The sequence below is a fragment of the Harpia harpyja genome, chromosome 9 (assembly GCF_026419915.1).
Source record: "Harpia harpyja isolate bHarHar1 chromosome 9, bHarHar1 primary haplotype, whole genome shotgun sequence".
In the NCBI taxonomy this organism is placed as follows: domain Eukaryota; kingdom Metazoa; phylum Chordata; class Aves; order Accipitriformes; family Accipitridae; genus Harpia; species Harpia harpyja.
In genome coordinates this window covers 10,462,685-10,531,039 of record NC_068948.1, presented here as the reverse complement: position 1 = coordinate 10,531,039, position 68,355 = coordinate 10,462,685, and the positions used below count along the sequence as shown (strand labels likewise).

General features: G+C 40.4%; 1 protein-coding gene across 2 annotated transcripts; it reads right to left on the bottom strand.

The window, feature by feature from the left end:
* Positions 1 to 10,481: 10,481 nt before the first annotated feature.
* On the bottom strand, positions 10,482 to 40,709 carry CDH5 (cadherin 5). Of its 2 annotated transcripts, none has more exons than XM_052797325.1 (12): positions 40,515 to 40,709; positions 23,679 to 23,880; positions 21,059 to 21,347; positions 20,853 to 20,969; positions 19,929 to 20,093; positions 19,312 to 19,499; positions 17,325 to 17,578; positions 16,611 to 16,753; positions 15,659 to 15,783; positions 14,499 to 14,607; positions 13,968 to 14,213; positions 10,482 to 13,142 (listed from the first exon to the last, which is right to left on the bottom strand). In XM_052797325.1, the coding sequence occupies exons 2-12, from the start codon at positions 23,868 to 23,870 to the stop codon at positions 12,649 to 12,651; spliced, it is 2,322 nt and encodes a 773-aa protein (XP_052653285.1). In that variant the 5' UTR covers positions 23,871 to 23,880; positions 40,515 to 40,709; the 3' UTR covers positions 10,482 to 12,648. The 2 variants fall into 2 exon arrangements, with proteins under 2 accessions (XP_052653285.1, XP_052653286.1); XM_052797326.1 differs by lacking the exon at positions 40,515 to 40,709 and adding an exon at positions 29,296 to 29,399.
* Positions 40,710 to 68,355: the final 27,646 nt, after the last annotated feature.

Below are 68,355 nucleotides of genomic sequence, written 5' to 3'. Positions count from 1 at the left end.
TCTTCAGGGTCCTATAACCCAGCTTTCAAATCTTTATTTGATGTTTGCAATATCCCATGCTGTGATTTAACGTTTGTCCAAAGATTATAATGTGAAACTGTGTTCTTATAGTGGTGGAGCCTTGTTCAGATCGGAGGTGCTTAGAGCAATATATATGTTCCAGAGTCCAATGGACAATGTTGGCTCTTTGCAGACTGTCCTGCCTGTGGGGAAATGGGCAGCTGAACATGTGGGTATAGTGAAATCACAGCGTCTGTGTTCAGTAAGAGCCTTATCCCTACATGATTAAATAGTTGCGCAGTGCTCAGAAGAGGGCAGAAAAATCACAGTGGACTGACAGTCACAGTCTGATTCCTATTTCATCTCCTCTGCTTGAGGAGGAATGTAATCAGTGCCAGTCCCTTTCTCTCCACTGGAAAGTCTTTCAGGGTTAAGAGAATCCAACAGCCACTGAACACGCATTAGCACACGTGGGTGGGCAGAAGTTTGGATCTGCATTCAAAATACTTCATCTGATAAGGGACCTAGAGAAGATTGCTAGTTCATTGCAGTGAGGAGAAGAAAGAGACTCAGTAAACTTCAATTTCTGCACACTCTGGGTGCTTAACAATGACTTGGGCAGGCATCCTCTTAATGAATGTCCTGTCTTTTTTCAGAAGGCAAGGAAGCCTCAGGAAGACTTTAGCTTCTAAAGGCAATACAATACTCTTACACCCAGCGTGTGAATGCAAGGATGCTGTCCTGGGCCATTGAAGGTGCTTAGCATCTTGTGCCATTTCTGAGAATCAGTGGATGTACAGTTCAGTTTTTCTTCAGGAACTTGGTGCTATCAGCTTAGCTACCCTGGAGTTCAGTCTCTCCCATCTCCTCTGGGATTAATATAGATATTTCAGAGTCCTAACAATAAATAAATAAGGTATAATGTTCATTCAGGCTTTTTGCTAGCCGTAAGTCTAGAGACTTAAACTAAAGTCCATAGCAATTCTAGACTAAAATTTGCTCATTACTGAGCTTCATATGAATGCTGGTGTGTGAAGGCCTCTTCTTTCCTAGCAAAAAAGAAAAATTTTGAGACATTGCCTCTTTAATACTGCGTGCTGTAAGCGAGTCTCTGAGACGAGTACCCTGTAAACAGTGCCTGCGTTACTGCACGTTAGGGGCATGTCGTAGTGATTCTTTTTAGTAGCTTAGGCAGCCACAGCTCCTATTGCTTCAGTGATGACTAGAAGTAGGTCCTGTTTATAGTGATGCAATTCTAGCTGCCTGTATTGGCTTTGTGTGGCAAGGTTTTGGTAGCGGGGGGGGGGGTTACAGGGGTGGCTTCTGTAAGAAGCTGCTGGAAGCTTCCCCTGTGTTTGAGAGAGCCCATACCAGCCGGCTCTAAGACGGACCCGCCGCCGGACAAGGCTGAGCCAATCAGCGATAGTGGTAACGCCTCTGTGATAACATTTTTAAGAAGGAAAAAAAGTTGGGACGGAGGTATTTGGCAGCCGGAGAGAGGAGTGAGAACATGTAAGAGAAACAACCCTGCGGACACCAAGGTCAGTGAAGAAGGAGGGGGAGGAGGTGCTCCAGGCGCCGGAGCAGAGATTCCCCTGCAGCCTGTGGTGAAGACCATGGTGAGGCAGGCTGTCCCCCATGCAGACCATGGAGGTCCACGGTGGAGCAGATCTCCACCTGCAGCCCGTGGAGGACCCCACACCGGAGCAGGTGGGTTCCCGAAGGAGGCTGTGACCCCGTGGGAACCCCGCGCTGGAGCAGGCTCCTGGCAGGACCTGCGGATCTGTGGAGAGAGGAGCCCACGCTGGAGCAGGTTTTCTGGCAGGACTTGTGACCCCGTGGGGGACCCACACTGGAGCAGTCTGTGCCTGAAGGACTGCACACCGTGGAAAGGACCCATGCTGGAGCAGTTCGTGAAGAACTGCAGCCCGTGGGAAGGACCCACGTTGGAGAAGTTCATGGAGGACTGTCTCCCGTGGGTGGGACCCCACGCTGGAGCAGGGAAAGAGTGTGATGAGTCCTCCCCCTGAGGAGGATGAAGCGGCAGAAAATAACGTGTGATGAACTGACCGTAAACCCCATCCCCGTCCCCCTGTGCCGCTGGGGGGTTGGTAGAGAATCCGGGAGTGAAGTTGTGCCCGGGAAGAAGGGAGGGGTGGAGGGAAGGTGTTCTGAGATTTGGTTTTATTTCTCATTACCCTACTCTGGTTGATTTGTAATAAATCAAGTTAATTTTCCCCAAGCTGAGTCTGTTTTGCCTGTGACGGTAATTGGTGAGTGATCTCTCCTGTCCTTATCTCAACCCACAAGCTCTTTGTTATATTTTCTCTCCCCTGTCCAACTGAGGAGGAGGGGGAGTGATAGAACGGCTTTGGTGGGCACCTGGCGTCCAGCCAGGGTTAACCCATCACACTGCCTTTGAGAAGCATCAAAATAAAGTGCACTGCATAAACACATCCAGTGTAGAACCTTGGTTGTGCATGTTGCTTTTCGTTCTCTACCTAACTGGAGTCCAGTTTAGCCCCATTTGAAGTGTGTCAGCTCTTAAGTTTAAATTCTACATGCGAATGCTTCCAAGGCTGATCCCTTGGGCGTTAGCCCAAACAGCTGCTGTCACAGAAATGAGAGCTTGTTCAGCTGTTCTTTGGGGTCTACAGAACTGTCCTGGGATGAGCTTTCCATGGTCAAAGGAAATACTAGCTAGAGGTGTCTTTCATGAGTCCTTTCCTGTGCTGTAAAGGATTTGAACCAGAAGGCCTCTGAACCTGATGACTAAAAACATCAGAGGTGGGTAGAAATTTAAAAAGCTAATCTTAGAACTATGGAAGAAAAACAGCTGAGTGTTGATTATTTGTTGTGGTCTAAAATGGGATAATTTGGTCAGCTGCAATAAAGGTCTGATGTAAGTAGTATGAATGGCTAAAATACACATGTTTCTTAGAGGCAGAACTGAAGTAAGGTAAAGGCACTGAAACTTGAGTCTCTTGACTAAATGTAATTCTTTTTCCATCCCATGTGGAGCCTCATGAGGTATGTTGGTCATACATTTAGCATTTCATAAAAATAAAATCTGTGCTTTATTTCTCACCAGTGTTTTCTGCATGCAGTAAATACTCTTTGTGGCTATGCCATGTATTTTAAATGCCTAACATGGTAATTTTAACTTCCAGATGTGTACATGACTACCTTGCTCTAAGTCTCCCTCATATTAACTGTGTTACTCATCACTCTTGCTCACAGTGACCTATGAAATGCAGGTTCTACTCACAGCTTGTGCTACAGGTTTTCTGTTAACTGCAATGGGAATAATACTATATACATCATGCAGACCTTTAAATATGTGCAGGGGATGGTGTTTTAATTGTAAGTCTTCATAGGTCTTTTGCAAAAATCTCTTGTACCTGGAAGTGTGCTGTAAAATAGTGTAAAATAAGCTTTCATCCTTAAAATGTGTAAGCATTAGAGAATGTTACATGTTCAGAATGCTTTTACGCATATTAACTAACCCTTGTGATGATGTGGGGAAGTGTGTATGTATGGTTGCTATGGCACATGAAGGGGAAGACAATGGCCAGATAACCTTTCAGAAGGGAGTCCCACTTTGAATACTTGATGTGTAAAAGCAAAAATTTGGGCCTACATGACGTACCTGAGATGAAAAGGGAAGTCTCTATCACAGCTAGGCTATGAGCCTAGAGTTCTGCTCTTGCAAATAGGCTTTTTTAGTGCATATTGTTTATAAGTCACGAAATTCCTCCTGAAATATGTCTACATCAAAGGCAGTCAGCTTTGCATAGGTGTGTTTGGTGACCATTTAATGTTCTGCCAGATATCCTTCTCTTGGAAGGCCATGTGTTGCTTCCAGTTCAGTCAGAAGTGACATATGTGACAACAGATGGATTATACACAGCTATGCCCATAGAATGCCTTGTCTGTTTGCTAAGTTCGTGCATCAACATCCCAAAAAACCCAGATGTTGCAACAAAATCCAAGAAACCCAGTTCTGATTAGGGTTGATGCTTAGTTATCTATTTATAGGAAGAAATTAATTGTGGAGATTGTTTTACTAGGATTGAAGAGAATCAATTTTTCTAGCTAACTCAGATCTCTTTTAGTAAAGGAAGAAGAGAAGGCTGGCTATGTTCTAACACTTTTTTTATGGCTCCTCAGGAAGGGTATAGCGCTTTTCACTTACTCAATGCGATCACTCTGCCTGGCTTGATGAGCAGTTTTGCCAGATCCATGCAGGTACTGAGAGACAGATCTGAGTCTGTTCAAGATGTGATTACTCAGGTGACAAGTGGTCACTGCCAAATCAACAGAACGAGATAATGATTTTTTGTCAGCATGAGACATAGCTCTGCTGCCTGGTATTTGTGACTGCTCTGCGTCTAGCCCTCTGATAGCTTTCTGGATGCCAGCTCTTTTGCACGGTTGACTTTTTCCATGGATCCCTGCTAGCCTTGCCTTCTGCTTCTGCTGTCAGTTGCTGTTGAGTACTAGAAAGCAGCACAACCAGGCATGGCCATCGTGTGTCTCTGGATTGGTCCAAACCAGGCTGGATTGGTCACAAAGGTTGTGGGTTTTGCTGCTCTGGATCCTTACCTGGCTGCAATTGCAGAGCTCATGTCATTCTCAAGCATGGTACTGTTAGGAGGGCAGTGCACTGCTTGCATCTGCTAGCCCCCCATGTTTGCAATGGCAAAATACTCCAACTTTGTGAAATCGTCAGACACCCGAAGCTGGAGTAGTTAGCAATGACATTCGGGAAGTTTCAGTATCCATGTGGATGGCTCTTACCCGAGTGATACAGAGGAGAGCTTCGTAGTCTCCCCAGCTGTGTTACATACTTGTATAATCTCTATCCATCCTCTGTCCTGTTCAAACAGTAATTCCTCAACCAGGAAGCCAGCTACTGTGCTGTACACCAAGGCATGGTAAATCACAGTGGCAACTTCACTGATGTTCACGCTGGCTGGTCTGGGAAGGTGCACAGAACTTCCCCTTGCTGCCCTTTGAGCAGGCCGAGGCTGCGTAAGCAGGGCTGCCTGCAAGTGGTGCAGGACCTGCTGACCTGATTGGAGGCTTCAGGTTGTCCCTTCTGCTTGGCAGTCTGCCAGGGCCGCGGTTTTAGGAAGAAATCCTCAGCTATTTTCAGCTGCGCGTATTGGCGAAATGTGCTCTGGCTCTCTAAAGGAGAAGGAGGCCTGGCGGGGTGTGACCTGCGGTCAGCGTGTGGTTTGCTCACAGAGCCCTGGTTGCTGGCCATGTTGTACACGGCATCTGTGGGAGGAAGGAGGAGCAGATGGTGACAGGATGGGGACCCATGTGTATCAGGGGAACAGATGTGTGAGCCGAGCAGGCTGAGGTGGCTCAGCTGCTGCTGAGGAATGAGGAAGCCCAGGCTAGTCGCTGCTTACAGGGAGTTTGCTACAATTTGCTACTTGTATATAACCCGACTTTTTGGATCAGAGGGAGAAATAACTTTTTTTTTTTCCTCTCCTGTTTTTGACCTAAAAATTCACCTGCTGCTATGTTTCTCTTTCCTCCTCTCTCCTCATCCTAGCAAGATTTGCTTGCTATCAAGGAGCTGTTTTGGGGCATATTCTTGTGCAAAGTTTTGCAAAATCACCAGGCATTCAAGAGGAGGGGTGGTAGTGGGTAGCCAGTGCAGTAGGAGTGCTGGGAGTCCCAACCCTCCTGCTGTGAGTGCATTGCAAACTGTTGCTGGCAATGGCAGAGGATCAGGCAGAATGTTGTGTTTGGGAAATCACGTATGACAGGGATAGGAGAGCTCAGTCTATAGCACGGGAAAAAAGTAATTAAGGAGTGATTGAGGTGGGATTGGAGAGGTGGTGGCTGCTGCCAAGTCCTTTGTCATAGTGCTGCCAATATCAGTTGTATTAGGTGCTCGGAGAGGTCTGTGCATTTCAGCTGGGTCATTCTGCCGGTGCCTAAGGGAGGCTGGCTCTGCTGAGGCTCTCAATCAGTGTGGCGTCAGTGTAGTCCAGCACAGCTTCTCTGTGGTTATGTGGTGTTGGGGGTGACATGATATAAGGAGCACCAGGCTTTCTGCAGAACGAGGAGGACATCACAGCTGCCACTGTGCAGAGAGGGAGGAAGAGAGTGAGGCTGGAGCTGGCCGTAAGAGTGAGAAAGGAATGACCAGGAGAGGCGGTGGACTGAGAAGCAGCTGCTGAAGATGGCTGTGGGAGGCACAGCAGATTGCCAGTGTGCACAGTCACTTACTCTGCCATAAACCTTTATCATAACCTTAGCCCAGTAAAATATTATAAACATATTTTAAACTGGCATAGGTGTTTGCTCCTATTCTTTGTGACTGATCAGCTCGAGTTCATCCTGGAGATCTGCAGACAGCATTGTTTTGGATCCCAAAGGCAGAGCCTGCCTCTCCTACGATACTGCACACTGAGATTTGCAGAGCTGGTGGATCAGCAGAGTTACAGTAATCTGTCTAGGGGAGTAGTAGTAGGAGGGAGGATGAAGGCTGATTAAATTACTGATTACAAATACTGAAATAAATCCACTTGCAAGGAATCTTTGACTTTCATGAAGCCATTAGTCTGTGATTGTGTGACAAGTGATTTCTGTGAATACTTTCATAACTGTTAGGTGGTCACTGAAAGGTTCCTGGTACTTTTTTTTACTGGTTTCCTTGTATGGCTACTTGGGAAAGTTTTGCTGCGTGGTTATAATATGAAAATAATGAACGAGCAAAACCCACTTGTTTTACAAGAGTCAGTGAAAATAAAAATTATTTGGTATTGCTTGAGAAAATCCTGATCAGTAGTTGCAGTTTGGTTTGGAAGGAAAAATACTTTAAAGAAGTAGGGTTGGACAACATCTTTATCATAAAAAACAAATTCCAATGTCATATGACAAACTAGCAGGACTTAGTATTTGGCTCCTTCTGGCAAACATGCCCCAAGTAGGGTGATCTGGACTGACGTTTGAATGAAGGAGACATCCGGAGCTTGCATCCTTTCCCCAAAGCTATTTCCCTGTCCTTTGTGCCCTTCGTGCCCTTCAAACCTCCTGCCTGAACAAGATCACTACTTTTTCCTTTATAAATTCAGGCTTAGTAGCCTTTCTGGCTTCTGGAAAGGTCTGAGTATTTTTGTGGAGTCAGCGTTAAAGCACGAAACTGATTGAATTAACTTTCTGGAGTTATAAATTTTATTGAACATGAAGAAGATGCTGGAGTGAGCTGACAGAGCAGAGAACGGAGTGGGAGGTCAACAGGAAAACCAGACGTGCGGGCAGGGGACGGAGGGCGGCGCGGTGGGAGCCGTCCTTGCCGGAGAGCTGGGATCGAGTGCCACCAGGCGTTCGCTTGTGGCCATGGCAGCCGCTGGTCCCTGCAGCTGGAGGTTTGCTTTTTCCTTAGCTCAGTTTGTGAAATGGCACAGTACTGACGGGATTAACTCGTGCTAAATTCGCTCGTGATTTTCTGCTGCTGCGCTAGCGTGCGTTTTATACATCTGTGGTGTGGGACGTATTGTGTGCAGCAAGTGCGGCAGTAAAATCTGACGCTTCAGGTTCCTTTTGGGGTTCTGGCATTTTTAGGTTCTTCAGGTTTGCTCTTTAAATGGGGAGAGGAAAGCACGGACAGTTGTTCAGAAAAGACATTTTAAAATGATGGAATTTGGACTCACATTTCAGTCTGTTTCCTCTGTACTGCCCCAGTTGCATAAAAGTAGTTTGTAGCGGCTAGACATCGTCCCAAGAAATATCTGCAATGTAGGAGGTTTTCTGCAGGTCAGAACAGCAGATGGCTACATGATGCCTCCTTTTGAACCTTTCCATCTGAGAATGTACTGGTTTGTAGAGGGCATTGCAGGTCAGGCCTTGAGCTGTAGTGAGGCTGCCAGAAGAGCTCCTTGGACCATTTGCAGTCCAGCTGTTACCGACTTTCTGAAAAACCTTATTTGGCTTATTTTTCAGATGTGTTTGCCTGGTGAACTCTGCCTTGCTTTGTTCTGCTTGTTTTGGTAACTTCATTCAGACCACTGGCTTTCAAGTAGAAGTTCCTTTTTAATGAGGAATGAAAGAATTGCAGAGATTTGTAATTGATTGTGGCATTGATGAAGGGCTTAACTAGAATGAATTAAGAGAGTCTTATGGGAAAGCAGGTGGGACAGCCCCCCACTGGGAATAAGTGGAAGTAAATGCTGTTTTTCCCTTTTCTTTCAGGTCAGGCAGGAACAAAGTCAGGAAGCTGGGAGAGGTCAGCAAAGATCCATGGTTTTTTACTGCTCATAAAAGAGTTTTTCTCGTTTTGTTTTCTTTTCCTTTTTCTGATGCAGACCAAAAGGGTGTCTTTGCTGGTTTGTTTTCTGTCATGCTTTTTCTATGGACTAGATTTAGGCTTAAGTCATTCGCTTTGATCTGATTAGACTCTTATTCAGTTCCTGGTAAGACTTGGTGACTTGTGCTACAGTAAAATTGTGATAGCTTCTTAAATGGGGAAGATATCACCTTGGTGATTTCTTTCGTTCCGGGAAGCATGTGAAGGTAAAACCACAAGAGTTTTATTTCTTACTCCCTCAAACCTGAAACATTTATTGAAAAAATAGTAGGAAGGGAGAATAGGTCAGGAAAGATGACAATTATTCTTTTTATCTGTCCTAGCCCCACCTGAAATATAATGGAAATAAACATAACTATTATTTCTAGCCAGAGAGGATAGTATATCTGCATGTTTACTACCACCACGAGCATTTCCCCTGCATGTGACATATGCATAGGAGTGAAAACATTTGAAATAAACGTGTATAGGTGGATCTGTACTGCAAACTCTAAGCTCCAAAAAAACCAGTGTGGCTTTACATGACTCGATCACTACAGTTAGTCCTGGCTGGATGACAATACCTGTGCTTGAGCAGGTCTGATTGCCAAGTTGGCTGGTCCCTTCTGGTGCTATTCTAAGCCCTTGTTGCTGAAAGGAGAAAAGGGAAGAACCCACTGATTGAAGAACAAGAACTCAGAAAAGATTTTTTTTTTTTTTCATTTTATAACTAATCCTTCTGTTTTCACTGGATTTGCTGTTACATTCTTCCTGATAGTGTATCAGTAGTACTGGACTGTAATCGGGTAATACCCGATACAATTGTTCTTTCTTTCTCTGAACAGTGGAAATTTGTTTTGATAACGGGACCTTAGCTCACCTGACCTATCTGGGAAGTGCGGCAGTGTGCCAGGTGTTAATATTCATCTTTTCATTTCTGCTTTGATACTTATCAAGGATTCTGATCACAAGTCATTATTTCATAAAAATTTCTAATGGTGTGGGAGTAAAAAACCTTTATTAAATGGCATGAACTTCTGTGCCTGAATGTAATAAAATAATAATTTATGATATATTTTTAGGGATAAGAGATTAAAATGCATATTAATTAAATGAATAATGAAAACCTTTATGAGAATCTCTGATACAAGTTGCAAGTAGCTGTTTAATCAAATTCTTTCTATGGAAAAATGCATTTCATTATAACATAATTAGCACATCTATTGTGTTTTTAATACAACTTGTGCTAAAGTGTGTTTGATCTGGAGTTTGCTCATGGCAATTAGCAGTGAAGGAATTGAACTTTTTTGCTTTATTCCAGGCTTTGTAAATTATAAGTGCCATATCTGGGGAAAATTGATGTGATTTTTTTTTTTAAAGCACTAGAATAATCTTGGGAATATATTGGGGTAGTCATTGTTAGTAGCGAAAAGAAATGGTAAGAAACTGTGCTATCTAAAGCTGCAAATTTAGGGGTAATTTTCTGTCACAGGTGTGTACTGTTCTATCATGTCCGATCTAAATCCTGGACTGTGAGAAAGTTGGAGCTCTTTGTGTACTACAGAGTGATCCTGCTTGCATATATCTGTAGCAGCAGATCAGAGAAGACGACGACAGCAGGTGGTGGTGGTGTCATTCTTTTTTCCCATTGAGGTAACACTGATAGACCACTTAGGTAGTGGGCATATGTGTTGTTCCCCCAGAGGTGGGTGGTATGTGCTCACCCACGGTGTTAGTACTTTCTGTTCTGCAGTGTGTCCTTTACCATTTGAGAGGAGTACTTTTCTAGTAGGAAAAAAGGGCAGGATCTCAGTAAACATGGTGGTTCAAAATCACCCTGATGACTGGCTGCTAAAATACCAAACATCTGCTCAGAAACTGAATGCATCCTGTAGCACTGGCAGACATGAGTCCTCCAAAGTCAGAGGGTTCAACCTTACCAGCTGCTGAAACCAGACTCGACTGCTGGGGCTTTTCTCTTCCTTACCCCAGGAGCTTTACTGACAGCTTTCCAAAGAGTGGGAGAACACTTCTTTTACAGAGAGTTCTTTGGTGAATTCGTGTCTAGTCTGAGTTCATTTAGAGCCTAGGTACCAGTGTTTTTATGGTTGAGTTCACTGTGGTACAAAGCCTGGTATTGCCTTCTGTGTGAAACTCATTAATGCACAGAAAATCCAAACTTGAGATTGGCTTTTATGTAGTAAAAAAAAAAAAATACAGTACAGAATATAAAAAGAAACTATCCAGTGCAAACATCTTTATACAGTGGAACTTGATACAGTGTTCCTTAAAATAGCTTTAGAAAATAGGCTTAAAAATAGCGATTACAGGTAATACTATCTGGATGATGCTTACCGAAGTACTTTACTTACTGCACTAAATAATTTCATAACTAATTTTACCCGTTGATAGCCAATACCTTAGTTACTGATGAAAACCTTAAACTGTAAGTATTATTAGTTAGCATTCTTTATAATACACTAACATGTGGAACCTCAATAGCATACACTGTTGACTGGATTAAGAAAAACAGAGGAGAATGAACACATTAAAAATAAAACCAAGACTGTCATCCTCAAATGTACTTCTTTTATAAAGGATGTGATCCAAAGCTGATTTGACTGATGGACAGAATTCTACTTGGTTTTCCTTTAGTTCATACTTGAAAATTTGAGTGATTACTTTATTGATGATAGCAGGCATTAGTGTCCAGCTAAGTACTGTATTGGACAACTTTTTACAGTAGTGAGGACTAATGTGAGACCATATTATAGTGCATTGCTATTTCCTGCCAAGAAAGCGTTTTGGGGGAAAGGAGTGTAAATTGGAGATGACAGGAATAAATGAAAAGCAAATTTGTGAGGTTCCACTATAATGGTTTAGGAAAAAAAAAAGATTTAGTGTTATTTGGTTAGCTACCAAATTTAAATAATCAAATCAACTAAACTAATACGTACAGCTCCAGTACAGATTCTGCAAAATTGAGTATCTGTGTGGTAGGGCTCTGTTCCTGTTGAAGGCAATGGGAATCTGCATTGCCAGAAGCCAGAGACAGGCTGTTGTCCTAAGAGACCCGCTTTTTACAAAACGTATTTGGCTGGGTAACTTTCTGCATGGGAAGTTTCATTCTGTTCATTCTGTGGCTCTTCATCAGGTGAGAAACTGAACACGTGCTTACCAGGGACGTGGTAGTTGCAGCTCCAAAACCTTACTTACATTTGCGGTTCTTTTATGCAGACAAATGAGTGGGTGTGTAGCATTCTGGTTTGGAAGTCTACAATATTTTCCTGGGTGGAAAATACCCGTTTTACAGTACCTGCTTAGAAAAAAATCAAAACAGTTTCACAGTAATGAGGCCCTTCATTTGTTTGTCCCTGAAAAAATACAATTGCTTTAATAATGTTGAATAAAAAATGTATTCAACCTCTTTAGAAATCTAGTGAGACCTATGTTGCCATCCAGAGAGATTTACAGTATTGGAGTCTTAACATTCCCCTGATCTCCACATTTCCTGCCCTGCAGGATATGTTCCATTGAGTAACACTGAGATCCTATTTACAGAAAGAAAAAACAATTTTGCTGCTAGCTAGAGCAAATTCTAGCATGCCAGAAAGGTACCTGAAATCATCATCAGGCTGTTAAAAATGACAGATGAAGCCAGATTGTGCATCTAAAAATCCTGTCTAATTTTATCTTTAGTAACTCATATATGTAGTAGAATAATATAAAGCAAGAATAATTAATAGATTAGAAAGAAGGAAAAATCATGCCTCTTTTTGAAAGTGATGGAATAATTTCTGATATTAAGTGATAGACCATATGTTCCTCCTCTCCTCTGCTGGGTAAGCATAAGCGTGGAATATCAATAAAGATGTTACAAGAGGGCCAGGCAAACCAGCTGGCTGGAGATACAGGAGGTTATTCAAAACATTCCTTCCCAATGCCAGCAAACCTCTCTGTTCCAGCGGATGGTGACCTTGAATGCATGTAGATGAAAACAGTAGAGGAGGAGAGGAATGAAGGAGAAACTGGGGACAAAACCACTTTTTAAGAAGTGTCTGTCTGGATAGGGAGAGAAGTTGTGTCCTAGAAGGCTCGAGCAGGTCCTCGAGCAGCAATTTTGGGGAAAGAACTGAATGTTAGCAAGGATAGCAGTGCTGGGGGAAGTCAATATATGTGATCCATGTGTTTCTTTTTAAACCTGCTGTCAGGTTTTTTTTCATGTCTGTTTGAAATCATAGTACGGCTTGGATGAAGAGCTGCGACTTCTTCTTTGGCCATTGGCAGGCTCTTGAAGTCTATCTGTAGTGGGAGGGGGAAAATTCATGGCTAATTTGAACTTAATACACAAAATCTTCATTTGGTTCTGATCCATACAGCTCAGCTAACATTTTAAACCTGGGTCCCCAGTCATTTAGAAAGTCATAATCAATATCTGAGTCTGAGGAGCCTGATTCCAAAGAACTGAGAGATTCTGCAATGGACTCAGCACCTTCGTAGCCATAAATGTGAAGTGTGTCATATGGCAGCAAATCCCTGTCATTGTCGGCTTCATCCTTCTTAACCTCAATCATCATTTCCATTTCTCCAGCACCAGAAGTTATATTTCCAGGAGGCTTTTGGACTTGTGCATATGGAGAGGGAACTGCTTCCGGCTTTATACCCTTCTTGCGGACAGAGTTCAGTACAGATACATCATAGCTGGTGGTATCCATTTCACCACCACCTTCTTCATCGTAAGTGACAAGCTGCTCATGAATCTCTGCCACATTCCTCCCAAGACCGCTCAAATCCTTCTTGTGTCTCTTTCTTAGAAGAATTAGCAATGTGATTACTGCAAAGAAAACTTAGATGAGCACATGTAAATAGAGAAGTAAGGAAGTAAACCAAATTGCATTTAAGATATGTAACACAGTCTGAAATGTTTTTTTTCCACAGTGAATTTTTTTTAACAAATATTTATTAAGAAAATAGTTTAAAATACTGTTTAACTGTAGGATTTGTGTGTTCTCAAAGCAGTTCAGTCTGTACAGGAATTGTACAACTGACTCTTGAGCTGGAATCACAAGTACAAATACATAGTGTCAAAAATTCATTGAATCAACTACAGCCTTGAACTGGTAAATCTTTTAATGCCAGGCATCAAATGCTACTTATGTGGTAACTGCAAAGGAGGCCTCTTCTCAAGCAAGAAAAAATGTTGCCCCTTCTCTGATAGATTCCAAATACAGCAAATAGGTACTGGTCTGCTGATTTGTTACAGATTTATTTATGTATATATGTTCGCTGTACTGTTGAAAGGGTTTCCAGACTAGTTCAACCTTTGGCAACAGGAATCCTATTGTTATTGCCCCAGCACAAATTTCCTGTTTTATAGCTGCATGTGAGCCTAGTAACAGTAAATCAAGTATATTATGCATACGTGCAATAACCTTTCCAGTGACTCAGCCTTTCCAGTAGAATGAACAGCTTTGTAGCTGAAACTATGCTAACAGGCCAAATAGAAAGAGCAAGTGACATGAATCAAATAGTTGCAGTATTTCTGACTTTGTGACCATTTTATAGCCACAAAGCTTTTGTAGATCTCAGTTAAGAAAAAACAAAACAAAATAATCCCTACATTTTAAGTCAGAGAACATTATAAAAGTCAAATACTTACCAATGATTGTGAAGATACAGATGAAAATTGCCACCAGTGCTTGTATACTAACTCCAACTTGTTTAGCTCTTTCCTCACAAAAAGTGAAGTTGCCTTTTTCATTACACTTGCAGACACTGATGACAAGTGTATTTGTGCTGCTGAGCTCAGGATCACCGTTGTCTGAGATGATGACAGGCAGGTAGTGGATTTTGGCAAGTTCACGATTAAACTGTCCATATTTGACAGTGATATTAGCTGTGTTATCTGGAAGAAGTAACGACATCTAATTAAGTGATAATCTCTACCAGATTTTCCTTATAGATCATCAGTCAGCTGGTGCATCTTCCCCTTAGACAGAGCCAGCCTTCAGAGAACCAAGTGAAACTTGGGTGGCAACAAACATTTTTTTTTCAGTAAATTAAGCCTTTAAAAATAAATTGTTACTTAGCACAGCTACACCAATCATAGGTCATTGCTAGAGCTTTTCTCCCCTGTGTCCTAGTGTCTCACTTTGGCTAGCTGAGAAAACGCATTGCAGGGATACGCTACCATAGTTCTCAACCAAGGAGAAGTTGCTATCTTCTGTGGCCAGGGAGTATTTGAAGAAACCTCTAGGTGATATTTCATCTTTGTCAGTAGCTGAAATCCTGATGATTACCTACGAAGATGGAAGAGATCATAATTTTCAGTATACATTGCCTCCAGTGATAAAACCGCTTACAGTATTTAAGTTAGAGCTAGGCTGTGTATCCTGTATAACCCTTCAGTAAAGGGCAGGACAAATATATCCTGTGATGCTCCTCTTCAAGTTCTTTCAAGGCAAGTAATTTCCTTGTAGGTCCTCAAAAAGAGCAGTCTTGCCCCTTTACTCACAAGTGGGAAACAGAAGAGGAAGTCTTGTGTAATTAAAGCATAAAAAAAGTCTTATGCTCAAAGACATATGGTTCATTGAAATTCCTAAGATGGCTGTCTTCTAAAGTGTTCAACTTACTTAGAAGTAGGACTCTCATTCATTGAATATCATTGAGACTGCCACTCTTGAATTACGTGCTTGTTTTTGAAAACCTCAACCTGGGGTAGATTAGATGTATAAAATATAAAAAAAGTGTATGATTATGTCCTAAAGGTATTTTAAAAAATAAATTAATGGTGAAATAATACCTTGTGTGTTCTAACAGATTCCATTAGAGAGTCCAGTCTGTGACAAAGTCTCTTAATTAAACAAACATTACATGTATGGGCTAAATACTTGTCTCTGAGGCCAAACATCTAAACCCAGAAATACTAACACTATTTGTGCATGCAGATACTTACACTCTGATGAATACTACAATAACGTTTTATGCAGCAACGTTTCTCTAAGTATTTTGAAATGGTTTCGTTCTCAGTATCATGTATGAACATTTGTGTGATAAAACTGAATTGCTAATTTTTGCTCTGTGATGCTTGACTGCTAATGCACGTACATACTCAAAAGTCTGGAGGGATAGGAACTGTGCAGCCCATGTGCGTAAGCAGAAAGAAATCAATATTCCAACAGTGTAAAGTCCTGAAGAGAGATTTCTGACCATTGATGTTTTGGAAAGCAGTGAAATGATCGGGTGCTTGGGTATGAAAACTGAGACTAACTTTTATTAAAAGACATCTTTTGCTTGAGCTTGCAAGTAGATAATTCAGGTTTAAGGGAGAAACTCTTCCTCCTGTCTCACCTTTCCTGGTGCAGCATTTTCACACACTCTGGGTTCCTCGGGATAAACAAGTTCTGGAGCATTATCATTTTCATCAGTAACTATTACATGAACTTGGGCATGTGATTCTCTGTCAGAAAGACGGCCTGAAATGACAACAACAGTACAGGTCTCTGAGATGTCTGGAATCTCAGTGCTGTCTAGCCCCACCTTTCCACTGTTTGTGTCCACCTCTGTGCCTCCTGCATGACATGCATGGAGAGGTTCTACCTCCTTCATAAAATTAAACTTTGCCTTTGACAGATCCAAATATTTTCCTAAAACTCTCCTATTGGGCTAAATTATCAAGGATCTGTGAGGAAGAAAATGACAATTGCTTCCTTATTCTTCACACTGTGTGGCTATGGGATCCAGCATCGTTCCCTGGCACTAAAGCAACAGGTACAGAACAGGCCACGTCTATATTATTAAATATCTTTCACCCTCCAGAAAAGGCCGGCCTCCCCCAGACTGACTTGGGACTGGCCCCCGGGCCTGCCCTGTTTCCTGAACCCAAGTGAAGCTCTGCGGGAATGCCTGTGCAGCGATGCTCCCCGGGGCGGCAGCGTGGGCGGGGGGATTTTGTAACTCTGTGTAAGTGGGTGAAGCTGGCTGGCATGTTTCTGCTCTAACCACGGGCTTATCCTGGTTTCCCAAGCTGCTTCCTCCCCTCATGCCCTTACTATTCCTTGTAACAAACTGAATGCATTTTCAGCATAAATAGCTAGGGGCCAAATCTTAAAACTGTATTTGGCCTATTTGTAGGTACTCATTTGATTTGGAAGATTATTGTTCAAACCCTGCAAGCATCCCTTTCATTCGTAGCTCGGTGGAAACAGACTGTCGGGTCGTGGCTTTCCTTTTTGATAAGCTACAGTCCTGCTGTAAAGTTGTACACTGATTTCTTTCAAATAGGGAATTGGATAGCACTTACCATCTTCAAGGATTTCCTGAGCTGCTACAGTGATGTTGTATGAGGAACTGAATTCTCTGTCCAGCGGCTTGGGAAGTTGAATAATTCCAGTATCGGATACCCTAATATAGTCTCCATTAGGACTAGCTCTTCGTCGAATAAATCTGTATTTTGTTTAAAAACAGATATGTCAATGCAAGAGTGATAATACTGTGTTTCCACTTCAGTTCTTCATAGTGGAAGGTCAGGCAGGTTTTGTGTGACAAATTACATTAATATCTTGACGAGGTGGTCTCAGAATATTTCCCTAAAATTATGCAAGCTGTGAGAGTGAAATATATCTGTTGGAAAAAGTTTCCAGATTACTATCTTTTGCTCTTTCAGAAGTCTATTTTCTTTTCAAAGCACATGCTTGAGAGAGTTATTACAATAAAAAATGTAACAATAAATTATAACCATGTAAAGATATCCAGGATTATGCATTTTCCTGTAAATGTGCAAATGTTTTGCCAGTAAGTTTATGTGGTAATTACATGGGTAAATGTAATTTATGTTCATATTTGTTGGTTATCATATATAACCATGGCTGCAGTGCTGGAAAAATCAAAAATTTTTTTTTTTTGGCATGCAGATTCTGAAAAATAGGACCAAAGTCTCAGTTCTTTGTCAAATTCTTGGAACCATTAACAAATTCTCTACTTTAAAATAGAATTACTAAAGCTGGTGTTGTATTACCTGATTTTCCGTTTAGCTGCATCAGGGTCGTGTGCCCAAACTGAACCAAGTGTTCTTATTTCTGGATCATTTTCCCTTACTTTAAATTCATATGGTAGTTTAGTGAAGACAGGAGGCTCATCAACATCAGTGACTTCAATGGTGACTGTTGAAATGCTTCTAGAGCCACCGGATTTAAAATAGCGAAGATCAACTGTGGGATCTGTTGCTTCAATGTCAAACCTGTATTCTGCTACTTTTTCGAAGTCCAGGGGCTAAAAAAGAGGCAAACACAGATATTCTTCCTTTGGAGATGTCTAAGTAAACTTTGCATTAGCTATCTGTGCAAATTTAAGCTCTGTGCACTAATTCATGTTTGGAAATATTACCAGATTGCATCTTAGCTAGACTCTTGGGAGAGCATTTCCAAACTGAACTTCTCTTTCATAGAGTGGCTTGAGCAACTTCCGGTTTTGAACAGACTCATCCAGTTCAGCAAGTATTTCTTCGTTTAAGTAATTTTGTTTTTATAATTCTGTAACTACCAAAACTTGTTTAGCTCCTTTTTCTCAAAGGTTGGGGACCAGATTCTCCTCTTCTTGGCTAGGCTTTCTGTTCTGAAGTCATTCAGGACAGACTTCATAGCTGCGCTGACTGATAGCTGGGGCATTTAGTGATAAACGACATCTGTTTCCTTGTTTTTCCCATTGACTGAGATTATAAGAGGAATCACACAATGGAAGGAAGGCAGGAGCTAGGGCAGTAAGAAATGCCCAAGCTATCGCTCATTTCAAAGTTTGGGTCCCTTTGCATTGTTGCCTAAGATTATACACAGTAGTTAATTGTAGTGACTCTTGTTTTTCTCTTTGAGTAGACATTGTAAATGGAAGTGATAGTGCTTATCTAGCAGCTGAAATTTTATCTCATATGGCTGCATATTTAAAATTATGACATGTGCATGGCCAAAATAATGTTACAAAACAGTGGGGTGAACTTTGCCCACTGCGTTTTAAAAGATGAACTGATTCCAGCTTGTGTATGTGTGGGGTCTCTTATTGCTCCTCCTCTGGGCAGAAGTTGCAAGCAATGCGTTCCTCAGGTCCTGGAAAGACCAGGAGAAGGGCTGCATTTGGTGAAAGCAAGCTGCTTACACCTAGTGTGACCACAGCTGAAGACTTTACTGCCAGTCTTGGAATACTTGGTACTTTTTTTCCTTAAAGTTTTCTCCTCTTAATGACATTTTTAGACTTAACAGTTAAAGAGAGACATTTGGAAGTGAAAAACACATTTCTGTCAATCTGAGGATTACAGGAGTTGATTTATAGTCCTCCCTCCTCTTTTTTTTTAACTGTAAGTCAATGAAATCAATGAACTCTTGGCTTGGCAGTGCTCTGTGTAATGCAGGAATGTCCCTTGGTACAAATCCAGTAGGTCTGAGAATTAAAAAACAAAGAGCAAACCATAATAAAAGCTTTGGAGAGTCAGGCCCTCTTAAAGAATTATAAGGAATTAGTGGGGAAGCTCTGAAAAGAGCCTGAGGAAAGTAAAGGAGCTGTGGCTCAGACTGGACCATGTGCCAAACTGTAAAGAGCACTTTTAGAAGAGTGGTCAGATGGACTTGTTCACGTTTTCTGCTTTGGTTTCACTTGGGCTGCAGAAGGGAAAGATTCTTTGACTTGGTCAGTTGGTTCAACTCAAAATCTCTGACTCTTTGAAACATCCAAGTACCTGAAGTTTGAGAGGAGCCTGAAGCATGTAACCTGAACATCTGACATAGTCCCCACTGCACCCTGCAGTAATTCTAGATTTTCCCAAGACTGGCAGTTGAAATGGACTAGTAAATCACCTTCTTCTCACAGAGCTTACAGAGCAGGGTTTTCAGGATGAATGTATTTCATGCTGACTTCCACACATTTCCATTTTTTCCTGCCACTGGTCCCAAACTGAATCAAACACTCTTGTTACACATGGGAAAAAAAAAAATCATCTTTGTTACTGGGAAAAGTACCTTCTTTGGCCTAATGATTCCTTCATTTGTGAATGGATTTGCTACAATTTCAAAGGTGTCCCTGTAATCTCCTCTGACAAAACTGTATTTCGTATTTCTATGTTGTGGTTCATCAACATCTTCTACTTTGACTCTGCCAACTTCTCCTCCTACTGAAATGTTTTCAGGAACTTTAAAGTGAAATGATGCTGTTAAAAAAAACACAAAACAAAACCAACAATAAAAAAGACATAAAGAGTGTGTACATGGAAGTTAGAACTTAGTTAAAAATTTTTCTCAGTTTATGGATGTACAGAAAAATATGTCATTGAGAATTCAGCATTATGTATCTCTACAGACAGCACTTTGATGTATTTTTAATAAAAGTATAATTAATTCTCAAAATTGTCAAGATCTTGTACAAAGTGATGAAATTAATACTGATTTTTATTTTCTTCTCTAGGTGTGCGTCAGCCAGGAAATGTAGCTAGGGCTGAAATGCAGAAGACCTTCTGAATATGTAAGATTCTCTTGTCCACTTTTAAGAAAAGTTGAATTGTGATGATCTCTGACATAGATTCGTTATAGTTGTGTCAACCCTTGGTTTCCAAATGATACAGCGCTTGCATTATACTTACGGTGTTTGAATACCGGGAAGTTGTCATTGATGTCCGTTAAAGTAATAATGACTGTAGCTGTGCTTGAATCCCCAGAAGACCCTGGAGCATCTTTTGCTTTAACAATAATTTCATATGTTGATTGATTCTCTCTGTCTAAATCAGCCCTTGTTGTAGAAATCACACCTTTGAAAAAATAACATTGAATATGATTAGATTTTGCAGCATGTCCAACACCTCTTAATTTTGCCAGCAAATTTTTGTCTTATGCCACACTTTCAGCTTTAAGTAGTATTTTTACAGTGGTATTTTTCTAAGGCTAGAAATGTTAGAAATCTTTCTACATGATGGAATATTTGGGAGATTTTGTACAATACATTCCTTTAAACTGATCTTTGCTGCTTAGAAGCCGTCTAATGATGTCTAAACTTGGGCCACTACAGCATCTAGAGAGTTTGTCTGAGCACCTCTGAGTTATTTGCTCCAGAGGAGTACCATGGTTGCAAGAGATACTGACATTATTTTTAAAACTGGGTGAAATTTAAACAAGAAAGTTTAGGAAAGCAAATGGCTGTTGATTATTGAATGCTGCTTCAGAATTTATGTATTTCCTTTTCCTGTTTCGTCGAAGGAATGGTAACTATGCTAAACTGAAAACATAAACTTATATTAGCTCCTAGTCAGTCTCTTCATCAGTGGGAAAAAAATGACTTTTTGTTTTCTCGCTTAGTTTGCGGCAGCTGATATCCTGGCTTTATTAGTTCATTTCCAGATGCAGACAGTGGCATTGTGTGAGTGTGAATGAAAAATCTTTCTAAATTATGGTTAAAATTATATTTTTGAGTTATTATCCACCTTTTCAAGAATGACAAAGGCTTAAACCTGCGTTTTCTTCAAAGTGTAAGGTAAGGACAAAGTGTAAGGACATTTGCTTATCTGACCTACCAGAGTCATCAACTGTGAAGTATTCGTCTCCTTTAATGACTTGGTAGGTAACCGTGGCATGACCTGTAACTGTAGGGTCATCAGCATCTACAGCTGTCACTTTGGTGACCGAGGTTCCTAGAAAAGGATTTTTGAACAGCATATTTAGTATAAATTCTGCTTTTTAACCAGAGACATGAAGGGAAATGAGTGATGGAAGAACGTACCTACTGGCGACATTTCTGGGACAGATCCATTGAATACTTTTTGTACAAACACGGGGACATTGTCATTGATATCATAAACCTTGATAATGAATTTAGATGGGGGTTCCAGAGACTGGTTGTTTCTTCTGTCAATAATGAGAGCTGTCAGCTCATATTCTGCTTTCTTTTCTCTGTCTAGCCTCTCAAACGCATACACGTCACCGCTGGTTTCTTCCACTTTAAAAATGGTGTTGGCATATTCACCTTCAATAATATACTTAGCATTGTCGTTCCTTACACTTGATGTGATCTAGAAGGAAAGTATAATTCAAAGAGATAAAAGTGGGCTTTGGTATCCGGGTGCAACACAGTTTCTACCAGAAGATACACACGTTCAGGACTTCTTCAGACTCAGTTTGAAACCAGAATAACCATCAAGACTTTTGATGTCAGCTGGAGTATTGCTGACCACCACAGCAGCTGCAAGCATGCAGGGTTATAGGATGAAACTTGCATCCAGACTGAAACTTGCTTGCTTATATATCAAGAAACATTTTTTTTTTAGATCATATCTCGTATTTCCTAAAGATATAAATTGTTCATGCAGTTAACACATACAAATCATTAACATCATTATGTCTGAAATAACAAGTGCCACCAGGTTCAGTTTGAACTATTCTTGTTTGCAAGTAACCTTCTGAACTTAGCAGAGATTTTGCTTAGATTTCGTAGAATTACAGATTCAAATCTATATTCACAGCTACTGACATTATTCAGCGTAAGTCTCTATTACTTAGCATTTAGCAGAATTCCTGCCATAGCTGACAGCTTTCTTGTGTTTAGTCACTTGCAGTTTTTTTATAGTCAGTCTTTAGGCTCATGCTATGACAGTAAGATTCAATTTCCACCCCATAGATTTTAAAATTTAAGATTATATGCAGTGCAAGAGGGATGGGGTAAAAGGAATGAACATTAATCAGTTTTAAAATGTGATTTAATTCAATCCCAAATGGTTTTGCACATTATTTAATCTGCAAATAATCTGTCGATTCTTCCCTTTCTATACCTTCCCCCATCTATGGACACTGATAGAAGGTTTAAACCACAATTTTCCATGCACTATATCAGCATTCTTATTTCAGCAAGCTATTTATCAATAATTGCTGGGTTTGACCAAGAATTTCTAGTCTTTCCTTACTGATGGTATCATAAATTGCAGCTGTTTGGTATTCAAGATTTGATTTATTCTGTAGTTGTCATTTACTGTTGAACATTCTTTCATTTCTGTTTTCTATTTTGAAATGTGTCATTAAAATTTTCTTCCCTCATTCCACATACTTAATCATGCTTCTGGCTGCTGGGGCTGTTGAAGAACAGTTTACAACTCCGGAGATGTAACATGAGAAATAATAGCACCCTCGTCTCAAAGATAGTGTAGTCTGTGCTTTCTTTCTCAATTTTTATTTACTTATTTAGAGTAAAAGCTATAGACTTCCAAGAATGCCTTCTCTAAAACTGAGGATGAACATACAAAGGAAAGCACCCAAGGTCATGAAAGATAAAATCAAAAAGTATCAGCATATTCCTGCAGCTGTCACTCAGTTCTGCCACGCTGCTGCTGTGGCCTTTTTTAAAGGGTTTATCGAGTGTTCAATCCTGCAAATGCAATGCACTGAACGCAGCCATTGCAAAAGTAATCAGAAGCATTCCACTGTTGAAAGACCACAGAGCACAGTACAAAGTGAATTACTCTTATTTAGGACAGCTCCAGGAATAGAAGCGTTCTCCTCAATCTGCTACTGAATTGGTCTGAAATGAAACAGAGATACCCTGTGTTAGCTGAGAGTACCCTATGGCCTCTTTTCTCTTTCTCTCATGCTTTCTGCCAGCGGGCAGCACTGATCCAGAAAGGTCTGTTTCACTTTGCCGAGACAGCCTTGACAGATGCTGATTGTTGTACATGGGAGGAAAACGTACAACTGCATTTATCTGAAAAGTGTCAAAGTAGTTCAATTTGAAAGACTAGATTGGAAGAACTTTGTCTGGGTGATATGCAGTTAATCATAGGATTTTATGAGTGTTGCCCTGAAGAAAATGAGTTTACAGGCAGGTCAATGCTCGTTATTATTTTAAAGAATTATTTTCTTTCAGTCTGTGAAACAAATTTTTTGATTGTGTAACAGTATTCCTAAACTTAGCCCTTATGTTTTGTATCCAAGCTGAGACATGTAAACTGTATGTTTTTTAATGCATATGTTTTTATTAGCTGATCTCCTAGGTTTTTGAAAGAATCTTGAGCTGCCAGAAAAATCCTGACACACATCAGCTGCCAGACTTCCTTCCTAACTGTGCACCTGCATGCAATACAATTGTTTCTGCACTCCGGATGCTTCATACTTGCCATTCTCTAAAATTTATTTGCATTCTTCAAAAGAATTAGAGTCCCTTTGACGTTATTCTTGATTTACTCTGTGTCCACATTCTTAAGATTTTAACACATTAGTATGTTGGTATTAATTCCCATTTCTTTTTCCTTTTTTTCTCTTCTATTCTGCCTAGACTGCAAACAAGTAATACATTTCAAGATACTAATTTGCTGCCTGCATTTCTAAGTATTTGTTGCTAGCAGACTGCTATTTACCTTGCCAACGTGGTGTGGTAATGGTGTATCAATCTCTTCTTTGATATGCATTTGGTTCCATATCCAGTCTCTCTTCAGTCTTTTATGACTGGCATTGTTTGAAGAAAAGTTCTGGTTTGTTTTCTGACTTTCTTTGTCAGCGAATGCTGGAGCCAAGAAGAGGGAGAAAAGTAGAATAAGGTGGTTCATCATCTTCTGTAGCCTAGAAAGTAATATAAAATATGAAAACTATATAAGTAACATCAGAATCAGATTAATCAGAGAGAGCACACATAGAAGCGCGATGGACTTTTCTTCTATAGGAAAGTTTGATTACTTTCTGTATTTCTTTTCATCTGCCTTAGCATCAAAATTTGAAATATCAGGCTTCTTCCTTCCACGAAACAGTTTTAACTAGATGACAACTGTAAAAACCAACAAAAATATTTTAATGAAATAAAAAATGTGCAAGTTTTGAAAGCTAGCATAAAAGCCAGCATCCACTTGAGCTACCATAGTTAATGTGAAGAGAAGATTCAGTAGCAAAGATCACCCATTGTGCATTGTGGAAAGTGTAGTCTGGCTGCAGAGCATAGCACATAGGGAGAATAGCCATGGGAAGCAACACCAAGGCTGAGCCAGATCAAAGTGTATGTTAACTCAACTTGAAATGAAATGTTCCAGCTTGACAAGCCCAAATGCAATGTTTTGACTTGCCCTGACACAAAATATGCTGTAGTCAATATCTTCATATGGAAAATATTGATTTAGAATAAAATCTGGGTTTTTTTGTGGAAAAAATGATTCATGTGAAATTTTCAATCAATTCCAAGTACAATATAGCAAATTATCTTGCTCAGAGAGCTCATTTATTGATTCAATTCCATGTCTTTTGAAACATTTGAAGGCACATAGAAAGTTCCTTTATCCCCTATTCTCAGGTTTTACCATCTACACAATGATAATTTGTGAAATTATTCTCAGGTGAAACCATATTTTTGCATCATATGTTAATATTTGCAAACCTTAGGCCTGACTTTCATATCAGATTGAGAAGTTATTTTAATGTAGCAAAGCTGATTCATTTTCTTACTAAATTCCCCCTTCCCAATATAAAGAACTGTCACGGAACTTTAACACTCAAATAATCAGACTTTAAATTACACATAAATTACTTTCCATTAGCTTTTAGGAGCTGTCAGCATGCACATCAAAAATAAAACCGTTAATTGTGATAGAGAAGTTGACATCACACAGGTTGCTAGATGCAAGATTAAATTAATATTTTCAGCAGGAAGGTGCTGAGATGTTTCCAAAATTACTCTTTGGTAACTAGGCAATCAATGTTCTCCCGTGGTGCAGTATCATTGTCAGTAAAAAGATTTTATTTACCATGAAATTTTGCTTTCCTGTACTTTTCTGTCTTCTACATTGTTGTACATAAGCTGAGGAACATCTCTTCTTCTTTGTGATTGTGTAGGAAATGACCAAATAAGGTGGTGCTGAAGTTGCTTTTTAATAGCTAAGCTGTGTTTTATAGTTTTATGGATTAATATAAAAGTTTTAATTTAGCTTTTTTTTTTTATTCTATGCACTTACTTTGGCTTAGTAATTTTAGAAAAATGAGTAAGATTTAGTTGCTTTGTTTTGTTTTATTTGTGTACCTGAACATTCTACAACTGGAAACTGGAAGGCATTGATATGATTCTGTTGTGATTGCCTAAGTCTGTCTTTTATTCATAACATTACAAAACATAATAACCAAAGGAAACCAGTTGGTTAACGTCAACCAATACAGACCGCAGTTTTGGAAAAAACAGACTCTATTGTTTACAAAGTCATTTTGTCTTGTTGCTCTGGTACAGTGGACATCTCCTGTACTGCTGTAGTGAAGAGATTAGTTGGGAAAACTGAGGACAATACTGCCCACTTCAGTTGCCATTAATTTCGCTGGACATGATACATTTACAAATACCCTTGCAGAAAGCATTTTTAACTTAAATAGTCAAATCTCCACTAAAGCATACTGGTCTCAGTATAAATCTACTTTGTGAAGAGAAATTTTGTGTCTTCCCAGTAATATTTTCCTAGTATTTGCCTCTCTGTTTATTAATGCTCAATTCAGAGCCTGCCGTGCCCTCTGTCAAACTCCTCAGGGTACTTCTCACTGTTGCTGAGAGTGATTACTAGTAACAGCAACTCCGGGACCTTTGGTATCCTCACACAGGGGCACTGCTTATCGGAAATTGAAGGCTCAAATTCATAACGAGTATACGGTTATCTTTATAGGAGCTCTGGGACTGTGGTAATATTGTGATTATTCCTGAGGATCCATGCAGCAAATGCAAACTGTCCTTTGAAGGAGGTGGCCTGTACGTGTTTCACAGTTCAGGCCTTGTTTGAAAGCTTGGCCATTAATACAGAAAGCACTAGACTCAATCTTTTTAAATATATGCACATTTCAGCTGAAACTTAAGCTACCCCTTCCACTCAGCAGGTCCATCTCTGTGTTCTTAGATTTTGAGGTGGCTTCACTTCCTTTTACACCTCATTAATGAATTCCTTGTTAATACTTGTCCAATGTCCTTGGTAAGTTCATGGTTCCTTTGTGAAGCAATTTGGTGGAGTTTGGTCTGCCCTCTGGTATGCACTGTAGGTCAAACACAGACTAACACAGAAAAGCCTCTTGCTTTGTCTTTGGCAACTTTCACAATTTCTCATTTTGGGAGAAGTAACACTGCACACTCGAGCACTTTGCAATGCTGTCTTTTCTAGGGACATTTGATGTGCATTGCTCCATAGGACAGTCTGACTCTGAGAAGACTTCCTCTATGATACCATGCAAGTTTTCCATTCAGCAGCTGGAGGTCCATTGCTGTTGAATCCGTAGCTGAATTCATCACAGTATTTAAGAATACTCTTCTTTGGCAGCACATACAAACACTTCAGAAGCAGGACCCTGCCGAGCAGTAACTGGATAAGGGCACTGTCCTGGTGTGAAGGCCATGTTCCATGGATGTTAGCTCTTGACAAGCTGTAATAAATGCTTTCTCTTTTCTAGCTGTGGTAGTTTTCCTTTCCAGCAGATCTCATTTGAAATGCCAGAGGTAACAGCAAAAGAGAGATATTCCCATGCCTGAGCAGGAGAATGCATTCCCATGGAGTCAGAAGCAAGAGAGTTTCTGATGGATGACAGACAGGTGGATGACATGTAGGGATTGGCTTTTCGTTTCTTTTCACGTCTGCTGTGGCAGCCAGGACTAAGAAAAGGAACTAAGATGAACCATTTCAAGTAATGACCCCTGCGGCCACATGCCTTCGGAGAAGGCGACAGCACAGCATGTGCAGTGACCGATCTGTCCCATGCATGGCTCTCTGTCACATGCTGCCATGAGGTCCCATCGCTGGTCTACCTTAATGTACAGTCTCCAGTTACCCCTCTGTCTCTAACTGATTAGACCAATAATTCAAACTTCTTTCAATTTAAGCAGGGACCATAAACGTTCCTTAAAGTTAGCAGGGGAATGGTTTATTCAAATAGCTAAGCTTCTTGCTTTGCTCTTAAATTTTCTTTCAGCAAATGATGGGTTTTTCCACCAACATTATTCATTTTATGTGTTGAATTATTTTAGCAAATAACTCTTGGTCTGCAGGGTACTATAGACAGTTAACTGAGAAATTCTGGTATTCAAACTGATTTATGGGACACATGACTCATACAGTGTAGTTTCTTCTCGCAGATTGGGAGTAATTATTAAAAAAAAGTCAGGCGGAGATACAGACAATACTGTACTAATTAAAAGTTTGCATTTTACAAGTTGTTTTGGTAAGTAATCAACTGTAAAGTTGATGAACAGCTAATATAAATAAGGTCTCCATGTAATGAAAACACGTTTGATGAAATATTCTTTTGAACATTTGTGGGTTTTTTTCCTGGTATTTGCCTCTTACCTCATTTACTTCTCACTCTAAAAATGTATATTAATGCTTATGCGAGGTTAGTTTAGTTAGCAAATAAATTTGTTCTATGCTTGCATGTTAAATAGAAGTTAAACCAGGTTTTTGTGTGAGACTTTGGTAAATGAGGAGACAGTTGTAGCTGAAATGATGTATTTTTCTGGTTGATTGGACTAAAATCTTATGCTAATCTTTGAGAATTTTTGTTTTTCAGCATCTAAAAACCAGAAATACTGCTAGAAATAGTGATAAGGAATATCCTAAGAGAGAAATTTGCTTAAAGTGGCTATCATACACCAGAAAAGAAATAAATTTTAAAAGGTTTGTGTCTGTATTGTTCAGATAATTTGCATACCTGATTGTCAGAAAAGCTGGAAACAAAATTATTATCGATGATTGAGCTGGAAACTTAATGATTATTTTTGCTTACAGTATCTTGGTTGGAAACTGAACAATGTAAATAGAAAATCCCATGCAAAAATGAGAGTTTCATCAAAGCAGAAAATATTAACAAAATTACTAATAAATCCATACTAGAGGACATAATCTGTTCCATTCCACAGTACTGGAAATTTTGCTGTTGCTGGTTGTTAATCAAACCTCAGCTGTCATGCCTGCAGCCATGTAAATGTAGGGAATACGAAATATCTGAAATACTGTATTCAATCAATTGGGAGAAATACGGAGCTTGAAGGGGGGCATTTGCTCATCTTAACCTGCCCTTGATGTGTTTGTGGGTGCAGGCCCCGGCCCTGCGGTGTCCTGGGGAGCGGGGTGCTGGGATAGGTGCATGCCCGCGGGGTTGCACTGGCTGGGCTAAAAGAGAAAGAAAACTAAGAACACATTCTTCACAAAAGTTTTTTTCAGAAAAGTTGACTTTGGATAGCTTTAGTTTAGTTTAATAAGTATTTTCTGACGGTATTTCCCCCTCCTGTCTGCTGCACCCTCTCCGGTATTCCTAAGTAGCTCTGTGCAAAAAATTCTTTTGAATTTAGAGTGGATTAAACCCTACAATACAGAGTAGACAACGCTTCAAAAATTTTTTTCAGATGCAAAAAATTTACTTCGATACACCATCTAAACAGCTCCAAAATGACTATGCTCAGCGAAGCCATGATAGTTATAAAGAGAGCAGAATCTGACCCAGTGTCAAGTAACGACCCTGAACAACCCTGCCATGCAGAATCCATTTTTAACATTAATTTCTGATCTATATGATGTTTAAGACCAAAGGTATATATGTGAATGCAGTGAGTATTAAAAAATAGAAAGGTAACAAACCAAACACAGGAGGGGGATAAATTATCTTTTCCTTTGCAATGCCTGTAGTTTTGGTAAGCAGGCAAAATGTTATTAAAAGAAAATAGTCCTAGCAATACTTAACGCTGCCTTTCAGGGAACAGCTGTGCAAACATGAATTGATAAATCCACCCCATTTCTCTGTGAAAAGTACTGCAGCTAGATAAAAAGCAGTATCCCTTTCAAAAGGTACATTTGAAGCACTGAGGACTTAAATGCGTTTGCCACCTCCTGACAGCGGACCAGGGTCAGGAGTAACAACGGTCTCAGATTTTGTTCTCCCAGTTTCTTCATCTCATAATTAGACAACATTGCTCTAACCAGCTTCTATCAAATCCAGAGAAACACGGCAGCAAAGTAATCACATAGGTATAATTGTTACCTTCAGTCCAGTTTCTGCTTGGCATCTAAGCTGCAAAACTGTGATCCTCCTTCGCTCCCTTGAGCTTACAATTTGGGAAGTCAAGGGCGCATAGCAAGTACGGTGAGAACGGGAACTAGGGTAGGTCTTCAAACTTTAGTAACATCACTTAAAAAAAACTGAGTAAATTGTGCAACACTTGACTTGGAGCAATCATTTTTCTGTTGCATTTTCAGATATAATTTGTTTTGGGTGGTTATTCAGTGTTTCTCTCATTTCTTATTAAGGCTTGTCACATGTCCTCAACAGTGTACAATGATTCATTTTAAAATAGGCCTTTCCTGAGAACACTGTGCTGCTTTTTCATTTCCAGATTATTGAGCTGATTTAAATGGGCCTAGTGCCTGACTACCTGGTATTATATTTTTGATTGTCCTTATGTCGATTTTATGCATCCGAGAAGTGGTTTCCACTGATGACTAAACAGTCTGGAGTGCAAATGCCTACCTGAAAACTGATTATAAAATGACTTTTTATATGCATGATAGTACCTTTGAGTAAATAGCCACTTTGATGACTAAACAATCTGGAGTGCAAATGCCTGCCTGGAAACTGATTATAAAATGACATCTTATACTTGTGAAAGTACCTTTGAATGAATAGCCACTTCAGGAATATCTTAACCAAACTTGCTACTTTAAAAAAACCCCACACATCTCTCAGTATTGTGAGAGCACTCTTGTGTGCATTTGGTGCTGTTCAGTTCTTGGTGTTGATGCTGCAGCACTGTAGATTAATATAGCTGAGGAGATAATTCAGCACTTCTTATTTTGGCTCTGGTTTTGGCTCCTCATATTTTTTCCAGGAAAAAAGAGAATAATTCTCATCTGAAAGTTCTTTGTGATTTCAGCTCCAAGTTTCTGGTAGGTCTGGGGACAATGTATTAATGCTTTTTCCCCTGTCTGTTCAGCTCACCAGAAAATTCTCTCCTGGATGATACAAAATACAACTTCATCTCATGGGTGGATGGAGTCCTCAGCCAGGACAGATGCCTCTTCCAGAACTGAAGAAATTTGGTTATAAAAGATCTATAAATGCTTACTCTGTATGTGTTAAAGATTCATTGCCTGGTGGAAAGCAGGCAGCCAAATTGGCCTCCCAGGCTTTCTGCTATCTCAGATACAGAACTGGCTAAAAATGGGGGAGGCAAGCACTGGTTTGGCTTCCCCCCCCTCCTGCAAAAGAAACAAAGCCACCCCCCAAGCTAGTGAGTGAGAGCTTGTGCACTGAAGACAGGTGAGCAGCAATAATGAAATCTGCATGAATGTCCTCCTAGAGCTTCCTGACACCCTTGCTTGCATTTTAGCAAGTGACTTGCTGACTCCAGGATTAAAATGCTGTGGTAAATACTGACAGAAGGGCATATGAAAAGGCTGAGTGTGAACTGAAAATAAGAAATATATGGTCTAAGAAGACATTTGCTGTAAACAGAATGATTTTAGAGAAATGGGTGAGGAAGAAAGTTGTAAGAGGTCACAAAGATCTCCTTTGTTCCTTGCCAAGAAGCTTTTATGGAAAAGGGATGTATACATTTGCAGTTTGTTTGCTAGAGGTCACCTCATCACAGATCACAAGACAAGCAGGGCGAGTCAGGTGCAGGATCTGATCTTGCATCAATAAATTCTCCTGACTTCACTGTGGTTTGTTTTACATCAGTGATGTGCCTGATAATATTTTAGCCGGGTAGATTAACAAAAATAAAAATGTTGGCACGAGTGGGGAAAGACTAGCCTGTAGCAGGCTTTGCTTATTTTAATCTATGAACGGTGCAGTACTACAGATGCAGTCAGCCATCATAGTAGGCCAGAAATACTGTGCTTTGTGCTCTTGTCCATCTTGGCTCTGAATTGCTCTGAATGTGTCCCATTACATACAGGCATGACCTCTGGGACAAACAGGGAAATAATTTTGTTGGTGGTGCTACTTCAGCTCAAACACTATTCCTTACAGCACTAACCTTCAGAGGTGTCCTGATAACTGTATTAGCAGACTCATTACATTTACTGCCTGTTAGCTGGGTGTGCAAGACATAATCGTGATCTCACTTTGGTTTACAAAAATCCTTCGCTGATAAATGCTGATTTAGTTGAGAGAATTCAGAGACAAGTCTATTGGACAGTCAAGTACCAAGGCCCAAAATCTCAAAGGTAGGAAGACATTTAACTTCTGTTGATTTCTCTCAATTTCTGGTTAACCTTATCTTAATGTGTATTTTCCAAAAACTTACAAAAACATGTTTGCAGTTTGGAGAGTGCTGTCTACGTTCCTACATGACTCCTATCTGATAAAGAAAGGATTAGTTATAAAACTATTGAATGTGTGTTGCTGGTGTAGGTTCAGATTCAATTTCCTGTTCACAAATATACATTTGTTTGGCTTAGAAGTTGATTTATCTGTACATAACCCCTGTTCAGCTTGGAATCAGCTCTGAATTTGGTTTCTGTTAGAATTCAAGAAAACCTCAATCTTTTTCTGGGAAAATTTGGAAGAGATCAGCTGATAGATGGTGCCTAGTTGTTCTGTGTTCTTCAGGGACTGGTAGCCTTTTGTGGATAGTGTTAGTTTAGGTACATCTGGGCATCTGAAACATTTCTGTTTGTGGAAATGAATCTCATACATGATCTAATAAAACATGTGACTGTATAGTATGTACAAAAGTATGCAACTTCCACATAAGTCAGAGAGAAGCTAGGGGTTTTTTTTATGCAGCACATCAAAAATCTTACGTGGTAAAGTTGTCCAACCAAGAGGGACTGCTTCTGTGTTTCATGTGCACAAGCTATGATTCCTAGTCTAATCTTTAATTAAATCATTTTTCTATCGATCTATAGTAACCTGGTTTTTTATCTGAGTTTCTTACTTGCAAATCTGATAATTGAGAAGCAAATGAAATACATGTTTTAGTTACTGGCTGGTCTCTTCATGGACCTTAAGGAAGCATTGGTTTTGGACTAGATAAATTAATAATTCTTGAACCACTTCTGTTGTTGAAATGACAATGCACTGTTTACGTGAGGGTTGTTTGCTGTGGTGAGGATGATGTATGTGATGAAGGTAAAACAATACTCTGAAATCATTAAAATGACTGGTGAGAGCACTGACTTTCTCCTCTTCTCATCAGATCAGTTATGCAGTCTAATTGTTGTTTTAATGGATGACTGTTTTCCTTTCGTATGAGCATCCTGGTATGTCTAGCAAATAATCCACCAGTCTTAGTAAAACTGCTGGCCTTCTACCTCGCCCAGTAGAGAAATATGTATGAAGGTCTATCAGAGCCACACTGAATCATTAGGTGAGTTTTAAGAATATTCCCCATTTCACACTCTCAGCATGCAGGTCATGTATCATGCCAGGTGCAGAATCAATGTCTTTACTCATTTTTCATGATAATGTTATTTGTCATCACAGAGGCCGTAGAGATACTTGAGAGCTGATGATAACCAATTTGAAACTGAACAGATACAGTACATGAAACACTGAACTATGTATGTTTTGATGCTGCTTAAAGAGTTCTTGCTCTGGCCATAAAGTCATATAATGCTTTACTACAGAAACTTTCCCTGAAGTGACCCCAAAATGGATAAGAGTGCTTTAAAGAAGAAGCAAGTGGTATTGTCCAGTCCTTCCATGCATAAAGCCTTTTACTTCACATACAAATATGTTAGTACAAAATATAACAAAGGATAAAATGTGCTTAAGCACAGTGCCCAATGTAAACCCAGCTGCTAAAATATTTTGAAGCCTATTTGTGATTAAATTATTAAGCCAATTTGTGACACTGTTTCATAACAAATAAATATATTATCATAAACAGAAGATTTTGGCTTTCTGTTAGTTGTTGACAGCATGGACCGCAATGAGTTTAAGGTCATAAGCTACTCTCCTATAGCTTCTGAGCTTTGGGACCACGTACATGAGGGCTGAATGACTCCTAAGGAGCAGCAGTATTCTGGTGTTTAGAGAGTATGCTCAAACGCACAAGCAGAGTTTGGGTGTTGGTGCAGAATATTATCACCTCATCACCATCGTGTCATATGGATTCTGTGCTCTGTTGATTTAGAGTGTTCCATTTTTTAAAATCATGAAGCTCATAGTACCTATGATTAGTATGATTTATTTGCTTTGCAGATGTTGCAGGGGTGAAACTAACAATTAAATGACAGAAAATTTGTTCTTGGCCACACGTATTTTGATGACAGTTGCCAAATGCTGTTGAAATCTGAGCTATTTTGGGGGATTAACTTTGCATTAAATACAGCCCTTCTGTTCTGAAGTGAGCTAATAAGATGGGTGGGATAAACCCTGCATGCATAGTCTGGAACTGCAAACATTTTCCCCTATGAATTCTTTGTCCAAAATACAAAGCTAAGAGGAAAATATCTCCCATCCAGATTAATTATTGATAAGGACAGATGCTGAAAATAGTGATGCACTGCCAGCATTACAGACAGGCAAAGAACTTGTTCTCTTCCTTGTATCCAAAAAGTAGTTTCAGGGATGATCTTGCAGTCAGGTGTACTCATTGCTGCGAAGGGTCTCACTGACTTTGAAGAATGATTGAGGCTCTGTCAGTCTCAGTGGCATATTTATGCAGCTGTAGATCCAGCTTTTTTCTCACTTGCTTTGAGCCAATTTCCTTTTGCTTAGCCCAAACTCTTGTGGCTCTGGTAGGAGAGACAGAGATGCAGGTGTCTCAGCACTGAGCCTCCCTCATCCCCAGCACCTCCCACACTCAGATGATGATGTTTGATTTTTAGGGAGCGTGGGTTTGGATGAGAAGGGGACAAGAGAATCCTCAAAAAATTATTTGGCTCATCCCAGTGCAGAAGTGGAACAGTTCGGGTACATTGGAGGTGTTTGTGAATCACTAAAAAGATTTCTCAAGCATGTCTAACCAGAAGCTTTGTTTCCTACAATAAATTGTGTGCACATTTCAGAATTGATCTGTTTTGATACTGCCCCCTGGTTAGCTCTGCTGTACGCAGAGATTAGCTGAAGCTGTCACTGAATGCTCAAGAGTTTGGCCAAGCTGAAACAAAATAAGGTACAATATGAGAATAATATATTATAGAGCTTCTTCCACTTCCCCTTTGTTTCCAGATAAAGCCTTAATATCAGAGAGGCTTCCCAGCACAGAGCTCCAACTGACGAGCTTTGATTAAGGAAAAGTCCCCATCCTTTGAGGAACTGCATGCAATAAATATGATTTTTTTTTTAAAGTACAATGTAGCAGTGTTTACAGCAGATAAGATTTTTTTGACATTTTCCTTCAGCAAAAGCTCAAGAGCAAAAGTATCTGTCTCAAACACAAGCATCATGCACAGGTCACAGTAATTGATATTTATTGCGCTAACAGTAATCTGAAGCAGAGGAATCATGTTTAGCTGGCTGTGTGTTCTGATTCCTTTGTCCAGGTTATTCTACTGGGTAACTGAATGCATTAGTATTTCCTCTGAAAATTAATTTTGTGGCAGATAAAGAAAGCATGTACATATACATAAATCTCTTGTTTTCTGGTTGAGCAAGAGGCTAAAAAACCAGGGTGTGTCTGGATATATTTTGTTTGGTAATTAGTATTCAGTATTTTTCTCCCTTTTTAAAATGTCTAATTCAAATGTCAGTTCATTCTTCTCTATTTCCTGCCCTTATTCAACTAGACTTCCAGACCAGGCTTAATTAACTTTAAGACCTTTTCTGCCCATCCCTATAGTTACAGTCTTTTCCTGGAACATTTCCATTGTTATAATCTCCATGTGTTGTGAGATGATACAAACGATATTATTACTGCTCTTACGAATTTACAATGAGCCTTTTAATATTTTTACTTACAGCTTAGCTCTTGTCAGGAAAATGTCATCTTCAAATCAAAATAAAACTAGGGAAGCAAATTTCCAGCTGACAGTGCTGATAAAGGGAAGTTGGAGGGCCTGAAAATTCAGGCTTCAGACACAGGGAAGCATAAAAAGATGAGGACAGCTGGTCCAAGTTTTGTGACTTTTTTAGAGCTAGACGTTTTTTCTGTATGGGTTTGTTTCCATGTGGGAGTGATTGTGATTTAATACAGTGTTGTGTTGTGTCTTGCTCCATTATCTATGCACTGGCTTAAGCAAGTCATTAATCTGATGAATTTTACAACCACAGTCCAGAGGCAATGAGGGAACCTGCACCCAAGGAGAGTTTGCTTCATGAAACAGATTGCAACCATAGTAAGTGCTAGTTCAACATGTAAGATGTGACTGTAGGAGAGACCCTGTTCCAAGGCAGGCCATGCTTTTGTTTACATGTGGTAAAAGGTCTCTGTGAAAGTGAGAAAAGTGAGAGCTAGGGGCTTTCCGCTGGCTGACCTGGGGACATTTCTGCTCACAGGTCTTCTCAAGGCAGTGCCCAGGATCTAGGCTGGCAGCTGCTGCCCTGCTGGGGCTCAGTGTGGTGAGCACTGGTGAGCAGCCTGCACCCCCCTGAGAGCTGACAGCTTTAAAGTAACCTGACTGTTTGGGAAGTTCTTATTCACAGCAGTGCTGCACTTGTGGGTTTGCTGCCTGAATCCAAACACAGCTGGAGATATTTCTTAAGATGAGGTGGGACTCTTTTTTTCTCCTTAGTTAGTGGCTGAGTAAGTGGAATGTTTATTTCTCCCACAGCTCATATTTTAATCATGGCCACTGAAAACCCCTTTCTTGTGTGAATGAAACCTTTCTCTTCATTTAAACAAGCCTGAGATCAATCCATATAAGGCAGGTAATACAGCTCACAATTTCACAGCAGGAAAATGACGTAATATATTCCAAAGAGAAATGTGCCCGTTTCTTCCTGTTTGAAACTTAAGTCATCTCCAAGTCCAATTACTGGAGGATTCAGTATCTATTCTAATCCTAAACTTTTACCAAGGCTGCTGCTAGCTAATCTAGTGTACAAAGCAAATGTGTTTGTTAAATGGTGCTACAGATGATAGAGCTCTGCAATAGCTTTGTCACTGTCAAGTTCACATTACTGTCTTTGTAAAATGAACCCATTACAAAAAGCATTCCTGCTTTTTGTGCTCTCTGCTTTCTGTCCTCACTTCTTAATTTCTGTGCTGGATATGTGTTTTAGGTGGAGTGCATTGGTAATCTGGATGATATGAAAATGTGCATAGTGTAGCAGTATTTGTTTATGTTATAATGACAGCCTAAAAACCTAAATTAACAGTACTGAGCAAATAGACAATATATACTAATTCCTTTTAGGTTTGGATTCATAGATAAGGTGGTGACAAGTCTGATACCTTATTAGTAGTATTGATTGGTTGGCCTAACCTTAATATGAGTAAACTGGTTCTCTTGCAGACAGATCATATATATCTGAAAGATAATGACAATAAAAGCCAGTAAGATAATGCAAATCTCCTCTGAATTCAGGTCTAGGACTGGAGGTAGGGGGAGGGATTATCCCACAAAAAGAATGGAGAAGCTAACCTAAAACTCTGTGCCAGTGGAGATTCTGCCAATGAAGCTGAACCTATCACAGGAACAATTCCCATCAATGGCAGGATTTCCTACCATTTGCATGAGAGCAGCATTAGGCGCTTAGTCTCCTCAAGCGGTATGTTGTAAGGTAGAACTTGCACTCCTAGAGGATTTCCAGAACACAAATTCGTAGCAGATAGCATCATAAAAGGAAGGGGAAAAGGAAGACTGATCCTACCAAAGCATTACTTAGAAATGTGGATAAAGGCAGAAGAAGGAATTCAACTGTATCCTCCAGACGTAGTGTGGAAGTGGAATTTCCCTTTATGCTGTCATACGCAATAAGGACAAGGGCCTGTGTGTGCCGCAGATAACCCATCTTGTGCCCTGTGAACTTTGCCAGGTGTCAGGAGGACCATTCCAGATGTCGCTGGTGGGCTTGGGGAGAGAGGAGGATGCAGAGAAATGGATGACTTTAGTGGGGGCAAAGCCAGATGGGCTACTGCTAATTTGTGGAGACTGATAGTAGGCTTTTTAAAAGAACATGTAATAGAAACAGGGGGCTCTTTCTCCTGAAGTTTTGGCAGAGGATGGTGGTGAAATCCCACAGGAACAGGAGGGTTTTGATGACAACAAGACTGGGACAATAAAACTGACCTTTCTGGATTTTGAAAAATGAAGAATTTAAAACATTTCTGCTTTTGGTCTACCTCTAACTATGGTGGTGCTCTGTAACTCCTTGCATTTCAGGTAACAATGTTAGGGCAGAAGAATACTCTTTCCTCTCCACTGGTGCTTTGGAAAGGTTCCCGTACAATTTCTGCAGTGTGTCCCCAGGTGACCATGCTTGCCTTTTCTCTAAAATATCAGTCATTTTTCACTACAAGTTCTGGACCCTTTAATGGGTGATACTTGATAACACTTTCACATGCAGCTCCTAATCTTTTGTAAGACAGTTTTGCTGTCTATCTCACACAAAAAGACTTGTCTGGAGAAAACTCTGCCAGAGTGTCCATCCACCTGTTTGACTCTTTCTGGTTTACTGATTGTAAATCTTCACTTGGATATACTCAGAGTACCAAAACTGAAGCGTAGGCAGTGTGAACACCTGTAATGGACAGATTAAGTTTCCCCTCTGCCCAGCCCTGGAAAACACAGCTCTTGAACTGTTCCAATTCTGTGGATGTCCGTGGGCTTTAACTAGCACCTAGGAGGGCTGGGCTGCAAATCTCACTGCCTGCCTAACAAACAGCTATGTGTGTAGCACCATATGTACAAAATAGACTCATGGCACACCAGTCATGTCAGGACTAAACTCTGAGGGATTTTTAATTTGTAAACCCACAAGGATAACAAAGGGAAAGACACTTGTTTAAAAAAAAACCCACCAAAACATTTTCATGGCCAACAGATCTCTCACAGAGAACCTCTTAGTTTCTTTGTGGCACTAACATTTGAACCTCTGAATTACAAACTTCTAGAACGTGAACAAAAAACAGAATTATGAATGCGTGACAAAATAACCATAAAGATTCCTTACAGAAGGCTCAGCTGCTAGAAATAATGTTACCTCTATTTTGTGAACCTCTCCTTTTTTTGAAAATCAGCTGGCCTGATTTAAGCCTGTAGTTCTGTAGACATTTACCCTGACAAGAAAAAAGAATTTTTAAAAAGTTTTTCTATTTTTCATTTGAAATATTAATTGAAGTAACTCATTTATGGATGGACAGTGAAGTCCTTTGTTTCATAAGTGCTATAAATCAGAGGAGCTTATAAACCATCCCCAGTGATTTTTACCTATATCCTGTTTTCAGTTGTTTTACTCAACAGAGGCAGGATGTGAAGCAAACCTGGCAACAAACCTGTTAACTGTTTGGGTGGAACTTTCTCTGCCTAAGGTGCCTCTTTAGCACTGAGCCCTGCATCTAGCGCTCTGCAAGCTCCAGATTGCTGAGTGACATGTAGCTATTTCATGGCATAATTTCAGTGCTAGCATTTGTTTTAAAACGTTTAAGAAACAGTTTTATGATCTTATGTTAAAGAGCAAAGCTTTGGGAAACATTTCTTGTTGCAATGCAGTGCAGAAGCATTGTAGCACTGCAGAAAAATAAAGCCCAGGTTTGTGGACAAAGCAGGAATGATTTGTTAATTGAGTTTATCTTTTGCTTCAAATTAATTTGTTTTATTGTTTGTAATTTCACATTCTTCTCTATAGTATACTGTACTGTTCTAAGGCTTTCATATGCTAAATTAATCCTGTGTCCTTTTTTCCTGTTGGTCACCCTTTATTTAAGGATAAAAAGTAAGTCCTGGAGATGCACAGATAAACTGCAAGTCAGCATGTCTGTGATTTGTTTCTGGTGTATTGGTTGTTGTTACAAGGCACAAATTAGCCTAAGATGAGAAGCTTTTGTAAATCATTGGAGTATCCTTGCTTTTGTCTAATATTTTTTCCTACATGAACATCTATAATACTGCATGCTTTTACAAATGCTGATATAATGATTTATAATCAGTGGAGGCAGGGACACATTGATTAACTATACCTTTGTTAACTGCAGTAGCAACCAACTTTCAATGTTTTCGGTAGCTAAGAATGGAACAGATTTTCTCACAGAAATTCATCTTCTTCCATATCTTTTTTTTCCTTGCATTTCTTTCCTTCCTTTATCTTTATTACAGTGTGACAAGCAGCACAGTAAGGTACTGTGCACACTGACAGTCCCACTATTGCAGAATAGAGTTCTTAAAGAAAAAGCAGTATCAGTTCATCTCCTATGCATAAATGCTTTGTCTCTGCAAGCTGTACAGCAAACTTGTTAGCTCAGGGACTTGCTACGCTATCTTTAGGACAAGATAAAAAGCCTTTTCAACAAACTTTTTGTATCAAGCCACTGCTCATAAAGTACCTCATCAGAAAAAATGGTTCTTTTTGGACCACTGAGATCAAGAAACTTCTAAAACAAGAATTGCTGGTATTTTAGAACAGGGGCTGTAAAACCCGGTAGTCCGGGGTTAGGGTGCTAAAGTACCTGGGCCAGTTTAAACCTGAGATTTAGGAGACCAAGTCACTGACATGTTTATGTAAACTCCCCTCTAAGCCTTAAACAAATCTCTTGCAGGAGAGATATGCCAAAGCTGGCTAGTATACATAGTGGCTTTCACCTCCTCTTGGCATTGGTCACAATAAAGCCATAACACCTTAAAGACAGATACCAAGTCCACCCCCACTTTGATAAAACATATTGAATCAAATCATAGCACAGTGTACACCTGCTCACTCAAAACAGTGCTAAGCCTGTAACTGTCCACACTGCAAGTGAAATCCTTTCCTAAAGGGTTTACAGGGGCAACTTGCAGTATCATTTCTTTCCCTTTTCCGTTATGAATGAGCATCAGCAATATAATCTAAATATTACAAAACAGAACTACAAAAAAGCATAAAATGTCTCTTCTTTTAAACATCTGGGAATATTGTGGTATAGCCCAAGAAAGCCAGAGGTTTTCCTCTTCCAGCATCAATCGTAAACAGCTCCGCTGTTGGCTGCACTTAATTTGGTTTAAGTGCCATCAATGTTAGGTGCCAAGGATTGTGTGGATATGTATAAAATTCATAGCCTGTCTGCTGGTATTTCTTAAATTATTTAAGACATTAGAAGAGATTTTTGGTGGAGGTAAAAAAACTTTGAAATGAACTTCATAGCTGAAAGACAGCAAATAGCATTTATCCCTTACCTGAATCAGAGTTGGTGGAGCTTCGGTTTGTCCCCAAATCAGGCAAACTAAAATCAACAGTATCCCAAAATGTTAAGCAGTATACAGAAAATGAAGATAAAATAGAAAAATCCACTTCTCTCTTCATTAAGCAATACTGGGAGTGTTCAGCTCTCCAGTCTCCAAGGTTTTCCAGCTGGGAGTCAGCCTTTTCCCATCCTGCATCCCGGCATCCTGTTATTGTTCCAAGTCTTAGTAATACAGTGAGAAAAGGGAGTGGAGGAAACAAGATAAACTTAGCCTTATTATTGCTATACCTACTTATTTGTTGCTGACTCTAATGAGGGAGCTGAATAAAAGGAAATTGGCTCCGAGAGAAACACAAAAGTTGGTATGTTATTTAGTATCATTTTATAAAGAGTTTTAGGAGTTAGCAAACATCTGAATGGTACTTTAAATAGTGTCTGATATTTAATCAGCACAGACTATGCCTGTTTTGCACAAACAGGATTTTCAAAGCAGTTTGGAGATGTCCTATCTATAAGGATTTTTATACCTGCAAGCAAAAAAGTTAGAGCCCTCATATGAATGAGACTGGGTTCCTGTAAAGCTCTGTCAGCTCTGGATGTAAAAATGAAATTCAACAGTATTTTTCACAGGTAAAATTATGACCCCAGAAGCAAGACAGTGTAGGTGGGCCTTCCTGAAAGAGAAAATGTTTGTAACATCTTTATTGTGGTTAGTTTTAAGCCTTGAGACCACTCAGGGCAGACGGAAGGGAAAGATTCAGCATTTCTGTTACATTCCCGAGGCTGACTTGCTGGGCTGTGGCAGCCTGGGTGAGGCTCACCAAAGCGCAGGCGTCAGTGTCTCTAATATTGTCACTGGCATAAAACTTTAAGCCAGGATATTGTTCAGTGAGCCCAACCTGATGAGGCAGTGGGCTTTTCTGCAGCCTAGCCTGAGTGCCCAAACCCTTCCGGGGGACTGTGATGCATTCTTCAGTGCCACCTGCCACTTTCTGACCCCTCTCTGCATGTTAAAACTGAACTCAAAGGTGTGTCTCTGGCATTGTACAGTACAAATGGAAGAGAAATTTTTTTACTCAGTAACACAGAAGAAAATCTGAGAAGTGTGGGACAACTCAAAACTCACTTTTTTGGAACCAGTTATAATAAATGTAGGCAAATGTTCAATGTATCTTAAATAGGACTTTAAATAATAATGTTCCACAGTTAAATACTCTCTTGCCCCTATTTGTCATCACAGTCTGGCACAGGCGATGGCATTGATTTCCTGGCTTGCTAGAAGGCTGAGGTTGGTTAGATTGTTTCACATTTTTGTGATGTACAGCAGCAAAGATGAATGGCTTTTTTAAAAATTTGATACATTAATTATTCAGAAAAGTTAAGCAACTAATGAGGACACATTTTTCAAAGTCTTACCTAAGGAGACCAACTAGAGTTAAGTTTCCTTACAAGAAAATAAGCTGTTCCTGTGTCATTGCTGAGAGAAGAGCAGGGAGGATGTTGAGAGGAGTTTTCCAGGGAACTGCAGTTATCTGGTCAGGATGCAGCTCAGTGATAATCTGGTACCCACAGCAGACAACGGTCCCAGATATGATTTAATTTTGCAAATGACTTCAACTGTATTTACAACCGTTGCATAGCCTTTGATGTTCATATCTGTGGACTTGGGAGTAAGCATGCCATTTAGCTAATGTAAACAAAGGATGAGGATAAGGGAGCCCTTCACGTCCACTGCTCAGAAAAGGGAAAGAGAAAACCCCTATGTTCTCTATATATGCCCTGAGGCAACAGGCCTAGATTATCAAGGTCTGTTTTGATGCCTGCTAAATAAGCTTTGTATTAGTTGACTTGTTTTATCTGAACTGAAAAGTTCAAGGAATGAAGTGAGAAAGTTTCTAAAGGCATTTTCAGAATGCTCTGTTTCAGATCTTAGTAGAATAACTGAAAACCGTTTATAAGCTTTGAGGAAGATACGTTGATTTAAATTTTAGAAACCTGATTTAATATCTCAAAACCTTCCACATTATGCTTTATAGATTGCATCTCTGCTGAACTGATTCTTTAAGTCTTCTTTCTGGCTATGAGGAAATGTCCATTGAGATTTTACCGAAGTAAGAACCTATCTTTGCAGCCCTCTCTGAGAGGTGGCAAAGCTCCTAATGGTTAAGACCACTCCACACCCTCTGGTTAATCCAGACATTTGCACTGCTGTGCTTGCTAGGCAGTGAATTTCATCACAAAACTGCTGATTCAAAATGCTAGCAAGCAGGTTTTCTTGTAGATTTTAGACTTTCAGACTTCTTTATCATTAGGGCCAAATCATATGACTTTGGAAAAATTCCTTGGTGACTGGTGTCTTTAGCAAGCAAGGGGATAACGTTTTAAACCAAATATTATTAATTCACACTAAGTTTTTCTAACGAGAAACATCCTGTGCATGATTGGACAACATTGGCAGGTATAGCTACATTTTAGGTGCCTTATTTTATGTATGAAATCTTATTTAATAGTCAAATGTCTAGCAGTGAAAGGAATAGGTTAAAAATGAATAGAATCCCTAGCATCTAACAACTTTTGCACTACTCTGTGTGACTCATGGATGGAGCTGGTGGCACAAGTAAAAGAGGCGATAATTATTTACTTGGCATTTCACAGTGTTTGTCTTCCATTCCTTTTTCCAAATGACACCAGGCCTTTTTCATTGGTCTGTCTAGCACTGCTAGCACTAGACAAGTTTTCTTCCGTGTTATATCCAGCTGTCCCTCCTCGATCATTTGCTCTTTTCCCTGAGGTTTTCCCACAGATGTTAATTAGCTGCTATTTTTTGATTTTGTGGCACCTGGGTTAGATGTGTCTGGTTCAGATCAGCATATAATGTTAGCTGTGTTATTTAAATGCTGGTGTCTGAGCAATCTTCCAGACTACTTATGCTAGTAAAGTTTAAAATAGTCTTTCCTTTCTTGTATAAAGGGGGTAAAACTCAACTTTGCTTTGAAGGTGCTTGTGCATAGTTTGAATTTGACATTTCTGGGAATCTAAAGTAGTAACTGTCATCTTGCTATTGCTGAAAGGAAGAATGTGTTAATGTGTTATAATGGGCAGGAACAGAGCCCTCATTTACTATGCTAAATCTATTAAATTTGACTGCTCTCACTATACACAGATACCTGTGAGTCTGTTAGTATAGTTAATGGAATTGATAACTGCACTGAATAAATGCAAGATTAAAGCTTGCATCTTTCTTCAGAATTGTATTTTATCTGTTGCTGAGGAGATTGGTCAGGTGATCTGAAACTCCAATTTCATTACTTTCTGCATAGCCAGCAAAGCAGGCTAACTCTTATGATAATAGCTTTTGGTTACATCTTGTTTCAGTTTTTCATGGTAGTTTGTGTTCGCTGTCCCATCTAATCAGTGGTCTGTGAAGTTCCCCTCAAAGAATTCGTGGAAACCATAGTTGTAGGAACAAGTTCATTGCTTTCCTAACCAGCACAAATTCCAGCAAAGTTTCTAAAACATCCCATGCCTTTCACTGAGTGAGCATGGATTTTTTTTTTTTTTCTTTGCAAGTAATTCTAGTTAAGGTGAAATTCCACATGATAAATAAGCCCTTTTAAATAAGCACAGTCATCAAAACCAAAGACAGCTGTTGACACAGCTGCAACTGATCATGTTTTAATTTCTCAAAAGCAATAGTCCTAATCTCCCTGGAGAAGGGCTTTACACTTGGCAATACAGATCAAGAATGCTTTTATAACAGTTTATAAAGGTTAGACCTAGTAGTCTGTCTTGCTAAAACCAGCACGTTACAGGCACTGTGCAAGTGAAGGTCTGCCAAGATTTGAAATTCAGTCACAGCAGTAATACTTGTGTCAGTATTTTTATGCCCAGCTAAGAATTATGGTAGGAAAGAGCATAAGCTTTCTTTTGGTTATAAAAATAAACCTGAAATGCTAATTTTTAACAGCTCACATAGTCATTGTAAGATCCCTCCCATTTTTAATGTGCAGTGGTATCTGACTGTTGTCTGAAGCCTCTCTGGAAGAAGCATTACTTAAAGTTTAAAAAATAACAATTACTGCTCTGTGTGGAAAGCATAATCTCTTCAGAACGTTGTGTTGTTATTTCTGGGACTTTTAATCAGGGCAGTGCAGTGCTCTTAGCCATTTCCGCTTGGTAAGTGTTTTCCTTTTTGTCACAGATTGAGGTGCGTATCCTGGAGTGAGTCTGACTCAGCTTCCTTTTGTCAGGTTTGTTAAACAAAAGAATGTAGCTCTGATTTTTTTTTTTTAATATAAGGTATATTTAAAAAACTGCTGAGGAATTTTATTTAAAGCTGGTGGAATTGGATGTTTGCTGGGGACATGTGATAGCATTTTTCTGAAATGTTTTCCAGAGTACTGTTATGGCTGTACTATACGCATTTCATTAAACTGGATCTCTCATGGAAGGTTAAATCCTGTGCTCCTTAATCAGGCAAATCTCTCATCATATATGAGACCTCTGGCTGCATAAAGACTAATGACTGCAGGATTTGCATCTAAAATGTTCAGCACGGAATGATCCCAAATGATCTTGTTTCCTTGTTTGGAAATGACAAGAAAAAATAGATGGTAGAAAATGCACCCGTATTGTATTAAAACTCTTAGTAGCACTTGGAGCAGGAGCTGTAAAATGAAACTGCCTCACCATTGAACTGAAAGAAAGGAATCATGAATCCCTTTGATTTGTTCATTGAAAACACAATCCACGGAGATTTTAACAAGCAAGCCTGCAGGCTAACTCAGGCACACTAACCTTGATATGTGATTTGAGTTTGAAGAGCAAGTCTAATGCAGAGGTGTGAAGCTGATCAAAAATTTTCTAGAAACATTTTTTATAAACAGTCTTGATTTCAGTGAAACTTTTTCACCCAAAGAACGTATCTGCTTTAATTGAAATGTCCCTTAAAATAGAAACCCAAACCAACACAATCTCTTCTTGTCCCACTTAAACAAAAATGATGACAATCATTACCTTTCATTCATTAACACTGCCAATGATTGTAGAAGCAGCCCAGCTTTCACATCTGACTGGTAATGTAAATGGGAAGCTCATGTTTTGGTGTAGAAAAGTTTCTCTCTCTCTCTGTTATGACAGGTCTGAAATGAGAGGGGTAACATCCATCTTAATTTTTGGTCAAGTTTGCAGTGCAAACACTCTATCTGTGGCATTAATTTAAAAAATAAACAGAACCATAGTCTGTAGTAGGTGATGGAGAGGTAGTGCTGTGGAGCTACTGGGGCAGGAGGAGCTGGGGAGGTTTCTGTCTGTTTGAGCTCTGTCTTGTGTTTCTCCGGACACACGGTGTGCTGCGATTCCTCACTCTGTGTCGTGGTTTAACCCCAGCCAGCAACTAAGCACCATGCAGCCGCTCGCTCACTTCCCCCCCACCCAGTGGGATGGGGGAGAGAATCGGGGAAAAAAAAAGTAAAACTCGTAGGTTAAGAACAGTTTAATAGGACAGAAAGGAATAATAATTAAAAAAAAAAAAGAATTGGAATATACAAAACAAGTGATGCACAATGCAAGTGCTCACCGCTCGCGGACCGAAGCCCAGTTAGTTCCCAAGCAGTGATCCGACCCTGCCGGCCAACTCTCCCCGGTTTATATACTGGTCATGATGTCACATGGTATGGAATACCCCTTTGGCCAGTGGGGCTCAGCTGCACTGGCTGTGTCCCCTCCCAACTTCTTGTGCCCCCCCAGCCTTCTTGCTGGCTGGGCATGAGAAACTGGAAAATCCTTGACTTAGTGTAAATGCTACTTAGCAACAACTGAAAACATCAGTGTGTTATCAACATTCTTCTCATACTGAATGCAAAACATAACATAACACTATACCAGCTACTAGAAAGAAAGTTAACTCTATCCCAGCCGAAACCAGGGCACTCTGTAAGGGATGCAGCATATCAGTAGGGAGCTGGAGAGAAGCAGGGATGTGACCTCCTCTCTTTCCTTCCTACACTATTTACATAACTGATATGTGCATCCAGATACTGGCTTTCATATGACATTCTCCCCATTAATGGGTCAGATGTTGCCAGCTGCAATGCTTGGCTGCAAGCTCCTGACTTCAGTGGTGGCATGACCAAGTGTAGCAGATCTCAGACCCTGCACTCAGCAACACTGGCTGTTTGACTTGTTCTGAAGTTGATGTCTGCCAGGAAGCCCTAAACCAGAAGATTTTAGATAAACTTTAAAAAAGGTTTGAAATAAATGTTGATTTTTCTTTCAAAAAGGACTGAAACCTAATTTTTCTGCCTCTTACTGTTCTGTGAGAGCCTCAGGGGAGAAAAAAGCCAGATTACTATTTGAACTGCAAGCTATATACCAAATAACCATTCCTGATATCGGAGAGATGTCATCCCGAGAGCTGCAGCACACAAATAGCTCTGTGATGCTGGGATTCCTGTGGCTAATCAAGTGCAGAAGGAGTTTTATCTTGAGAGTAAGTTTTTACAGTATTGAGGTGAAAAGACTAGGATGCAACAAAGAGTAGGTCACAGACTTGGAGTTGCTTTCAGGGTGATGTTGGGGTGCCATTCACCTCAGTGTCCTTCCCAATGCTGATGCACTGTATCCACTTGTAAACTTGCCAGGAAGGAACGTGTCTCACTAGTGCTTTGTTCCACGCCAGATGAGTCTACAAATAAACAAGTTCCTGGAAGGGAAGCTGCATTGGCTGTTTACAGGACATGAGATGACCCATATCTTAAATGCTTTCTTTGATGCCCCTTGAAGTCTCTAGATTTTCCTTTTATCTTGTTACATGGAACTGCTGGCACTCCAGTGATTTAATCTCCATGCATGAAGTCATGCCATTGACGTTAGCATCTCCTGCACCAGGTCACGGATCATCCCTCTCTCCCCCCCAGTTTCATCACACAGGGATGGGCAGAAGCGCTCTGCTGCTGCACTTGGAGCATCTTCCAGCAATGCTCTGCTGTGCCCTGTTAAGGCGCGCGCACACACACACGCACATGCTGTCTCGCTGCCGTGCAGCCATGGCCCTGCTTGGAGCACAGTGTGCCAGCCCCAGCTGGTTGGCAGATCACAGTTGGGGCTGGCCAGATCTCTCTGGCATATGGTTTCATGGAGTGGGAGAGAGGCTGCGACACCCTGCTATTGATGCGTGAGGTGCCAGTGAGGGAATGGAGAAGTGTGAGGCGTGGGGTCCAGGCTCCGCTGCACGGCACAGACTGCGTGTGAGACTACACAGGCTTCTGCTACAGAGATCAGATGGACCCGCATCTCACATTGCTGCCACCCTTTTCCCAAGGGCACAGGATTTCAGACGGGGGTTTTGTTTCGTTAAAATAGCACATGGGAAAAGGGAAGGAGGTACATGTGCTTTCTATAAAAGCTGTTCATGGATCTGTCCGCTGGGCTGAGTGCGTCTGAGTGTTTGCCAAAAGGAGGGTGGAGAGAGCTGCTCTGAAAGAATTCTTGCTGAGGGGTTGAAGTCTGGGAGCCAATGCACTAATGCCTTGTAAATTGGTTCAGTGACTTTTACTCATTTATATGCACTGCCTTTATTATACCCCCAGACCTAGGCTGCCTTATTTCTGGTTTTGCTGCCAAACACTGTGCAAATGCAGATGGTTTAAGTGTATCACTGACAGTCCCCCATGTATTGTTCCTGTTCTGCAGTCTGCATTGTGCCTCTTTTAGCCAGTAAGTGTATGTGTAATAACTCCTAATGGCTTGGAAATCAGTCAGTATAGATTTTTACCCCCAACCTGTTGAAACTGAGCCATCCGTGTGGAAGCAACAGCAGCTAGTATTTTCCTTTATTTAAACACTGGAGGCCATTCTCTGCTGTGATGTTGTTTCCTTCTCTGCAGTGAAGCTGCTCTGATTTGCACTGGTTTGAATTTAGCCATGGCAGTGGAATGTGGAAGATAAAGTTTCAGTCTTTCCCTAGAACTGATAAAATAGCATTTAATTCTTGACAGAAGAAATATATTTATAATTGCATAAATAACTTCCTAGCTTCCAACAGCACAGGGACAGCACAAATCTGATGGAAATCCAAAGATTTGAGTTTTCTTGTTTGTAATTTTGGCATAAAGAAGTACCCTGCAAATAGGGAAGCTAGTCACAGAGGTTGAAGGGCTTGGTCTATAAAATGCCAAATTTCAGTGACTGTGATCTTTGCAATGCAGTGGAAAAGTAATTTTTAATCCTATGGTTACCTGTGAATTGCTCAGTTTGATAGTGCTGAGGCATGGGACTAGTCTCCCCAGCTACATGCTAACACTTCTGAGCTGTAAATATCTCATTGCAACTCTGCTAACTGAGGGAATAATGCAGGATGAAAAATGTGTAATGAATAATGAAAAGACTCAAGCTTTAGGAATTAATGATTCATGATGAAATATATCTGCCCTGGACATATTTCTTTTGCTGATATTTCATCTTGAACGTACAAATGGTTATGCCGTGCCCATCCCTGTGCACTTTAACAGAGATTAAAAAGAATAAGAGTTGGTTACTAACATCCAAACAGAATCTCAAAGGCGAGAATATGTATATTTAAAAGCACAATGGAAAATTTAAGACAGTTAAATCCTTGCTTTGACTTTTCAGGATTTACATTAATTTTGGAAATTCAGAGAAATAGAAAAATGATTGATCTTGCTAGTTTGCAAAGGTTGTGCATGAACACTTTTATTAGGATCCATCTTCCTGAGCATGCTCCTGAAAAAATGTGCTGCTAAATTAACTTATTGTGTAAAGATCTATTTACAATAAACAAGAGGGAAGACAAATGTTCATGAATTACTGCAAGTAGATTTGCAGCTATTTTGACTTGTCACCAGTTTAATGCAGCAGAAAATGATGCTGATTTAACTTTAAATATTTGTTTTGAAGAGAAAGCATAATTTTAAAACACTTGATTTTCAAAAAAACCACCTTTTCTGTATTATTTGCACACTAAGTGCAATATTTTTAAATGTGCTTCAAGTATCTGTGAAGTAAAATGGTTGGTAATTAATATTATTCGTGTTACAGAATAACTCATAGCCTCCTCTGAAGGCTGCCTGAGGTTAAACCAGAGCAATAGGTCCCGAATCCAGGCCCTTCTTTGGTGGCTGGGGCAGTTGAGCCAGAGCAGGTCTGACCCAGACCTTGACCCTGCCCTCCCCTCAAACCAGAGTTCTTTGGCTGTTTCTGTGCTCTGAAGCACAGAAACCTCTGTGAACGTGAGGATCTGGCCTGTTTGAATATTGGACTGAAATGGCCGGATGTTAGCGCAATTTATTCCTCAAAGCGGTATAGAATAGAATAGACTACTTCAGTTGGAGGGGACCTACAACTATCATCTGTATTTGGCTTCTGCAAGGCTGGGCTAAGATCTCATTAGAAAAAATTTCTTATGACACTTCCAGTGTTTCCTCCTCACGTTCAGATGACAAAGGAACTGGCTTACTTGAAGAATTTTGTTGTTTCCTCTCCTGACCTTGGCCGGTGTCTGCAGGTGTACAGCAGCACAATGAGAAATGCCTTCTACGTGTTTCCTTTAAATCTTCGGAAAGGTTGGTCTAGGGGAGGCTTGGATGAAATATAAGCCATTTCTAATCATCCCTGTGGAGCATTATCACAGCTAGGGCTCCATGTAGGAAACGAGCGCAGAAGTGTTCTGAAACCTAAGCATTAAGCATGAGCAGATTTAAAAAATCTGGCTTGTTGGAAACAAAAAGGCACCTAACCCAATAGTAGTGAAATGCAGTGAGTCAACAAACTGGAATGTGCTGTTGGCTGTGGGTGATGCTCTTTGGTGGCTTCCATCTGGGTGGGGGGAGAAAATGCATGTGGTGTGGCTCTGGAGAGAGCATTTCAGTTCAAGCAGGAGGGAGTCCTGACTGTGTGCGATTTCACTGTGGGTAAAAGATGCCTTCTCCAGCCCAACACGGGAGAGCTTGTCTAGCGCTAAAATAGAGAAGCACATCTGTGTGTCGAGGAGTATTTGTTTCACATTAAGCACTTTCTGACTGTCATGGCAAAGATTTTCTGTCCTGTCTTATCTGGAGGGAAAAAAAAAAAGATGTTACTGCTATCATTACAAAAAGTAGATTTGTTTTAAGAGTTGTCAAATTAAGACTAAAACGATGGGTACCTGAGCATGATTTGACAGTGGTGCTGCATCTACGGGCAGGCTGAGATATTTAATACACTACATGAAAGCCTGTAATAAAGTAATTTTTTTTCATGATGAGTCAGTTTACACTATTGGAGCAGACTTGATCTCTGACAATTATACAAGTGTAAATATAAAGAGCTGCTACTGAGGCTGTAAACAACAGTTGTTTAAACACTTACTTTTTACAATAATTTGAATAATAGTTGAAAGTGTAGATTTACTTCTTTAGCAGTGATTGACCAGTTCAGGTGTCTTGGGTTGTATTTGAAAAAATGCCGTGCTTTATTTTGACTTAACAGTCTTGAGGTAGAGAGGAAAATGAAGAGCAACTGTAGTCATGGATTTGCACTATTCAGTAAGGGCTTAGTGCATCACAAATCAGGAAAATGAGAATTTCCAGGTTTTGATTTGGCTTTACAGAGCAAGAGACCAGCTAACGTATGAGAAAATGAGACTGCCCTGTCGCATGCCTTTGTTAATAAATATGAACAAATATAGTTTGCAGCATAAATCTACGGTTTGTGTAACCAAAAGAATTTAGTGATGGAACAATCTTTGCTTCATTCTGCTTATTGTTGGAGGGTCAGAGACTTTCTTGCTTCTGTAGGAGAAGTTGTGCCGATTAGGCAAAGCAGCATATTTGCATGCACCTTTATTGATAAGGTGTAGCCAGGAGCCTGGAGTGCTGGAGAGATTCCTTGGCTTGTAGTGGTGTGGCATGCTGGTTTGAAGGGGATTGCTGGTACCAAACAGGTGGTGATGGTTGGGTGATTGCAGATATTCCTGTCACAAAGTTGAGAATTTGTTTTTTCTTTTGCTGTTTAGGGGTTCCCTTCTCACCCCCACCTTTTCCAGCCAGCACACTGCATTTTTGCCGTTTTCCCTGCCAGTTCACATGCACTCAATATCCTCCTGTTCCTTCCTGCAGCTCTTCCAGTTTTTCTCTTGCCCTGCATTCTTCTGTAGCACCTCCAGATTGCTCTGTACTGCAAATGAAACCGTGCCCCTCAAACCTCTGAAGAGCTGAAGGGAGCAGTCCCCCTGCCTGCAATACCAGGAAATCTAGGGTGTTTGAATGTGGCTTTCCTGCTTTTCTGATTTTTCCCAGCAACAATAGATATGGCCTATCCAGTGACAGAAATATTATCTGGGATGACTGGATACAGATGCCATAAGCCACCCTACTACAGTGTGATGTAGGAGCTTGTACTGGTGCTACACGTTTCAGGGCTAAACCACCTCTTTTTAGCTTCATTGATACCTCATCTACAAAAAATGTGTGCAGTACCACAAGCAAAGATTAGACCTGCTGGGACCATTTGCTGATGAAGTTTATTATGACGTCTAGAATGAAATAGGGCCCTGTTGCGCTGATCATTGTGCAGACGGCTTATTGGTTGGAAATCTTCAGTTCAGACTTTGCCTACAAAGTGCTCTTTTCTCCACGCCTGCAAGGGGTTGAAGGCACTAGGGTAACATTTTTATTGACTTACCTAGCTGTAGCTTAATTAAGTTTTAAAAGTGGGCTTACTTTAAATTCTGTGACTGAATATAGATGAAGTCCCATGAGACAAATTTGTTTGTGAACGAGTCAAATATTATTTCCTATTGATTTCTGTATTGATTTCCTAGTTTTTGCAGATCATATCTCTTTAAGAAGGGCTTGTATTTTTCATTCTGGATTCTGATCTATGACCCACAATTTTATCATAATACAACTAACTGTGTACCCCATGTTGGGAAGAATTGTCCCATTTCCCTTAATAGTACCGCTAGCATGAGTAAGGTGATGTGAATTTTGGATTTACTACTGCAGGTTGATACAACCTGGAAGTGTATCTTTCTAAAGTACTAAGAAATACAATGGTGATTTTAAAGGCTTTTATTACCATTTAAAATCAAATGCTGTATTAATTTTCTGGAAAGCAGAAGCTGACTTCTGATTTTAATTGCATCGGTAACATTTCTCTGCTTTTTGTTATATGCGTTATATAACTCTGTAGCGTTAGCTACTTTTGGTTATATAAATGATGCAAATACTCACAAAGCACTTCATCAGCGATAAAACCCGAAACTGATGCTGCTGCAAAGATCTATACTGTACACGTATTGGACTCTTACTGTCTCTTCAGGGGAGGCCTGCTTGCCTTCAAGGCTTTCTTCTTCATTCTCTGGTTTCACGATCGTTGTAGGGATGTGTGGGGCCAAAGGATCTCTGAAGCTCATGAGAGCAAAATGTGGAACATACCAGGTGAAGTCAGGTGTGAGGTAATTCTCTTCCTGATGACCTCTCTGTTGCTACCTCCATCCATCTGTCACAGAGTGAAACTGGGTTGATAGAGCCAGGAGGTGCTGTGGAGTTCAAGTACCCCAGGCTAGTATTTCCCGTTGCATGTGCTTACTTATTGGATGACTTATGAAATGTCACCCGTCCTTGGTCACAAGAGGAAATTTTTTTTTTTTTAAGAGGAAATAAGCAACTAATTTCTCAGCTTTTTGAAGGCATTCAGTTAAAGACACATATTGTGGTGCAAGGGGAAGATGCAATCTGGATGCCAGTAAATGCTATCAAATACACTTTGAATAGAATAATATGTGGGAATGGGAACTTTTTTTTTCTTTCTGAATACAGTAGTTCTGGTTTGTTTTGACCCATCTATGCTTCTATCAAAGGATTTCCGTTGTATAACAAAGCTTGGGACAGGAAGCACATTGTGTTTGGACTTTTGCTGAAATAAGGTATAGACTGTTGTAAAATGTTAAACCTGTACCTTTAAAGTGGGCTTTTCTCTGTTGGAATTGTTTTTTTCACGCTTCAGAAACTGGCTATTGGGGAAACAAAGCAATATTTAAGGAAAAGGAGAAAATTGTTTTTCTCTGTTGGTATAGTATTTTAATGCTAGTAAGTTTTAGCAATAGGAGGTCTTGGAGGAGGGAAAAGGAGGAGCCCCATTTTAAAAATAAACTGTACTCCCTTTGCTGCATATATCAGCTTCCTATAATAGATAAGGGTTGTGTCTCACCTTGCCTACATCTGAAATCCCCTCCTGAAGAGCTGTTGTAACCCAAGATATGGTAATCACCTTGCATGCCGATTTGACTTCAGCAGGCAGACATCTTCTGCTTTGTTAGTCTCTTCTGTGGTTATGACATCTGTCTGTCTTTTTTCTGTATTTAAGAACAGCTTTTAAAAAAAAAATCATTAGCATTGGCCCATTAAAATCAATGATAGCACTGGTAGATTAAATAACAGATCATGTAGATTAGTGATACATGAAAATCAACAGCAGTAGAAAGATTTCATGTTTAGGGTTTAATTTTTTTCTATGCCAATAGTGCAGTGGTGCTTTTAGCTCTGAATTCAAAATGTGTTCTGGCATTTTGCAATATAAGCAACCTGAGTTTTTAAACAGTCGATTTGCTTATGTATACACAGTGCAATAGTAACTACCCCTGTAGATGAAAACTATGTTCCTTGAGTTTCGTGACCTGTCCCAAAGTCATAGCTGTACTTACAATAGTCAAATCTTCTATGACTGAGGACTTTTTAGTAAGTATGAATATCTGTACTGTGCAAAGGCAAACGCTGTTATTAATTCCCTCTGATTTTAAAAGGAAATTTTCTCACTAATCTTATGAGTAGTTTTGTTATTTGATGTGTGTTAATTACATCCTAATTCCTTTTGGTTGTAATGTGAAAAGTAAATGGTGAGACCTATCTTAAAATGACATGTATGACTTCAGTTGTAGGGAAAGCTGGTCCATATTTTCTAAAAGATCTTCTCTGGCAGTTATATGGGAGAGTTAAGAGGATGAGTGTGGATACCATGAAGCAGAAAATATATACGGAGAAAAGAAAAGTCATTGTCTATTAAAAAGTTATGTGAAAAATACTTGTAATAATTTCTGTCTATGAAGCTGGTTTCATTATGTAGACAATACTAATCCAGGCTGTATATTGAGCAGTTTTCTTTCTGGATGCCTTCCCTGAATAGGCCTCAAAGATGAGAGAAAGCTTTGAATTTTGGGGGGTGATAGTCCTCGTTAATGTTAATAAACCTTAACGCATCATAATAATTAGAACATCAGTTGAGACTTACAGAGTTTTTGAGAGGGAGATGCAGTGAGCTGCTTGATACAAGGTCTCACTCATATCTGGTAGGAGAGGATTTTGTGCACTTCACTGGACTCTTCCTCAATGCTAGCCCAGGTCTGTTTTCACCACAGTTCTGTCTTTCACGCATGCTGTTTTGTGCTGACCAGCTCTCATTCCAGTGCTTAAAAAATATACCCCACCTAGTGTGATGAATGAATTGACTTTTAAGAACAAAAGGAAAAACACATTTTATCCATCACTGGGCAGAATCTCCTGGGAAGTGGGAGTTCAGGAAGGATGCAAGAATGTGAGCTGAAAGCCAGAGTAATCTTAAACACACTTTTTTAACCTTGAGAGGATAACATTTAAGGTTACTTAGTGGATGGTTATCTGTGGCCAGAGGCTACCGAATTTCTGAGCAGACCACAGTGGCCATGAAACTTATTATTGGGGGAGGCCAGTACTAAAGATAGAAACAAGGGCTTCAGCTTCCATTGAGAAAGCTTTTCACAGAGCGCACCAAGCACAAATTTATACAGCATACAGCCTAAAGCAGCTAATTGTAAACCAGCATGTTTTCATATATAATCTTCAGAGGCTTTCTAATCCAAATAGCTCAGGATGTTTGTAATGGACTGTGGAGCTTTTCACTTGTTCTAGCATGTGGCTGAAGAACAATGTTCAGTGCCCAAGGAAAGTATGTTTTCAAGTACGTGGGCCACGTAGCATCTGCTAAACCTGTATTGGCAGCCTTTTCAATGAATTAAGAGATGAATAGGGGGTGGTGGAACTCAAGCTGTTGTATTTCTGTAGAAAGAAGGCTATTTAGGCAATTGCAGTTTTCCTTGGTGAGTGAAGAGAGCTTGGGGCTGACATTCCTGAAATATTCAGAAGCTCAATCAAAGTTCAAGCATTAGACTGTGGGAGATAAATTTGCACCTTTGTCCAACATTAAGCTCGCTTAATATGAAAAGAAGAAAGCACTGTTTCAGTATGAAATGCTGATATTTCAAAAAATTAAAGTAGTCTCCTTATAGGTGGAGAAGGCCTGAAATGCACCACTGAAAATCTAGCCAAAAGCAACATTTTCTCCCCCTTCTACTACTGAGATGTTTCTGTGAAATGGCAAAATGTTTACAGAACTAAAGTAGTTAAACCAATGTTGTTCCCTTTTCTGACATTTTCGAAGCCTTGATAAGAATCTCTTCCTCATCATTTTTGCTTAGCAGCCTGTCATTCCTTTTTGGAAGTTGTGTCACACTGCTGTAACAGTGAAAACATACTTCATTTTCAGGCAGACACACTAGTATAATTTACTCTGATTTGTATTGAAACTAGTCCCTTAATCACATTACGGAAAAGAGAGATGAATTACAGTTTAGATTCATACATATTTGGCAGTGATGAGATTGCAGGGAGAAATCCAAAGGCAATCAAATGGGACTTCAGGGTGCTGGGGCGATTAGTGGAAGGATCAGGAGCACAGATAGTGTTTTCCTCAATCCCTTCAGTCGCAGGGAAATATACTGAAAGGAACAAGAAAACACACATGATTAACATGTGGCTCAGAGGCTGGTGCCATCAGTGGAATTTTGGGGTTTTTGATCATGGGGAGGTTTACACGGCACCAGGCTTGCTGGCAACAGATGGAGTCCAGCTATCTCAAAGGGGGAAAAGGATTCTCGCTCATGAGATGGCAGGGCTCATAGAGAGGGCTTTAAACCAGGTTTGAAGGGGGAAGGGAATAAACCTAGGTGCACCAGAGATGAGCCTGGGGGCAGCATGCCAATGTTGGGGGTGGATTCGATAGCTCAGCTCAAGTGCATCTATGCCAATGCATGCAGCATGAGCAATAAACAGGAGGAGCTGGAAGCCATTGTGCAGCAGGATAGATATGACTTAGTTGCCATCACAGAAACCTGGTGGGATGACTCCCATGACTGGAGTGCTGCAATGGATGGCTATAAGCCCTTCAGAAGGGATAGGCAAGGAAGGAGAGGTGGTGGGATGGCTCTCTATGTTAGGGAGTGTTTTGATTGTACAGAGCTACACGATTTTGATGACAAGGTTGAGTGCTTATGGGTAAGGATGAAAGGGAAGGCCAACAAGGCAGATATTGTGCTGGGAGTCTTTTATAGACCACCCGACCAGGTTGAAGAGACAGATGAATCGTTCTACAAGCAGCTGGCAGTAGTCTCACAGTCATGTGCCCTTGTTCTCGTGGGAGACTTCAACTTTCCAGACATCTGCTGGAAATATAACACAGCAGAGAGTAAGCAGTCTAGGAGGTTCCTGGAGTGTGTGGAAGATAACTTCCTGACACAGCTGGTAGGTGAGCCAACCAGCGGAGGAGCCTTGCTAGATCTACTGTTTACAAACGGGGAAGGACTGGTGGGAGGTGTGATGGTCGGAGGCCGTCTCGGGCTTAGTGACCGTGAAATGATAGAATTCTTAATTTTTGGTGACGCAGGGAAGGTGGTCAGCAAAACCACCACTATGGACTTCCAGAGGGCAAACTTTGGCCTTTTCAGGACGCTGGTTGAGAGAGTCCCTTGGGAGACGGTCCTGAAGGGCAAAGGGGTCCAGGAAGGATGCACATTCTTCAAGAAGGAAATCTTAATGGCTCAGGACCAGGCTATTCCCATGCGCCGCAAGATGAACCGCTGAGGAAGACAACCGGCCTGGCCGAACAGGGATCTCTTGCTAGGACTCAAGAAAAAAAAGCAGAGCTTATCATCTCTGGAAGAAAGGGCAGGCAACTCAGGAAGAGTACAGGGATCTTGTTAGGTCATGCAGAGAGAAAATTAGAAAGGCAAAAGCTCAGCTAGAACTCAATCTGGCCACTTTTGTAAGAGACAACAAAAAAATGTTTCTACAAATACGTTAACAATAAAAAGAGAGCCAAGGAGAATATCTGTTCTTTAATGGATACAGAGGGGAACATTGCCACCAGAGATGAGGAAAAGGCTGAGGTACTTAATGCCTTCTTTGCCTCAGTCTTTAATAGTGAGTCCAGTTATCCTCAGGGTACTCCACCCCCTGAGCTGGAAGGCAAGGACGAAGAGCAGAATATACCCCCCATAATCCAGGAGGAAATAGTTAGTGACCTACTACGCTGTCTGAACACTCACAAATCTATGGGACCAGATGGGATCCATCTAAGAGTACTGAGGGAGCTGCTAGAGGTGCTTGCCAAGCCACTTTCCATCATTTATCAGCGTTCCTGGTCAACGGGGGAGGTCCCAGAGGACTGGAGGCTTGCCAATGTGACGCCCATTTACAAGAAGGGTCAGAGGGAGGATCCGGGGAACTACAGGCCTGTCAGCTTGACCTCAGTACTGGGGAAGATTATGGAATGGTTCATCTTGAGTGCGCTCACATAGCATGTGCAGGACAACCAGGAGATCAGGCCCGGTCAGCATGGGTTCATGAAAGGCAGGTCCTGCTTGACCAACCTGATCTCCTTCTATGACCAGGTGACCCGCTAGTGGATGAGGGAAAGGCTGTGGATGTTATCTACCTTGACTTCAGCAAGGCCTTTGACACTGTCTCTCATGGCATACTCCTTGAGAAGCTGGCGTCTCATGGCTTGGACAAGCGTACTCTTTGCTGGGTGAAAAACTGGCTGGATGGACGAGCCCAGAGGGTTGTGGTGAATGGAGTTAAATCCAGTTGGCAGCAGGTCACAAGTGATGTTCCCCAGGGCTCAGTATTGGGGCTGGTTCTGTTTAATATCTTTATCAATGATCTGGATGAGGGGATCGAGTGCGCCCTCAGCAAGTTCGCAGATGACACCAAGTTGGGCGGGAGGGTTGATCTGCTTGAAGGTAGGAAGGCTCTACAGAGGGATCTGGACAGGCTGGATTGATGGGCCGAGGCCAATTGTATGAGGTTCAACAAGGCCAAGTGCCGGGTCCTGCACTTGGGTCACAGCAACCCCATGCAGCGCTACAGGCTTGGGGAAGAGTGGCTGGAAAGCTGCCCGGTGGAAAAGGACGTGGAGGTGTTGGTCGACAGCCGGCTGAATATGAGCCAGCAGTGTGCCCAGGTGGCCAAGAAGGCCAATGGCATCCTGGCCTGTATCAGAAATAGCGTGGCCAGCAGGAGCAGGGAGGTGGTTGTTCCCCTGTACTGGGCACTGGTGAGGCCGCACCTCGAGTACTGTGTTCGGTTTTGGGCCCCTCACTACAAGAAAGACATTGAGGTGCTGGAGCGTGTCCAGAGAAGGGCAACGAAGCTGGTGAAGGGCCTGGAGCACAAGTCTTATGAGGAGCAGCTGGGGAAGCTGGGGTTGTTTAGCCTGGAGAAAAGGAGGCTGAGGGGAGACCTTATCGCTCTCTACAACTACCTGAAGGGGGTTGTAGTGAGGTGGGTGCTGGTCTCTTCTGTCAGGTGGCTGGAGATAGGACAAGAGGAAACGGCCTCAAGTTGCACCAGGGGAGGTTTAGGTTGGATATTAGGAAAAATTTCTTTACTGAAAGGGTTGTCAGGTATTGGAACAAGCTGCCCAGGGAAGTGGTTGAGTCACCATCCCTGGAGGTATTCAAAAAGCATGTAGACAAGACACTTCAGAACATGCTTTAGCGGGCATGGATGATAGTTGGACTCGATGATCTTGAAGGTCTTTTCCAACCTAAATGATTCTATGATTCTATGATTATCCTTCATTAGAAAAGAAATTTTAAAATTGAACACGGCCCACATAGGTCTGTTGTTGCTGAAGTGCTTTAAAGCAACTCCTTTGAAAGGGTAAATCATAGTCAAGATAATAATTTCTTTGCTTCAGATATCATGCAGCTCTAAGCATAGTTCAAGTCCTGATATAAAACGCTGACAACTAAAGAAAACTCTTAATTATGTTGCCCGCAAACAAAACTTGTCTTTTGGTAAACACAGCACAGGTAAATTTAAGAATAATGCTGCCTTTCTGAAAAGATGAGAAATTAAGACAGGATTTATTTTGACCTGAGTTTTTAAGTCTCTTGGTGTCCTCAATTTTTAGCTTATTTTTTGAATTTTCAGTTCTTGGCTATTTTTACATTCAGTGAGTTAAAGGATATACTAAATGATACTGACATAAAATACAGTGCAGATCAGTTTAAGACCTTCAATTAAGAGTTACTAAGTGACAAGACATACAAATGAAATAGAGCAGGCACTGAATGCAGCAAGCAAACTTAAACTTGTTTTTCCATTTCCAACAATGATAGATTTAAAAAGAAATTATTTTTAATACATGGATTTTATATTATAACTTAGTATATGTTTTATAATTCAGATGCAAGTATTACTTAGTTAGACTATAACCTATATAAAGTAAAATAAGTTACATAGGAAAAATAAGATTCAGACAGCTTATTGCTTAACACTTTGGTGTGAAAGCACAGCATGGGAAAGTCATTATCTGTACTTGCAGTCAGCAGCTGCTGGGGGCTATGTGGAAGCTGCAATCAGTCCTCAGCTGTTTCCACTCTAGGTATTCAGCTTCACGGCAGGTTAAACTGATCTAAGTCTAGGCTACTCTGGTCCTATGTCCCGCTTCCTTTGAGTTCTGGCACCTCCATGATACTGAGTTTGGTTCAGGGAGGTCATCTAACTGAAAACAGTGCACCTCTGCTAGTGCAGGTGAGTCTAAGGAGTTCCTGTCTGATGCTGAAAAAGAGTTGTCTGTCTTTAGGCACTGTAGGAGTTAACTAACACAGCCAGCAGATTGTTCAGATGTTGCATAGAAGTCACCTCAAGAGGTATCCCACTAAAACCTGGAAAATGGAGTATTGTTTTACACTTGCTAGACCCACATTCTGGTACCTTGACTGACTTTGGGTAGCGTCGTAAGTAGGCGCATTTAGTTGGGACTGTTCAGGAATTTCAAGAGACTAATTTTCCATATGAGAAAAGATATGAATTGGTCCTGTAATGCAGTTCACTGGTGTTACTCATAAAGCTCTAACGGTCTGGACTGGTAACTGCTAAATCATTGTAGCTCCGTCATCTTTGGTGATAGATTTACTATTAATGTGACAGTTAAGTGGCACATTAAATATAGCCATTATTTCATCTTCTTTTTAAAATATAGTCTAGCTTATTAAGTGTAATTTGACTTCAGCTATACTTGAGTAACATGTTATACCAATATAAATGGCTCTACTGCAGATGAAACTGAACTCTTAGTGAGTAAACCCCCCCCAACTGTAACCAGAATATGGCAATGCTATCCTTAGTATTGGAAACTTAAGAATCTGAAAATTAAAATGTGGTAGGTTTGCGAAGGTATGAACAATACTACATTGCTGTTAAGAAACCAAATGAATGTAATAGAACACTTATCCTTAGAAATAATAACAAAACCAACAATAATAATAGTGACAAAGGAACATTCTTATTATCTCTTGCGTTCAGGAGGGGCATGCATCTTCTGTGGAGGACATAGGGTAGTTGTTATCACAAATACTACTTCATTTCTAAGTAGAAGATAGTAAGTAGGACTCTAACCCCTCAAATCCCGTGTTGTTAGGCATTACAACTATCTGACATTAACTCTTGGCCTCTTAGTGATGTCATCATGGTAAATCTTAAGTGCGTGTAAGTGCACCAAGAGCTTATGCCTCACAATGCAACTAGGAGGTAGGTAAATAGTAGCAGTCTTGAAATCTCCATCTGGGCTGGGAACAACTCAGTATTGATCACAAAATGGCTTGGGAATGACCAGACTGAAAGATTAGAGAATGGGCTATTTTAAAGCTTCTGAAATAGGCTGAATTTGTATGTTTGGTTGTGATTAAAAAAATCAAATAAAACTGCACCTCTGCTCCTAAAAGGAAAATTACATGAAATGACCCCAGAAAGAGATTATTTTGACAAAAATTATTTTCTAAAATGAATGCCATAACTAAAATTTAAAAAGCTTTACCTATAGTTGTTTATTTCTCTAAGAAACCAAGTATATGTTTTGTGAAATGGCATTTTGCTTGAATCAGTTGTTCCATTTTGAGGTCAGGCTGCTTTTACATTATCATCACCTCTAAAACATAATGTGATATACAGACAGTCATAAATTGCCCCTTGTAACATGAGAAATAAAAATGTAATGGATTCCCATTGGATTATAAATGGCAGTGGTAGAAAGACCTTCATAATTTTGTGGCTTTACCACATATGAATTATGGGCATGATCTCTCACTAGCAGGACGCATATAAATATCAATAATCATTGTGCATTCATTTATGCATTCTCCATTATGCTTGTAATGTGTCTAAGGGTAAAAAATACAGCCATGTAGATGACAGCAGAGTTCAGCAGAAAAGTATTTCTGACATTTGTGCCACAGTGATTTGTGCCGGAAGGAGAAGCCTTTCAATAGCATCTTGCTGCCCTCTTTGGAGGGTTACCCTGACCTGAGAGGGACTGTGGGCATGGTTAGAAACGCTGCCTGCTCCTCACAGGTAGAAATGTAGGCGTGAAGATTAATGAGCAGGCAGCAGTCATTGATTTACTAGCCCTGCCACTTCCAGCTCTCAGCTTAAGGGTGTTCAAAGAACGTGGTGAAAGCTCCCATCCCTTTGGCTTTTCCATTCAGGTTTTCATGACTCTTATGTAGAAACAAGGGATTGTTGTTCAGTCTGAAAAGTGATAAATTGTCAAAATGAAAAAATCTACGAAGTTGAGCCAAGTCCACAACTGCTATTGAAAGCCTGGTTTGTAGTTAATCTCTTTGCTGGGTGCTGATGCCCAGTAAGCACTAAATAGGAGTTTGTTAGGGCTCACGCTGTCCTTGTGGTCAGCTTGAGGCTGATGAAACGTTTCATTGAAACTGGAGACCAAATATGCAGTGTTTATAAGCTTGCCACTGTTTTGAAAAATGTCACCCGGTGTAATTCAAACAAGGCAGCGTCCCTGTAGCTGTCAGCCCTAACAAAGACCACCAAAATGTTACAAAGCTGGAGCTCCTGTACCCAATAATTTTGACACATCCCATTGCTTCTCTTATAACCTCATTTAGGGAAAATATGCTTGCCACTCCTGTGCTTCCTACATATGGTATGACCACAGCAATTCCTGCCATGTATAACTGCTGATTAAAATACAGGATATTTCTTTCTTTGTCCCCCTCTTTTTTGTGCATGTATCTCATTACCATCAGCTTTGTATGTTTTAGCTATTTTACCTCGAGAGAAGACAATGCTGAACTAATAGCTATTAAAAATAATTTCTTAGAAGTGCCCCATCTAACAAAAATACCATACACCAAGCAGAGGCAGGAAGTGGTGTTCTGTCATCGATGCGGTGGTGATTGGGTTTCCTGGGGTCTTCCTCACTGTGGTTGCAGATCCAGTTTCCCCTGTGCTAGCTTATGAGTTCCGACAGTTCTTTCTGCCTCAGATGAACGAAACGTTTTCTGCATGCTTACAAGCTGAGTTTCTGGGTCCAACACCACAGCTGTCCACAGGAACACGGCATTTTCAGTTTATTTCCTGCTCTTGTTTAAAGAGCTTCCCTTTACAGTTTTGTGATGGCTTCAGTGTTTTCGGTAACATCGAGAGATCTGGGTGAAATGACAGTGCAGGCTGTATTGTATTTCCAGTCCATTAAAGGTTTGTTCCAATATGAAAATCTGCAATTAATCTAGTTATAAGTACAAGAAAATTTTCTTATTGTGCTTACAAGAGCCATAGAACAAAATGGTGTGCAGTCAACACTTCTGGTTTGAAAATGTTAAAAACCTGGGACAAGAAAATACTGCCCTCTGTCAAAGGGGGGCTGCTGCTTTGTTCCAAGTTCTTTGTTAAATGTCCACTGTCTGAGGATTTATTTTAATGCAGTTACCTGTGGAGTTATTTAAAAGCACTTTCTGTTGCAAATCTCCTCAAAAGGATTCTGCAAGTGCTACACTTAATTATTTCAAAGAATGAAAAGGAACTTTAATATGTTCTCCTGCATTAATCTTCTTCCCTCTAGTAAATAAGATGGTGCAAACTATAAATTTCATGTACTGGACATTGCATTAAGCAAATAGATAAATGAGTATTTCTACAAGTTATACTATATACACATACTACAGCAGGTTGCCACTTCAGTAATCTGGATAATGTTTTTTCCTTACTTTTGTGCATATTACCAGCAATTGTTTGGATCGTATAAGCTGTATGTCCTTTGCAGCTAAGATAGGCAAACACTTGCTGCTCCTATTTACAATGAAATTATTGTCAGGATTTGATGGGAGGGATAACATTGTGCCACGATTTGGTTGTCACTCTGAATTTTTTTTTTGAAGAAATATGCTGCTGTTAGTTTGACTCTTTGAGAAAATATTTTTTTTTACATAAGAGATCAAGTATAATCTTGCTTTTAGAAAAAGACATATAAAGGGTTTTTTAAACTGAGCCTATAGGTCCCCAAGTCTTTCTCCAAAACCAACTCCATCCCAACAACTACTCCATTTGAATTTTCAGCTAATACAAATTCTGCTTTTTCCTAAGTGCTGTTTCCACATACTCTGACATTTCTCTGCTTCACTACAGTTGGGAGGGATGTCTGAGTACATGGTAACAAGATCAGACTTCTGTTTCTGTATGATGGCGAGTATGTGCTCATTACGTAGCACAGTTGTGTAAGCCCGAAGGCCAAACGTTCAGGTACTGTAGAGCAGTGTGGTCCCTTGAAGTGACAGGTTTAACCATAAGCCTCAACTCATTTAGCAATTTTAATTCATGTCATTACTTAGACCTTCTTAAATAGTGTAGAAATGCTTTAATGGTTCATCTTTTTTCCTGGAATGATTGTTGTTTAAATTATACCTAAGACCAGAAGACAGGCTTTGGAAAGTTGTCCTCTGTAACTGCGACTGGGGATTTGCGGGCACAAAAGACGAAGTGCATAGCCAGCTTCTGCACCCGCTGAGTGCATGCCGGCATGACATCTTTGCTCCCTCGCACTGCTCTATTTACTGGAACTGCACTGACTGACTGCATGCAGGGATCTGGGTTATGCGAGGTTGAGGGGTGAGCAGTTGAGTGCAGGGATTAAGCAATTGCATGTGCAGTTTTGAGCATAAAAGCTAGAAGCTGTGGGTAAAACTGACTGGAAATATGATCATTAGTAACTCATACAGTTAATAAACTATATAGATATGCTGTCATCCAGCCATCTGTCTGACTGCATGTACAAAGTCCTCCCCAAAGTATATGATACAATACTCTCAAAATCTGTGTCATTAAGAATACTGCAATATTTGTAAAACCATTCCATTTCATATTCAATGCCTTCCTAAATAAGACCAATTAACTCTGTGGCTAATATAACGAGAAATCATTCTGTGATAGTCAAACTGAACCAGACCTACTGTTTCTGGAACTGAGCAGAAACGTGTTCCCATACAGGCTGCTGTTAGTCTGTTCCAGTGTAGCTGCTCGTGGTCTGAAACATTGCTTCAAAGATGAGGAACTGTTTCCTCTAGAAGTTTTGGTGAGGTTTTACGGTAGGTTGAGGAAGACAGAACTTGGACCACTAGTCCCCCTTTTAGGGATCATTTATGTAAATCACTTCCTCAACCTGGGAAAACACTGGTAGCTCTTAATGAGGGTCAGTTAAATTGTAATGAGTGAATGTAGGCAAGTGTGTGTGTATGTTAATTTTGTATGAGCACAGTTGCTGGTATTTTAAGTCGTGAATTTAAATGCATGCAAATCCATCTAATGCATTAAATTGATAGTTTTGGGAGTCTGAATTTCAGAAATAAATCTGTCATGGAAATGCAGTGGTATTCAGAGACAGTTTTCCTCTACTGTAGCTATAACTTAAGATTTATTTATTTTTTTTTTAAACTCTCATTGTCATTCTCCTATTAGCTAAAAAAAAAAAAAAATCAGTACCCTAAAAGTAAACTAAACATCCATATAAAATAATTACTTTCTGAAACCTCTGTTAAATTTTGTGAAGGTAAAAGTTGAGAAATAAAGCTGTCAATGCAATAAACCTGATTGCACCTTTATGTGGTCTTTGCTGATGTAAATGCTGAGGATTTTTTGTCTACCTTGCATTTTTGAGTTGAAAGATTCATTTTCTTTTCCCTCCAACTTTCAAGAAAGTTCATAATTTCTATTCTTAACTCTAAAACTTCACTGTTTCCTTTTTCACACCTCCCCAAAACAAGGCATAGCTTCCAGCTGATCAGAATACTGAGAGAAAATTAGACATAGTTTTTTATAAGAAATTGGACTTATGATTATTAATTTTATGAGTCTTGAAGAGTTTTTGGACAAACTGCCTGCCAGAATTTCATAGCTAGCTGCTAGAAGTATCTGAAAAAAGAAGGTAACGTTTCCATGTAAGTGATTAGATTACTAATTTGAACTACTACTTCCACACCTTTTGTAGTAGCCTTGCAATGTCTCAGGTTGCACGTATTGCAAGTAAGTGATCAAAAATTGAGCAAAAATACTGTTGTGTTGAAACCTTCTCATTGGACATGGGATGTGGAGGCCTGTTGTAGTTCAGTAGTTTGCATTTTATTTCTTAAAAGATCTAATCTGGTTTACTTGAACTTGGTCTCTTAAGTTTGTCTGGGTCTCTAAGCACTCCAGGAATGTCAGGATGATATTCTGCCTGCAGATAAAGTATCTGGAGTTGATCTAGTTTCCCCGCTATAAGGAATATCTTCAGGTTGTTCTGTGTAATAACCTTGAACAAAGGTATAGCAATTTAGTATGATACTACTTTGTATTCTCATTAGAACCTCTCATTCTTCTTTCTTCTCCAGGCAGCGTTGAAAACTTAGCGTACCACCAATATCCTCTGTGTGCTTTGTAAAAATATCACAGCTTTATTTTGAAAGAAGGAAGCATGGACAATTTTCCTCAAATTTGCCTCAGGCCTTTTTCCAATTAGACAAGTGAGATGGGGTAAGGACTTAATCTTTGTGCTAAATCAGAAGTAGTTTGCACCTAGAAGGTGTGCAATGGAGAAACAAAGCATCTGTCAGTAACTCAGAATAATGGAGCCACTGAAAATCATCAGAGCAGGATGAGCAGGAGGAATGGCCTTGTTTTCCTAAGTTACTCACTGGGAAAGACTTAAGCTGTGATTGATGAGATGCCTTAGAAATGCTAACAGTATCAGTCAGCTGGCATTTTGTTACTGCTGCAAGCAATTGCTAAGACAGCTCAGGACTATACCCCAGGGAGGCTGACACTTAGTGGAAGCATGCTTTCTTGCTACATAATTCAACCATGGTTTTGGTGGTTTCATTTTAGTACCTTGAAAATATGTGCTTCGTGCTTCACCCAGTCAATACTCATGGTAGTAAGAATAGCATAAGACGGCAGGAGTGAAAAAAGAGACCAGACATATGGCACTCCTTGGAAAAAGGAAACCTTAAGCTGCCCTCTTAGTTTCATTTAGCAGAGGGTTTCTTAAAGAACAATTCAGAATGTGACAGAATGAAGTAAAGTAACAGCCGAAACCTGATCTGCTCATCTGCAGAGGGAATTTAATTACACTTTTGTTTTGCTTATGTAATTTCCTTTTTCCTCCCCTCCTGTCAGGTTCTGTTCTCGTCAAGGGATATCTGACAAAGAAAAGATGTGAATAGGATGCAGCTGAAAGCTTTTGAGCTCTTGGGACTTAGGTAGGGAATGCAGACTCTGTTCCAAAGCCTCCTCATCTCCTTGCTGCTGGATTTCTCTCCACCTCTTCAAGAGGAGAGAGGGAGGATGGCCAGGAAGACAGTTCTGGGGCACAGAACCAGGACAGAGACAGCTGAGTGGTCCTGACCCTGGTTTCAGTGGAGAGAGGGTCTCACGCTTCCCTGCGTGCTCAAAGAGAAAAGCAGTCAGCCTAGTGCAGCAAGGCTGGGAGGCAGGCAAGCTTCACTTACCTTTATAAATTCTCTGCAGAAGAAAAAAGAAATCCTGCTTATTCCGCCACTGATGGCTGGTGAAGAAAGTGGCCACAGCTCACGGCAATACAGATGTCCATTTGGGCCTCAGCTGCTGAGATCCAGCTCACACCCTGAAGAAAAAGAGACCATCAAAACCTGCCCTGATCTTGGATTGCAGGGTTACCAGAGGATTGCACAAGCTAAACTAACTGCATAATGTAATAACTGTTTTAATCAGCTTTCTAATTATGCTTAAACATTTTTTTCCTATTCCTAAAATAACAAAGATGTCTATATCCCCACCATGTGTGCTAAGGCTGGGGGGAGGATGTGCTCTTTGGACACGTTCTGCTGCTTACTTACCCAAAAACTCATTTGCTTTTCCTTCCCTTTCAAACAAGCCTTTTTCTCTAGGTGGTTTGTGTCCAAACATAACCTTTGCTACTCATCTACCTAAGAGCCAAATCACTACTCAGGTAGTCCTGATTTTCCTACTGCAGGTACTCAGCTCACCTGCAAAGCCTTATAACACAGTCTCCCACTGTGTTCAGTAGCAGTCTCCACCCCTCACATCATCCACACTGTTTTCCTGGCTCTTCAACTAATCTGTCTTTATTTTACTGGCTTTCCATTGACTCTGCTCTTTGTCAAGTGAGAGCTTATTTCCCCAGTATAT

Coding starts and splice junctions, on each gene's coding strand:
- CDH5 (XM_052797325.1), bottom strand. CDS start 23,870: ATGATGAACCACCTTATTCTACTTTTCTCCCTCTTCTTGGCTCCAGCA. Junction 20,094..20,852: donor CTTCACAGTTGATGACTCTG/GTAGGTCAGATA, acceptor ATTTTTTCAAAG/GTGTGATTTCTACAACAAGG. Junction 13,143..13,967: donor CTGTATCTTCACAATCATTG/GTAAGTATTTGA, acceptor TTTTCTTTGCAG/TAATCACATTGCTAATTCTT.